This window comes from Amblyomma maculatum, chromosome 3 (genome assembly GCF_055883805.1).
Source record: "Amblyomma maculatum isolate TAMU_Amacu chromosome 3, ASM5588380v1, whole genome shotgun sequence".
In the NCBI taxonomy this organism is placed as follows: Eukaryota; Metazoa; Arthropoda; class Arachnida; order Ixodida; family Ixodidae; genus Amblyomma; species Amblyomma maculatum.
The window spans coordinates 26,354,375-26,426,463 of NC_139346.1; the positions used below are offsets into that span (position 1 = coordinate 26,354,375).

General features: G+C 50.5%; 2 pseudogenes; both read left to right on the forward strand.

Moving 5' to 3' along the window:
- The first annotated feature begins 4,303 nt into the window (after positions 1-4,303).
- Positions 4,304-9,170, forward strand: LOC146194385 (uncharacterized; annotated as a pseudogene).
- A 3,981-nt stretch (positions 9,171-13,151) lies between these two features.
- On the forward strand, positions 13,152-19,680 carry LOC146194386 (uncharacterized; annotated as a pseudogene).
- Positions 19,681-72,089: the final 52,409 nt, after the last annotated feature.

Here is a 72,089-nt window from a genome sequence, read left to right on the forward strand (position 1 = left end):
TTCCCTTCGTTTGTCCCGACAGTACACGAGAATATCGCGGAAGGAAGGCAGGCGCTCCTCGGCCTGTAGAGGGGGCTCCGTTCCTCTAGCCCGGAAAGTAAGACCTCGGGCTAGGGAATTAACCTCCTTGTTGCCAGGGAGGCCAGCATGTGTTGCCGTCCAGATGAGGGTTATAGGGTGCCGGGGCTGCCAGAGGCGTAATATGCGAGCATCGGTGTGGGATATATAGCCGTTGGCCTAATTTAGAATAGCAGATTTGGAGTCAGAGATAATTTTTGTGGCAGATGTAGAGATGAGAGCAGGCGCGCAGGCCCCTGGGTGCCCGCACGACCACACTGAAATTCAGGTGTTTATGTCCCTCAGGATCATAAGACTGCCAGCCCGGCCGGTGGCGATGGTCTGCACGGCCAGGTCCTCCGAACGGAGCGGGTCTCCCAGTCCTCCCAGGTCTTCAGTAGCTCTAGGCTCAACGCCACCATTTCCTCTAGGTGACGTTGCTAGGCCCCGCGGGGGAGGGTCCGCGGGCAGAGGGAGAGAATGTGGAGGGAAGAGGCAAAGGATTCCGGGCAAAGGGTACAAGCAGTAGTGTGGATAGGAGGAATGGTAGTGGGGAAGGGTAAGGGGTGAAGTTAGAGTGTGTGTTTGCAGTTTGCGCCGTAGTGTTGCTAGTTTATTGTCTAGGGAGGGATGGGCGGGGTTAGAGCTGACGCGAGGTTTTGTAGGCCTGCGTGAGCTCGCTGAACGAGTGTATGTGCTTCTTCATAAATCTCGAATTAGAGGACATCTGAGCTCGGTTTAAAGAACCTCGAGCTAAAAGGTTGGCCGCCTCATTTCTGGGATTCCTGGAGTGCGCAGGTACTCATATTAGCTCCACAGACGGGGCGGGGGTGCATCGGGTGAGACAAGTATGTTAAAAGCCGGGATATGGACTCGGCCTCATGCAAAATTTAGAATCTCGGTTTTCGAATCTGTTAATATGTCCTAGGCTTCCGTGCGGGTTATGGCTACTGCAATGGGAGCTTCCTCGGCAGCTTCTGGGGAGGTGTCTGGGGGAGAGGTAATGAGATGAGAGGGGATGAGGACGAATCCACCACAGCTTCATCACCCGTACATGCAGCGTCCACCCGTACGACGTCCGACTCACCGCCATAGAGGCGTTGATCACGGTAGGATGGATGCATATTTTTGGCAGTGGCTTAAAAAGTAGTCCTTGGTGGATATGTCGACTGAGGGAGAGAAGGATTGGGTCGTTAGCCGGTATCCTGATTTCAGGGGAGTCTAGGATATACCGCCCAGTGGATGTTTGCGTGAGTCTGATGTATTGGACCTGTTGGTGGGCCTCCACGAGCTCCCCAATCGTGTTGTGTAGACCCAGGCCTAGCAATATGCCTGTGGGTGTGTTTAGGGGAATATGAAGTGCAATCTTGTATGCCTTGCGGAACAAGGTATCCAAAGCTTTTATGTCATGTTTGGACAGTTGTAGGTAAGGAGTAGTGTAAAGCACACGGCTGAGGATGAAGGCAGCGATGAGGCGGCGAAGGACGTGCTCCTTCATGCCCCTATGGTGGTCCGAAACTCTGCGGATGAGGTGCGATATCGCCCCTGCAACCTGCCCGAGTTTATTTAGGGTGATGGTGCTTTACCATTGCTCCAGATGTGTAGGCCCAATACGCGGGGGGTTTTTGTTGTGAAGCATGCACACGTGCTTATCTACCGAGATACCGGCCAAGCCACATGTTAATGACAGTAGCTGCGGTGACGTGGCTAGCCAAACTGCTATAAATACTACTAACCTTTAATAAAGCTTGTTTGGTCTTCGCCAACCACATGTCGATTCACTCCAGTGGCGACGAGGCTGCCCAAAGCCGGGCACTGTCTGCTCCATGGCGGACCACGCCAGACCGCCGGGTTTCGACGAAGCGGAAGACAGTTTGAATGCCTACCAGGTGCACCTGGAATCTTATTTTGAAGCTTACGGAATCGATGAGTCGAAGAAACGACGGGATCTTCTAACAGCAGCTTTAAGTACAGCAACAGTCGGCATAATAACAGGACGTTGCGCGCCGGTCAAGATTAAAGAGCTAACCTACGAACAGCTGGTTCTGCTGCTGACTGAGCATTTTGCGCCGCAAGGCAATGAAATTGTGGTGTCCTACAAGTTCTTCACAAGATGCCAGCATCCGGACGAAACAGTGAAGGACTTTATTGCCGAAATTCGGAAGCAAGCCTGTAGGTGCAACTTTGGCGATGCAAGAGACAGGGTGTTACGAGACAGACTTGTTTGCGGTCTGCGCTACTCCGGCGTTCCGCGTAAACTCTTGTCAAAAGCTTCGCCAACGCTGAAAGAAGCCGAGGATATGGCGTTAGCGGCAGAGATGGCAGCCCTTAACGTGGACCACATGAATAACACAAAGGATCATGACAATATTAATGTCGTGAGGAGCAAGCAGCAGGGCCAACCGTATTTCTACAAAACTCGTACGCACACGGCATCTAAACCAAGCCCAGGTGACGCTTGCCAGTGTTGGGGTAGCACTGAGCACAGGGCAGGGAAGTGCATGTTTCGCCGGTCGGAGTGTTTTCGCTGCCGACGTAAAGGGCACCTAGCTAAAAGGTGCGCGTTGAAACAACCAGGAGTGGCACTTTGTGAAGAGCATTCCTCGTCAAGTGACGGCAACGAGCTTTGTCTACTTAGTTTGTACACTGCGTCTGTTAACTTGACCACGCCCATTATTCGCACATTCCGTTGGAGCGGGATTCCGATCAAGATGCAAGTAGACACAAATTCGCCGGTCTCCATCATTACGTGGAAAACATACTGCAATCATCGGCATGTCTAGCCTGCGCTACTCAAGACGTCTTTGCAGTTGTCCTGCTTTCTGGGCAAGCTCCCCGTGAAAGGCCAGCTCAAGCTTCCTGTCTCGTACGCGGGAAAAACCTTGGAAGCGACGCTGACCGTGCTTCAGTGCGCTGGCCCTGACTTGTGCGGACGCGACATCATCAGCGCATTTGAGCATAGCGGAAGACCCGTCCTCAGCATTGCCAGCGGTGCAACCTGGTGAGCAAGATTTGTCGTACCAACCTTCGTTTAGAGCACTGTTAGAAGAGTTGTGATCTGTTTACACCTTCATCTGCGGTTGCATGAAAAGGCGAAACCGCGCTTCTGTAAGCTCGCTCTGTGCCATATGCAATGCGGGTGCGAGTGCATAATGAAATAGACCGGCTTGTTAAAGATGGCAATCTCTAGCCTATTGACCGTGCGGATTGGGCCACGCCTCTGGTTCCCGTGATCAAGAAGAATGAGTCCATTCGGGTTTGTGGCGATTTTAAGGTGGCCGCAACTCTGTATGCGTTATGGAGCAGTACCCATTACCGAAAATAAGGGATATTTTCGCCAACCTAAACGGGGGTGAAGTCTTCAGCACTATCAACTTGAAAGATGCTTACAATCAGTTGCCGCTTGACGAGGAAACCAGGAAGCGCTTGGTCGTAAACACCCCGAAAGGCCTGTTTTGCTTCAATCGACTTCCGTTTGGTGCAGCCTCTGCTCCTGCAATTTTTCAGAGGCGTATGGAAGGCATCGTGCAAGGCATTCCGGGCGTTCAAGTTTACCTGGACGACGCAGTAGTCGCGAAAAAACACGGGGACTCTGACACACCGCGTGAAGCATTCAGGCGTTTCCCGCAGCATGGTGTGAAGTTTTATCCCCAGAAATGTAAATATCGGCAAGCAGAAGTTGAATATCTGGGGCATCGTATAAGCGCGGAAGGGCTGTTACCAAATACAGATAACACTGCCGCCATAGCAAAGATGCCGAATCCAACGTGTGTTGCGGAATTGCGGGCATTCTTGGGGTTTGTAACCTATTACCACGCATTTCTGGGAAACTTGGCGTCGGGGCTGAAAAGGCTCACGAGAGGTCTGTGACCAGTGACGAGCGTGAATTGATTCCCGAGCAGATATTCCCGGAGCTTTGTAACACCGAAGACTACCGCCAACGCCTCTCTTTCAATCTGCGCGTAATTGCGCTCAGCAGCTGAAAGAGTTCGCGATCGGAACCCGATTGGTAGATCTTGCCCATTTACTCTGTGGTATAGTACGGCGCCAACGCCACACGATGATGCATCGGTTTTCAAGAAAAGGGGCTCACTTGGATCGTAGTGTGCCAGGAACTTTGCTTCCTCTAGCAGCCGCTTCGTCGTTCGGAAAGCGTTATCTTGTCTCGCCCCCCACTTTCAGCGTGCGTTCTTTCTTAGTAGTTCATGCAGCGGCTCCATAACCATATCACAAGCGCGTTCCAGCCATGGCCGCTGCACGGATTCAGCGTTGGTCTCTCCTGCTGAGCGCCTACAACTACAAAATTCAGTTCAAGCCAGGAAAGTCTCTGATTCCTGCCGACACCCTTAGCCGTTTGCCTGTGCGGGAGAAGCAAAACACTCAGACTGCAGAAGATGATGTGCGCTAGTACGTTCTTCTAACAGATCACCTAAATTCTGGTGCGCTATCAGCTAGTGATTTAGCCAAGATGACGTGCAGTGATAGCGACCTCGCGCAAGTCCGCCAATACATTCACAATGAATGGCCACGATACTTGCAGCCTAGTCAGGAGCCAATACGCGCATATAGGCACAGGAATGACGAACTGATTTGCAGCCATGGACTTGTATACTGGGGTGATCGTGCGGTAATTCCGACGGATGCGAGGCTACCAATGCTGCGTATGCTGCATGACGCGAATCAAGGTTTAACAGCCATGAAGAACTTGGTCTGTGTTCTGGTATCCAGGACTCGATCGAGACATTGAGAAGCTTGTCAAAGCGTGTTCAACATGCATAGAATGGGGCAGCATGCCCGCTGCCCAACAACCCGTTCCTTGGCCGAAAACGGAAGAGCCCTGGTGTAGAATCCACGTCGATTTTGCGGGGCCCTTGGAAGATCACATGTTGGTGGTTGTGGTCGATTCTCATACGAAACGGATCGATGTTGTTGCTTTGAAAGCTGCCGCTTCAATGAAAACAATTGAAGCACTGCAGACAATGTTCAGCCGATTCGGCTTGCCGAGGACTCTTATGACTGATAATGGACCGCAGTTTAGTAGCGAGGAGTTCAGGGTATATATGATGCGCAATGGTATCATTCATTTGCGGACAGCTCCTTACAAGCCACAGTCTAACGGCCTGGCGGAAAGGGTGGTACGTACTGTGAAGCAAGGACTAAGCAAGAACACGCGCGGTAGTCTGCAAGCTCGCCTGGACCACATTATTTCTCATTATCGGTGTACCCCCCCTCTAAACGGGAAACCCCGGCTTCCATGCTTCTCGGTTACGAGCCGCGATTTTTGCTGCACAATATCGTGCCACGACCTTTTCCCTCTGCAGGTACATGCAACAACGGTTAACCGCTGCGGAAGGAAGTCTGGTTCAAGAACTGCGGAGCAGGTGACAAGTGGAAACCAGGTGTGGCAGAGTCCACCGAGGACTCGCGCATGACAACAGTAAAGACCGCCGATGGGGAACAACATCGCCGCCACTTGGACCAGCTAAAGACCAGGAGAAACAGTGTGGAAAGAGCGGAGGTTAAACCCGAGGCGTCCATGGAAGCATCAATGGCTGACGACAGCCCAAGCATATCGGTAGAACCGCAGTCTCAAGCGCACGGCAGCAGCAAGAGCAATTAAGTGTCAAGCGGGCGCTGACATGCAAACGCCGTCAGGCGCACGAGGTGAGGACAGTACAAACGAGGCACCGGTGACTGGTGGCGATGGAATGACACTGCGTAGGTCAAAAAGGAACACCCGATCCCCCGACCGCGTCACTCGTTAAGCGGAGAGAATTGTGAAGCATGCACACGTGCTTATCTACCGAGATACCGGCCAAGCGACATGTTAACGACAGTAGCTGCGGTGACGTGGCTAGCCAAACTGCTATAAATACTACTAACCTTTAATAAAGCTTGTTCGTTCTTCACCAACCACCTGTCGTTTCAGTTTAGTTTCAATCTCCGATATCGCTCCCATTCAGTTCAATAGAAATAGGAGAGTGGGGGGAATGGCTGTTCTTGGGGCGTATGAGCAGCAGTTCGGACTTATCTGGGGAGCAAGACAGTCCGATGCTCGTGGCGTAATTTTCGGGCTGGGTGGCTGCTTCAAGGTGTCTTCTATACCGCCATCACTGTCGTGAGGGGTCCACAGCGTGATGTCATCAGAATAGAGTGTGTGTTTCAGGTGCGGGATGTCTGACAGTTTTCGGGCGAGGGGGATCAGGGTGACGGTGAACAAAAAGGAGGAGAGAGTGGACCTTTGCAGGGTGCCGACACTTTGAAGCATGTAGGAGGAGGAAGAAAGAGGGCCGAAGTGTACCTCAGCCGTGCGGTCAGTGAGGATTGCTCGAATATAAGTGTACGTTCGCGCACCTACATTCAATGTAGATAGGGCAGTCGTGATCGCCTAATAATCGATGCGATTAAAAGCTTTAGAAAGATCAAAAGCTAAGACTGCCTTGGTGTAACAATGAAGAAGAGGGTCAAAAATGTCGTGGGTCAGAGCAGCATGGCGTCCTGTGCGGACTGAAGGGGTCGGAATCCCACCATGCTGTGCGGAAATAGATTGTTGTCTGCCATATGTGCTGTAAGACTGGCTAACACAAGATGTTCGAAGAGCTTCCCGAGGCAAGAGTTTAACGAAATCGGGCGAATGTTTTTAGTGTAAGTGGTTTGTTAGGTTTGGGTATAAATATAACCTTCGCATGACGCCAGGACTGCGGGAAGACACCCTCCACCCAGCACTGGTTAAAGTATGCCATAATTTTGGTGATCGACTGGTCTTCCAGATTACGGAGCATGGTGTTTGCGATTTGGTCCAGACCAGGTGCGGAGTTTGTTCGGAGACTAAGGAGGGCTGCTCTGACTTCCGTCTCCGTGAACTCTGTACCCAGTGTCGAATTGAACTATCCTTTATACGGGAGTAGAGGTGTGGGGGCTCCCAGAGAAGTGTATGTGTTTTGAAGTATGGGGGGGGGGGGGGGTCTAGGAGGGCGTTGGGATCTTCAATATGTTCGTGTATGAGGCGTGTCACGTGGTGATGTGTTGTTCACATGGTGCGTATAGGGTCAATGAGATGTCGGAGAAGTTGCCAAGCGTGTTTGGTGGACAGTTTCCGGCGATGCTATCACATACTTGTCCCCAATTGGGTCTGTACAGCACCTCAGAATATTGTTCTATTTGTGGTTGAAGCACGGCCACGCACCACACGAAATATCTTAAATGAAGCACCGTGCTTCATTGTTTTGCGCTGTTAAAAGGCACATCAGGTAAGGTCAATAAGGAGCTGTAAAAATGTTCTCTTTGCAACTTCAGAAGCGGCTTCTCGAATGGAAACATACAAGGCTGAAAAATTTATTGGCTTTGTATGTTTTCATTCGAGAAGCAGCCTCTGAAGTTGCAAAGAGAACACCATTTTTACACCTTCTTAGTGACCTTGCCTGATGTGCCTTTTCACAGCGCAAAAACACGGCGTTTCATAGAAGATATTGATACAAGCTATAGTCGACGACGAAGCGGAGACAATCAGTGGCTAGTTGGCATAGACGATGAAGTGGTTGCTGGTTGGCGTAGACGACGAAGTTGGTTGACTGGAACCGCGCTCACACCGCTGCTCGGACCGCTCTCGGACTTCGAGAGTCTTCTAGGCTCAGGGCGTTGCCTAGACGTTGGTGCAATACCCATTACAGTCTGGTGGAGTGCGCTTGGTACGCGTTCTCACGTTTACACGCTTCACGACGGATCTCACTCCGGTCCACCAGCGACTCAGTCACCGCCTCCGCGGACAGTCGCCTGAGGTTGGGCCCCTTTCCACCCCTACGAGGATCACGTAGCCGCAACTCTCGAGCCACCTCGACATGGCCACTGATCCCAGGCTCTCAGATCCGATCCTTTGCCACCCGCCGCGAACACCACCTTCTTTTCACGGCGACGTCTTCGAAGACGCTGAGGATTGGCTGGCGACCTTCGAGCGAGTGGCTCGGTACAACGGCTGGAGTGACGAGCGAAAGCTCAATAATGTTTACTTCACCCTAGAAGAGTCTGCGCGTACGTGGTTCGAAAACCACGAGGGCGCCCTTACCACCTGGCAAGCATTTTGCCGTGAACTTCTAACCACCTTCCCCAACGCCGACCGCCGCGAGAAAGCTGAAGCTGCACTTCAGTCCAGAAACCAGCGGCCAAATGAAAGTGTGCGCATGTTCTGTGAAGACACGACCCGTCTTTTCCAGCGCGCAGACCCCAATATGAAAGAGGAGAAGAAGCTTCGCCACCTCATGCGTGGAGTTAAGCAGGAGCTGTTTGCGGGCCTCGTTCGCAGTCCACCGCGTACCGTTGCTGAATTCCTCGCGGAGGCAACGACCATGAAAACGACGCTCCAACAACGGGCCCGGCAGTACAACCGAGATGTCAGCAGCCTGGCCCCAGATGTTTTTTCGTCATGCCATGGAGGCGGTGGGGACGCCTTACGTGACTTCATTCGGTCGGTTATTCGAGAGGAGCTCCAACGTTTCCGTCAGAGTGCGCCAGTGATATCACTGACCGAAGTCGTCAGAGATGAAGTACGCCAGGCTGCTCGTGAATTCCCGGTCACCGACGTACTGCAGCGCGTCGATGAAATGCCGAAGCAGACATCCGTTGCTCGTCAGGCAGCTGCCTACGATCCTGTCGCTACCATGCCTCCACGGGTCGACGACAAACGACCATACGCGTTCGTTGCACGTCAAGCAGCTGCCTGTGGTCCTATTAACCCGACACCGGTGGTGAGCCACATAAGTCCGTATGACGCATCGGCTCAAGCTGTGGTGCCTGTTCCACGCCCTCGCAAGTCGGACGTGTGGCGTACGCGGGACCGCAGGCCAATCTGCTACCACTGCGGGGAGGCCGGTCACCTTAACCGTGCATGCTCGTATAGCCGAGTGGGACTTCGCGGCTTCTAACCCGATGCGCCCTGCCCACGGAACGGTGAACGGCCGCTCGAAATTGAAGCTCATCTGTCGGCCCGTCAGAGGCCTGGGAAATACAGGCGCTATGACTCAGGATCGTCATCTCCGCTGCGGTACCGTTCCCCAAGCCATCGCAGAGACGCCAACAATACTGAGCTGCGTTCTCCCAGTCCACACCGGGAAAACTAATTCCAGCGGTCTCCGGAGGCAGGGCAGCTGCTGTGAGAAAAATTGAAGATCCTCCGTCGCCGATACACCGATACGCTGATTTCTCACAGGGGCAGGGTAGTGACAGCATCCGATGCGCTACTTCTGATTTGTGCGTGACGCTTGACGGAACTGACACGATCGCTTTACTTGACACCGGTGCTGACTATTCAGTGATGAGCCACGCCCTCGCCCAGGAATTGAGCAAAGTTGTGACGCCATGGTTGGGCCCTGGAGGTCACCTCATTAGCCCGGCCGGAGGGTGCACAGCCCGAATTGGCATCTGCGGTTTCGTCTACGTCGGGGAATTCGTTGTCTTGCGCGAATGTTCGAGAGATTTGATACTAGGGCTAGACTTCCTGCAAGCAAACGGTGCTGTGATCGACCTACACGAGGCACGAGTCACATTCTCGACTAAACGGGCAGTGGCACGCTTCGACACCCGCGATCCCTGTAGCCATGCTCTGCGTATTGTGGAGGATGACGTCACGGTGCCACCACTGTGCAGTGTCGTAATGCGCGTGCAGAATGACATATTTCATGACTTTGAGGGCATGGCGGAGGGTCATATCCCGTTGCTGCTTGAGAAGGGTCTCATTGTTGCCCGAGGTCTCGTCCACCTATGTACTGCATCGGCTGCACTATCGTTCTGCTCACCAACTTTTCGAATGAATTTCAGCACCTCGTCAAAGGCACAGTGATCTCCTTCCTCCAAGACGTCGCGGAGTGTCCACATTTGTGCACCGTGGAAGAAGCCCTTCAAGACGACACTGGACCTCGCCACGTTCTGCCACCTGTCGAAATAAACACCGAGTTATCGCCGGCTCAGAAGGATCTGCTTTCGGCTGTCTTGGCAGATTTTGCAGACTGCTTCGCAGCATCTTGCAAAGTGGGCCGAACTCCGGTCGCCAAGCACCGTATAATAACAGACGAGACCACGCGCCCCGTATGCCAATGCCCATACCGCGTTTCTCCAACGGAACGAGCAGCAATTCAGAGACAGGTCATCGAAATGCTTTCCGACGATGTCATTCAGCCGTCTACAAGCCCGTGGGCTTCGCCGGTTGTTCTCGTCAGAAAGAAGGACCACAATCTGCGGTTCTGTGTCGATTACAGAAAGCTTAATCTGGTCACTAAAAAGGACGTTTACCCACTTCCCCGCATAGACGACGCACTCGATCGACTTTCGAGATGCCCGATACTTCTCGTCGCTAGACCTAAAAAGTGGGTACTGGCAAATAGAAGTGGATGACAGAGATCGGGAGAAGACGGCTTTCGTGACACCCGATGGCTTGTATGAGTTTAAGGTGCTACCGTTCGGCCTATGTTCGGCACCGGCCACGTTCCAACGCATGATGGACACTGTTCTGTCCGGTTTGAAGTTGCAGTCGTGTTTGGTTTACCTGGACGATGTCGTCATATTTTCGACCACCTTCGACCAACACCTAGAAAGGTTACGCCTTGTGTTAAAAGCTCTCAGAGACGCGAACCTGACAATCAAACCGGAGAAATGTCACTTCGGCTTTGAGGAACTTCGCTTCCTTGGTCACGTGGTCAGCGCAAAAGGGGTTCGCCCGGACCCTGAAAAGACAGCTGCCGTTTCTGGTTTTCCGCCCCCTACTGAGAAGAAAGCTGTTCGACGGTTCTTAGGTTTGTGCTCCTATTACAGACGCTTTGTACGCTTTGTTTCGCACATCGCGAAACTGCTAACCACACTGACTCGAGATGACACGCCGTTCCTATGGGGAAGTGAACAAGAGGCCGCTTTCCTTGAGCTTCGCAGCCGCCTACACAATCCCCCTATACTAGGCCATTTTGACGTAAACGTCGCACCTGACGTTCACATTGATGCCAGCAACGTTGGGGTTGGTGCAGTACTAATTCAGTGGCAAGACGGGGCAGAACGGGTCATCGCTTACGCGAGCCGAACGCTTACCCGCTCCGAAACCAACTATTCAACAAATGAGAAAGAATGTCTGGCGGTAATATGGGCCCTCACCAAGTTCCGACCATACCTCTACGGCCGACCTTTCCGCGTTATAAGCGACCCCCATTCATTATGCTGGCTCGCGAGCCTCAGAGACCCCTCAGGACGATTGGCAAGATGGAGCCTTAGATTACAAGAGTATGACGTAACAGTCGTATACAAATCAGGACGGAAGCATCAGGATGCTGACTGTCTGTCGCGCTCGCCCATCGCCATATGTCCAGAAGAAACGCCCGATGATTTTCCCTTTATGGGGGCTATTAGTACAACCCAAATGGCGCAGCTGCAGAGAATGGACCCAGAGTTAGCGTCACTCGTCGACTATCTGCAGGGCGTCGACGCCCGTATTCCCCGTGTTTTTCATCGTGGGCTTCAAACGGTCACTCTGCGTGGTAACGTGCTCTACAAGCGAAGTTTTGCTAACAGTGGAGAGACGTTGCCCCTTGTTGTGCCCTCCGAGTTGCGGCGAGATATATTGAATGCCTCTCATGATGAACCCACCGCCGGCCACCGGGGGGTGAGCCGTACACTTGCACGAATTCGTCAAAAGTATTATTGGCCCAGGTTACTCCCATCGGTGCGGGCCTATGTATGCTCATGTCGTGACTGCCAACGCCGGAAGTCTCCGCCATTGAAACCCGCTGGATTTCTTCAGCCTATTGCTCCGCCGAAGACTCCTTTCCATCAAGTGGGCATGGATCTTCTCGGTCCTTTTCCGAAGTCCTCGTCTGGCAACCGTTGGGTAGTCGTCGCGACAGACTACCTAACACGGTACGCAGAGACCGCGTCCCTTGTTTAAGGTACTGCAGTCGACGTTGCTCAGTTTTTCGTTCATAACATTGTCCTACATCATGGCGCCCCCACCGTGGTAATCACTGACCGTGGAACAGCTTTTACGGCTCGTCTAATCCGGTTGGTCACGACTCCGACTCACACTAGCCATCGACGTGTGACGGCCTATCCCCCTCAGACCAAAGGGCTGGTGGAGCGCCTCAATCGCACCCTCACTGACATGATTTCTATGTATGTGGACGCAGAACATCGCACATGGGATTCGATTTTGCCCTACATAACTTTCGCGTACAATACCGCCACTCAAGAGACGACGCGACTGACCCCGTTCCAACTTGCCTTCGGTCGCCAAGTGAGCAGGCTGTTGGATGCCATGATGCCAGTTGGTCCTTCTTGCGGCTCTGACGCCGAACTTGACGCCGACATCTTTGTTCAGCGTGCTGAGGAGGCGCGGCAACTAGCACGCCTCAGAATTAACCGACAAAAGGTGAATGACGCTGCTGGGTATAACCTCAGCCGAAGAATCGTCACTTACGCGCCGGGCGACTTCGTCTGGGTGGGGACACCTGTTCGTCACCGCGGCCTATCTGAAAAGTTACTACGCCGATACTTCGGCCCTTACGAGATTTTTCGCCGTATCAGTGACGTCACCTACGCCGTTGTTCCCGCAGCTTCAGCTCCATACCGAAGGCCACAGCGTCCTGAAGTCGTGCATGTGGTTCGGCTGAAGCCCTATCATGATTGTGCATGACTGAACTTTTCGTCAACGCCGCTGGGTCCTTGTGACACTTTTGTGCACCCTTTCGCTAACTTCTTCCTAGTAGCACCGCGTCGCATCGAGTCGATGCTACAGAGGAGGCTAGTTGGCGTAGACGATGAAGTGGTTGCTGGTTGGCGTAGACGACGAAGTTGGCTGCCTGGAACCGCGCTCACACCGCTGCTCGGACCGCTCTCGGACTTCGAGAGTCTTCTAGGCTGAGGGCGTTGCCTGGACGTTGGTGCAATACCCATTACAGTCTGGTGGAGTGCGCTTGGTACGCGTTCTCACGTTTACACGCTTCACGACGGATCTCACTCCGGTCCACCAGCGACTCAGTCACCGCCTCCGCGGACAGTCGCCTGAGGTTGGGCCCCTTTCCACCCCTACGAGGATCACGTAGCCGCAACTCTCGAGCCACCTCGACATGGCCACTGATCCCAGGCTCTCAGATCCGATCCTTTGCCACCCGCCGCGAACACCACCTTCTTTTCACGGCGACGTCTTCGAAGACGCTGAGGATTGGCTGGCGACCTTCGAGCGAGTGGCTCGGTACAACGGCTGGAGTGACGAGCGAAAGCTCAATAATGTTTACTTCACCCTAGAAGAGTCTGCGCGTACGTGGTTCGAAAACCACGAGGGCGCCCTTACCACCTGGCAAGCATTTTGCCGTGAACTTCTAACCACCTTCCCCAACGCCGACCGCCGCGAGAAAGCTGAAGCTGCACTTCAGTCCAGAAACCAGCGGCCAAATGAAAGTGTGCGCATGTTCTGTGAAGACACGACCCGTCTTTTCCAGCGCGCAGACCCCAATATGAAAGAGGAGAAGAAGCTTCGCCACCTCATGCGTGGAGTTAAGCAGGAGCTGTTTGCGGGCCTCGTTCGCAGTCCACCGCGTACCGTTGCTGAATTCCTCGCGGAGGCAACGACCATGAAAACGACGCTCCAACAACGGGCCCGGCAGTACAACCGAGATGTCAGCAGCCTGGCCCCAGATGTTTTTTCGTCATGCCATGGAGGCGGTGGGGACGCCTTACGTGACTTCATTCGGTCGGTTATTCGAGGGGAGCTCCAACGTTTCCGTCAGAGTGCGCCAGTGATATCACTGACCGAAGTCGTCAGAGATGAAGTACGCCAGGCTGCTCGTGAATTCCCGGTCACCGACGTACTGCAGCGCGTCGATGAAATGCCGAAGCAGACATCCGTTGCTCGTCAGGCAGCTGCCTACGATCCTGTCGCTACCATGCCTCCACGGGTCGACGACAAACGACCATACGCGTTCGTTGCACGTCAAGCAGCTGCCTGTGGTCCTATTAACCCGACACCGGTGGTGAGCCACATAAGTCCGTATGACGCATCGGCTCAAGCTGTGGTGCCTGTTCCACGCCCTCGCAAGTCGGACGTGTGGCGTACGCGGGACCGCAGGCCAATCTGCTACCACTGCGGGGAGGCCGGTCACCTTAACCGTGCATGCTCGTATAGCCGAGTGGGACTTCGCGGCTTCTAACCCGATGCGCCCTGCCCACGGAACGGTGAACGGCCGCTCGAAATTGAAGCTCATCTGTCGGCCCGTCAGAGGCCTGGGAAATACAGGCGCTATGACTCAGGATCGTCATCTCCGCTGCGGTACCGTTCCCCAAGCCATCGCAGAGACGCCAACAATACTGAGCGGCGTTCTCCCAGTCCACACCGGGAAAACTAATTCCAGCGGTCTCCGGAGGCAGGGCAGCTGCTGTGAGAAAAATTGAAGATCCTCCGTCGCCGATACACCGATACGCTGATTTCTCACAGGGGCAGGGTAGTGACAGCATCCGATGCGCTACTTCTGATTTGTGCGTGACGCTTGACGGAACTGACACGATCGCTTTACTTGACACCGCTGCTGACTATTCAGTGATGAGCCACGCCCTCGCCCAGGAATTGAGCAAAGTTGTGACGCCATGGTTGGGCCCTGGAGGTCACCTCATTAGCCCGGCCGGAGGGTGCACAGCCCGAATTGGCATCTGCGGTTTCGTCTACGTCGGGGAATTCGTTGTCTTGCGCGAATGTTCGAGAGATTTGATACTAGGGCTAGACTTCCTGCAAGCAAACGGTGCTGTGATCGACCTACACGAGGCACGAGTCACATTCTCGACTAAACGGGCAGTGGCACGCTTCGACACCCGCGATCCCTGTAGCCATGCTCTGCGTATTGTGGAGGATGACGTCACGGTGCCACCACTGTGCAGTGTCGTAATGCGCGTGCAGAATGACATATTTCATGACTTTGAGGGCATGGCGGAGGGTCATATCCCGTTGCTGCTTGAGAAGGGTCTCATTGTTGCCCGAGGTCTCGTCCACCTATGTACTGCATCGGCTGCACTATCGTTCTGCTCACCAACTTTTCGAATGAATTTCAGCACCTCGTCAAAGACACAGTGATCTCCTTCCTCCAAGACGTCGCGGAGTGTCCACATTTGTGCACCGTGGAAGAAGCCCTTCAAGACGACACTGGACCTCGCCACGTTCTGCCACCTGTCGAAATAAACACCGAGTTATCGCCGGCTCAGAAGGATCTGCTTTCGGCTGTCTTGGCAGATTTTGCAGACTGCTTCGCAGCATCTTGCAAAGTGGGCCGAACTCCGGTCGCCAAGCACCGTATAATAACAGACGAGACCACGCGCCCCGTATGCCAATGCCCATACCGCGTTTCTCCAACGGAACGAGCAGCAATTCAGAGACAGGTCATCGAAATGCTTTCCGACGATGTCATTCAGCCGTCTACAAGCCCGTGGGCTTCGCCGGTTGTTCTCGTCAGAAAGAAGGACCACAATCTGCGGTTCTGTGTCGATTACAGAAAGCTTAATCTGGTCACTAAAAAGGACGTTTACCCACTTCCCCGCATAGACGACGCACTCGATCGACTTTCGAGATGCCCGATACTTCTCGTCGCTAGACCTAAAAAGTGGGTACTGGCAAATAGAAGTGGATGACAGAGATCGGGAGAAGACGGCTTTCGTGACACCCGATGGCTTGTATGAGTTTAAGGTGCTACCGTTCGGCCTATGTTCGGCACCGGCCACGTTCCAACGCATGATGGACACTGTTCTGTCCGGTTTGAAGTTGCAGTCGTGTTTGGTTTACCTGGACGATGTCGTCATATTTTCGACCACCTTCGACCAACACCTAGAAAGGTTACGCCTTGTGTTAAAAGCTCTCAGAGACGCGAACCTGACAATAACCGGAGAAATGTCACTTCGGCTTTGAGGAACTTCGCTTCCTTGGTCACGTGGTCAGCGCAAAAGGGGTTCGCCCGGACCCTGAAAAGACAGCTGCCGTTTCTGGTTTTCCGCCCCCTACTGAGAAGAAAGCTGTTCGACGGTTCTTAGGTTTGTGCTCCTATTACAGACGCTTTGTACGCTTTGTTTCGCACATCGCGAAACTGCTAACCACACTGACTCGAGATGACACGCCGTTCCTGTGGGGAAGTGAACAAGAGGCCGCTTTCCTTGAGCTTCGCAGCCGCCTACACAATCCCCCTATACTAGGCCATTTTGACGTAAACGTCGCACCTGACGTTCAAATTGATGCCAGCAACGTTGGGGTTGGTGCAGTACTAATTCAGTGGCAAGACGGGGCAGAACGGGTCATCGCTTACGCGAGCCGAACGCTTACCCGCTCCGAAACCAACTATTCAACAAATGAGAAAGAATGTCTGGCGGTAATATGGGCCCTCACCAAGTTCCGACCATACCTCTACGGCCGACCTTTCCGCGTTATAAGCGACCCCCATTCATTATGCTGGCTCGCGAGCCTCAGAGACCCCTCAGGACGAATGGCAAGATGGAGCCTTAGATTACAAGAGTATGACGTAACAGTCGTATACAAATCAGGACGGAAGCATCAGGATGCTGACTGTCTGTCGCGCTCGCCCATCGCCATATGTCCAGAAGAAACGCCCGATGATTTTCCCTTTATGGGGGCTATTAGTACAACCCAAATGGCGCAGCTGCAGAGAATGGACCCAGAGTTAGCGTCACTCGTCGACTATCTGCAGGGCGTCGACGCCCGTATTCCCCGTGTTTTTCATCGTGGGCTTCAAACGGTCACTCTGCGTGGTAACGTGCTCTACAAGCGAAGTTTTGCTAACAGTGGAGAGACGTTGCCCCTTGTTGTGCCCTCCGAGTTGCGGCGAGATATATTGAATGCCTCTCATGATGAACCCACCGCCGGCCACCGGGGGGTGAGCCGTACACTTGCACGAATTCGTCAAAAGTATTATTGGCCCAGGTTACTCCCATCGGTGCGGGCCTATGTATGCTCATGTCGTGACTGCCAACGCCGGAAGTCTCCGCCATTGAAACCCGCTGGATTTCTTCAGCCTATTGCTCCGCCGAAGACTCCTTTCCATCAAGTGGGCATGGATCTTCTCGGTCCTTTTCCGAAGTCCTCGTCTGGCAACCGTTGGGTAGTCGTCGCGACAGACTACCTAACACGGTACGCAGAGACCGCGTCCCTTGTTTAAGGTACTGCAGTCGACGTTGCTCAGTTTTTCGTTCATAACATTGTCCTACATCATGGCGTCCCCACCGTGGTAATCACTGACCGTGGAACAGCTTTTACGGCTCGTCTAATCCGGTTGGTCACGACTCCGACTCACACTAGCCATCGACGTGTGACGGCCTATCCCCCTCAGACCAAAGGGCTGGTGGAGCGCCTCAATCGCACCCTCACTGACATGATTTCTATGTATGTGGACGCAGAACATCGCACATGGGATTCGATTTTGCCCTACATAACTTTCGCGTACAATACCGCCACTCAAGAGACGACGCGACTGACCCCGTTCCAACTTGCCTTCGGTCGCCAAGTGAGCAGGCTGTTGGATGCCATGATGCCAGTTGGTCCTTCTTGCGGCTCTGACGCCGAACTTGACGCCGACATCTTTGTTCAGCGTGCTGAGGAGGCGCGGCAACTAGCACGCCTCAGAATTAACCGACAAAAGGTGAATGACGCTGCTGGGTATAACCTCAGCCGAAGAATCGTCACTTACGCGCCGGGCGACTTCGTCTGGGTGGGGACACCTGTTCGTCACCGCGGCCTATCTGAAAAGTTACTACGCCGATACTTCGGCCCTTACGAGATTTTTCGCCGTATCAGTGACGTCACCTACGCCGTTGTTCCCGCAGCTTCAGCTCCATACCGAAGGCCACAGCGTCCTGAAGTCGTGCATGTGGTTCGGCTGAAGCCCTATCATGATTGTGCATGACTGAACTTTTCGTCAACGCCGCTGGGTCCTTGTGACACTTTTGTGCACCCTTTCGCTAACTTCTTCCTAGTAGCACCGCGTCGCATCGAGTCGATGCTACAGAGGAGGCTAGTTGGCGTAGACGATGAAGTGGTTGCTGGTTGGCGTAGACGACGAAGTTGGCTGCCTGGAACCGCGCTCACACCGCTGCTCGGACCGCTCTCGGACTTCGAGAGTCTTCTAGGCTGAGGGCGTTGCCTGGACGTTGGTGCAATACCCATTACAGTCTGGTGGAGTGCGCTTGGTACGCGTTCTCACGTTTACACGCTTCACGACGGATCTCACTCCGGTCCACCAGCGACTCAGTCACCGCCTCCGCGGACAGTCGCCTGAGGTTGGGCCCCTTTCCACCCCTACGAGGATCACGTAGCCGCAACTCTCGAGCCACCTCGACATGGCCACTGATCCCAGGCTCTCAGATCCGATCCTTTGCCACCCGCCGCGAACACCACCTTCTTTTCACGGCGACGTCTTCGAAGACGCTGAGGATTGGCTGGCGACCTTCGAGCGAGTGGCTCGGTACAACGGCTGGAGTGACGAGCGAAAGCTCAATAATGTTTACTTCACCCTAGAAGAGTCTGCGCGTACGTGGTTCGAAAACCACGAGGGCGCCCTTACCACCTGGCAAGCATTTTGCCGTGAACTTCTAACCACCTTCCCCAACGCCGACCGCCGCGAGAAAGCTGAAGCTGCACTTCAGTCCAGAAACCAGCGGCCAAATGAAAGTGTGCGCATGTTCTGTGAAGACACGACCCGTCTTTTCCAGCGCGCAGACCCCAATATGAAAGAGGAGAAGAAGCTTCGCCACCTCATGCGTGGAGTTAAGCAGGAGCTGTTTGCGGGCCTCGTTCGCAGTCCACCGCGTACCGTTGCTGAATTCCTCGCGGAGGCAACGACCATGAAAACGACGCTCCAACAACGGGCCCGGCAGTACAACCGAGATGTCAGCAGCCTGGCCCCAGATGTTTTTTCGTCATGCCATGGAGGCGGTGGGGACGCCTTACGTGACTTCATTCGGTCGGTTATTCGAGAGGAGCTCCAACGTTTCCGTCAGAGTGCGCCAGTGATATCACTGACCGAAGTCGTCAGAGATGAAGTACGCCAGGCTGCTCGTGAATTCCCGGTCACCGACGTACTGCAGCGCGTCGATGAAATGCCGAAGCAGACATCCGTTGCTCGTCAGGCAGCTGCCTACGATCCTGTCGCTACCATGCCTCCACGGGTCGACGACAAACGACCATACGCGTTCGTTGCACGTCAAGCAGCTGCCTGTGGTCCTATTAACCCGACACCGGTGGTGAGCCACATAAGTCCGTATGACGCATCGGCTCAAGCTGTGGTGCCTGTTCCACGCCCTCGCAAGTCGGACGTGTGGCGTACGCGGGACCGCAGGCCAATCTGCTACCACTGCGGGGAGGCCGGTCACCTTAACCGTGCATGCTCGTATAGCCGAGTGGGACTTCGCGGCTTCTAACCCGATGCGCCCTGCCCACGGAACGGTGAACGGCCGCTCGAAATTGAAGCTCATCTGTCGGCCCGTCAGAGGCCTGGGAAATACAGGCGCTATGACTCAGGATCGTCATCTCCGCTGCGGTACCGTTCCCCAAGCCATCGCAGAGACGCCAACAATACTGAGCGGCGTTCTCCCAGTCCACACCGGGAAAACTAATTCCAGCGGTCTCCGGAGGCAGGGCAGCTGCTGTGAGAAAAATTGAAGATCCTCCGTCGCCGATACACCGATACGCTGATTTCTCACAGGGGCAGGGTAGTGACAGCATCCGATGCGCTACTTCTGATTTGTGCGTGACGCTTGACGGAACTGACACGATCGCTTTACTTGACACCGGTGCTGACTATTCAGTGATGAGCCACGCCCTCGCCCAGGAATTGAGCAAAGTTGTGACGCCATGGTTGGGCCCTGGAGGTCACCTCATTAGCCCGGCCGGAGGGTGCACAGCCCGAATTGGCATCTGCGGTTTCGTCTACGTCGGGGAATTCGTTGTCTTGCGCGAATGTTCGAGAGATTTGATACTAGGGCTAGACTTCCTGCAAGCAAACGGTGCTGTGATCGACCTACACGAGGCACGAGTCACATTCTCGACTAAACGGGCAGTGGCACGCTTCGACACCCGCGATCCCTGTAGCCATGCTCTGCGTATTGTGGAGGATGACGTCGCGGTGCCACCACTGTGCAGTGTCGTAATGCGCGTGCAGAATGACATATTTCATGACTTTGAGGGCATGGCGGAGGGTCATATCCCGTTGCTGCTTGAGAAGGGTCTCATTGTTGCCCGAGGTCTCGTCCACCTATGTACTGCATCGGCTGCACTATCGTTCTGCTCACCAACTTTTCGAATGAATTTCAGCACCTCGTCAAAGGCACAGTGATCTCCTTCCTCCAAGACGTCGCGGAGTGTCCACATTTGTGCACCGTGGAAGAAGCCCTTCAAGACGACACTGGACCTCGCCACGTTCTGCCACCTGTCGAAATAAACACCGAGTTATCGCCGGCTCAGAAGGATCTGCTTTCGGCTGTCTTGGCAGATTTTGCAGACTGCTTCGCAGCATCTTGCAAAGTGGGCCGAACTCCGGTCGCCAAGCACCGTATAATAACAGACGAGACCACGCGCCCCGTATGCCAATGCCCATACCGCGTTTCTCCAACGGAACGAGCAGCAATTCAGAGACAGGTCATCGAAATGCTTTCCGACGATGTCATTCAGCCGTCTACAAGCCCGTGGGCTTCGCCGGTTGTTCTCGTCAGAAAGAAGGACCACAATCTGCGGTTCTGTGTCGATTACAGAAAGCTTAATCTGGTCACTAAAAAGGACGTTTACCCACTTCCCCGCATAGACGACGCACTCGATCGACTTTCGAGATGCCCGATACTTCTCGTCGCTAGACCTAAAAAGTGGGTACTGGCAAATAGAAGTGGATGACAGAGATCGGGAGAAGACGGCTTTCGTGACACCCGATGGCTTGTATGAGTTTAAGGTGCTACCGTTCGGCCTATGTTCGGCACCGGCCACGTTCCAACGCATGATGGACACTGTTCTGTCCGGTTTGAAGTTGCAGTCGTGTTTGGTTTACCTGGACGATGTCGTCATATTTTCGACCACCTTCGACCAACACCTAGAAAGGTTACGCCTTGTGTTAAAAGCTCTCAGAGACGCGAACCTGACAATCAAACCGGAGAAATGTCACTTCGGCTTTGAGGAACTTCGCTTCCTTGGTCACGTGGTCAGCGCAAAAGGGGTTCGCCCGGACCCTGAAAAGACAGCTGCCGTTTCTGGTTTTCCGCCCCCTACTGAGAAGAAAGCTGTTCGACGGTTCTTAGGTTTGTGCTCCTATTACAGACGCTTTGTACGCTTTGTTTCGCACATCGCGAAACTGCTAACCACACTGACTCGAGATGACACGCCGTTCCTGTGGGGAAGTGAACAAGAGGCCGCTTTCCTTGAGCTTCGCAGCCGCCTACACAATCCCCCTATACTAGGCCATTTTGACGTAAACGTCGCACCTGACGTTCACATTGATGCCAGCAACGTTGGGGTTGGTGCAGTACTAATTCAGTGGCAAGACGGGGCAGAACGGGTCATCGCTTACGCGAGCCGAACGCTTACCCGCTCCGAAACCAACTATTCAACAAATGAGAAAGAATGTCTGGCGGTAATATGGGCCCTCACCAAGTTCCGACCATACCTCTACGGCCGACCTTTCCGCGTTATAAGCGACCCCCATTCATTATGCTGGCTCGCGAGCCTCAGAGACCCCTCAGGACGATTGGCAAGATGGAGCCTTAGATTACAAGAGTATGACGTAACAGTCGTATACAAATCAGGACGGAAGCATCAGGATGCTGACTGTCTGTCGCGCTCGCCCATCGCCATATGTCCAGAAGAAACGCCCGATGATTTTCCCTTTATGGGGGCTATTAGTACAACCCAAATGGCGCAGCTGCAGAGAATGGACCCAGAGTTAGCGTCACTCGTCGACTATCTGCAGGGCGTCGACGCCCGTATTCCCCGTGTTTTTCATCGTGGGCTTCAAACGGTCACTCTGCGTGGTAACGTGCTCTACAAGCGAAGTTTTGCTAACAGTGGAGAGACGTTGCCCCTTGTTGTGCCCTCCGAGTTGCGGCGAGATATATTGAATGCCTCTCATGATGAACCCACCGCCGGCCACCGGGGGGTGAGCCGTACACTTGCACGAATTCGTCAAAAGTATTATTGGCCCAGGTTACTCCCATCGGTGCGGGCCTATGTATGCTCATGTCGTGACTGCCAACGCCGGAAGTCTCCGCCATTGAAACCCGCTGGATTTCTTCAGCCTATTGCTCCGCCGAAGACTCCTTTCCATCAAGTGGGCATGGATCTTCTCGGTCCTCTTCCGAAGTCCTCGTCTGGCAACCGTTGGGTAGTCGTCGCGACAGACTACCTAACACGGTACGCAGAGACCGCGTCCCTTGTTTAAGGTACTGCAGTCGACGTTGCTCAGTTTTTCGTTCATAACATTGTCCTACATCATGGCGCCCCACCGTGGTAATCACTGACCGTGGAACAGCTTTTACGGCTCGTCTAATCCGGTTGGTCACGACTCCGACTCACACTAGCCATCGACGTGTGACGGCCTATCCCCCTCAGACCAAAGGGCTGGTGGAGCGCCTCAATCGCACCCTCACTGACATGATTTCTATGTATGTGGACGCAGAACATCGCACATGGGATTCGATTTTGCCCTACATAACTTTCGCGTACAATACCGCCACTCAAGAGACGACGCGACTGACCCCGTTCCAACTTGCCTTCGGTCGCCAAGTGAGCAGGCTGTTGGATGCCATGATGCCAGTTGGTCCTTCTTGCGGCTCTGACGCCGAACTTGACGCCGACATCTTTGTTCAGCGTGCTGAGGAGGCGCGGCAACTAGCACGCCTCAGAATTAACCGACAAAAGGTGAATGACGCTGCTGGGTATAACCTCAGCCGAAGAATCGTCACTTACGCGCCGGGCGACTTCGTCTGGGTGGGGACACCTGTTCGTCACCGCGGCCTATCTGAAAAGTTACTACGCCGATACTTCGGCCCTTACGAGATTTTTCGCCGTATCAGTGACGTCACCTACGCCGTTGTTCCCGCAGCTTCAGCTCCATACCGAAGGCCACAGCGTCCTGAAGTCGTGCATGTGGTTCGGCTGAAGCCCTATCATGATTGTGCATGACTGAACTTTTCGTCAACGCCGCTGGGTCCTTGTGACACTTTTGTGCACCCTTTCGCTAACTTCTTCCTAGTAGCACCGCGTCGCATCGAGTCGATGCTACAGAGGAGGCTAGTTGGCGTAGACGATGAAGTGGTTGCTGGTTGGCGTAGACGACGAAGTTGGCTGCCTGGAACCGCGCTCACACCGCTGCTCGGACCGCTCTCGGACTTCGACAGTCTTCTAGGCTCAGGGCATTGCCTGGACGTTGTCGCAATACCCGCGACAATATTTACCCCCCGCCCCCACCCCCCGCGGTGGCGCAGTGGTTACGGCGTTCGACTACTGTTCCTAAGGATACGGGATCGAATCCAGGCCTCGGCGGCCGCTTTTCGATGCAGGCGAAAAGCATGGCGCCCGTGTGCTGTGCGATGTTAGTGCACGTTAAGTAACCTTAGGTGGTCGAAACTTCCGGCGTCCTCCACTACTGCTTCTCTTATAGCCTGAGTCGCTTTGGGACGTTAAACCAACCAACCAACCAACCAACCAACCAACCGACCCCGACCGACCGACCGACCAACATAAGGATATTTGTTTTGGTGTGTTAACAGTTCCAAAGCGACTCTGGCTAGGGGAGAGACGTCAGGTAGGGCGGGTAATTTTTGAACACCTGGGGTCCACAATGCGCACTGACATCGCACAGTACACAGGCATCTTGCTCTTCGCGTCCATGAAAAAGCAACGGCCACACCCGCGATTCGGGATTCCATCCTTAGGTCACGAGGCGAACACGCCCAGATACGACCTCCTCGTCCCTCCCCCCCTGGCCTTAATCCCGGCTGCTACGTGTCCCAAAATAGTAGCATACCCAGCAGAAACAGCGGTCGCAACTGTAAGTTATTCAAGGACGCGCTCGCCTATCGACGGTTGCGTGACACAACAGGCAGCAGTACAGAGCTGGCGGTCCTACGTTGACTATCAGCGCATTGTTTTTTGCAGATCGCCAGCGGAGAGCAGTCTTTTAAGGCAAAATCCTTCTAAGCTCACGAAGTCCAATGCGCGAGTGTTGTGCGCGAGATCTGTAATATTCCGCGAGATTCTGGGAGATGTGTTCTTGTATACCGTTCTTGCGATCTGCAATCCCATACTTGAACGCGTGCCAAGGAACGCCACGCTCCAAGACCGATTGTGGTGGTGGGGGTAACAACTTTTATTGCAATCAAATACAAGGGATTATCTCGGGCTGGGGCAAGTCCAGGGTGGCGTCCGGTCGGGGGCGACCTCTTGAGCTCCCATGACGAGGGCCAGTTGCGTTGTTTTGAAGCGAAATCATTGGCCGCGATGCGTCGATTTCGCCGTGGCACTAACTTTCACCGTGGTTGCACCACTCTTTCCACTTGCACTCACACGGCAGCTTTTCGATGGAGGCGAAAAGCAAGGCGCCAGTGTGCTGTGCGATGGCAGTGAAGGTTAAAGAATCCCAGGTGGTCGAAATTTCCGGAGTCCTCCACTACGGCGTCTCTCATAGCCTGAGTCGCTTTAGAACATTAAACCCCACAAACCAAACCAAACCTCCCTCCCTTCCCTTACGGAGCGGTTCAGGTGTCCACAGAACAAGTGTGAGGGTGGTGGTGAAAACGTTTAATAAAATATGGAGTTACATGAAGGTTGCTCTGGGGTCAGGCTTAGTGCCCTTCCCCTCACACACTAGGTGGAGTCCCTAGTACGGGACCGCAGTGGCTTCCGCTGCCGCCATTGCTCTTTTGACCAAGGCATTTTGGGCATTCAGGTCGGAGCAGGCGAGTAGGGTCGCCTCCCAGTCCTCCCGGGTGGTGTTTTGGTTAGGTGCAAAGGCAGGGTTGGAGGGGCACGCCCACACCATGTGGAAAAGGTCCGAGGACATTTCCCTGCAGTGTGGGCACTCCCCGGAGAAGGCACTGTCAAAGTGTTTAAGTGACGCCGGGCACATCATAGTATTCGTAAGGAGGCGAAGAAACACGCGTTCCTCCGCTCTTGTTAACCCTTTACACGGGTGGGGTAAATATTGTGCCTGTTTTGGAACAGCTGCGTAATTTCTCTGAAAGTGTAGGCTGGTGTAAATTCTTCTGAGGAGGAAGGAGACGAGATTGCCCGGTTAGAAAGCGCGCGGGCGGCGGCATCTGCTGCCTCGTTTCCTTCTAGCCCAGAATGGGCCGGAGCCCAGACTATGAAGCGCCCTGTTGAAAGTTCCTACACGCCCCTCGCGAGTCCGTTATGATTGTTTTGAAATCAGAATGTGTTGCTGCTAACGTGATGGTGACCTCCTCTGCCTGTGTTACGCTTCGGGCTTTAAATTTGAGCCCGTTTACCGTTTTGGACTCGTGGATCACTGCCGCCGTGTACCACCCGCCTTGGTGCGGGCCGGACGCGTCCACATAGTACACTCCGGGTTTCCCTTCGTAGTGATGAGCTAAGGCCTCTGCCCTGGCCATGCGCCTACCCTCGTGGTCGTCCTTGGACATATTAGTGGGGAGTGGTTTTACGTGCAGGGCGTATCGCCACTCCTGGGGAAGCTTTACTCTTTCCTCGGTTACAGTCGTGTGTTGTATGTGTAGGCGGGTTAATAGGCGACGCCCCGACGGTGTCTGCGATAGTCGCGTGTATTGACTCGTGAGGTGGGCTTCTCTCAGCTCCTCGAACGAGTTCGTCATACCCAGACCTTGGAGTCTCAGGTTCGACGCGGTTATAGGGAGGTCGAGGGCCTTCTTCGCTATTTTGCGCGTGATCACCTCGAGGATGTTCTCGTCGTGTTTTTTGGGGCGGAGATAGGGGGTCGAGTACAGGATTCTGCTCACTACAAAGGCATTGGCCAGCCGCAGAGCATCTTTGCTTCTCAGTCCCCCTTTTTTGTTTGAGACTCTGCGGACCATTCGGCCCACCTGGTCTCCCACCTTTTTTAGCTTGTCGAGCGTGGTCGTCGCTAGCTTACGCTGGTGAATGAAAAGGCCCAGTACTCTAATTTCCTCTCCATCGGGTATTGGTTCGGATCCAAATCGCAATTCTATCTTGTCTGTGCATTTTTTGGAGGGACTAATATGGATGAATTCGGATTTTTTTGGTGAGCACTGAAGGCCGCATTTTTTCGCGTACTCATTTACAGCGGTGGCTGCCTCCTGCAAGCTGGCCTCCGTTTCTCCGAGAGAGCCCTGCGTGGCCCATATGAAGATGTCGTCCGCGTACAGCGCGTACTGCACACCCGAGACTTTCTCCAGGTGGACCGGGAGATTTTTCATTGCCATGTTGAAAAGGAGCGGGGATAGCACCGCTCCCTGTGGTGTACCTCTCGTTCCTAATAGAAAGGGACCGTGGTCTGCGTTCTGCATCCTCACGTAGGCCTGCCTGTCTGAGAGGAAGCGTTTATATACTCGAACGCATTCTTTCCACACCCCGTGTCCGAAAGGTGTGTCAGGATGGCCTCGTGCGTCACATTATCGAATGCTGCCTTCAGATCTAAGGCCAGCACTATCTTATCCCCGTTCGGATGTTCTATTGGATTCAATATTTCTCTGCTAAGCTGTAGCAGGACGTCCTGAGCCGATTTATTTGGCCTGAAGCCATACATCGAGTCCGCGAAGACTCACTTAGTTTGAAGATACTCGGAATGTCTGTCTCTGACCATTGTTTCCATCAATTTGCCTATGCACGATGTGAGAGAAATGGGCCTGAGGTTGTCCGTATCTATGGCTTTGCCTGCCTTTGGGATGAAAGTTATGAGTGCCGTCTTCCATTCGGTGGGAAGAGGAACTTCGCCCGTCCAGATCGAATTGAAGTGTTCTAGCAGGGATTGGTAGGCGTGGTCTGGTAGGTTTGCTAAGAGTTTTACCATGATCCCATCCCTTCCTGGCGCGGTCCCGCGTTTCATTATCGCTAGGGCTGCCTTGAGCTCGTATAGTTTGAAAAGTTCATCTAGCTCAACATTTTCGTCTCCACTGTACCTGTAAGCTTCTCCCCTTGGGTCTTGGGTTGTGCTCAAGCACTGGTCTCGGAGCTTCAGCGCTAACTGGGCCGTATTTCCTTGAAACGCGTGTATTGCTCTCTGCAGGTGTTTCTGCGACTCGGTGCGCGTCTGGTTTGGATCTATGAGAGCTCGGAAGAGACGCCATGTGTTTTTACCAGACATCTGCCTAGCTGCCGCGTTGCACCTCTCTACCCAGTTGGCGCCCGCGAGTTGCGCCGCGTATTCTGCCGCCTCTTTTGTTATCGCCGCGATCCGGGTTTTTAGCTTGCGGTTATGTTTCTGCCTGCGCCATCTTTTAACCATGCTGCGTCTGGCTTCCCAGAGGTGGAGGAGGTGGGTGTCCACATCCGTCACCGCCTCAGAGAGCTTTACCCGCGTTTCCATCGAACGGAGACTGGTCAGCAGCTGTTTGGTCCAGGCTTGGTATCCCTGCTCCTGGATACAACTAACATTATATTCTTTTCTAAATTTTGCCCTGTCCGGCATCCTAGTCTGCCCCGTCGGTCTGTTATGTTGATCAGACAGTGACCACTACCGAATGTTTCCTCCGTATTCGTCCACTCCACACGCCTCGCGTTTTTTGAAAAAGTTAAGTCCGGACAAGTGTCCCTCTGCGCCGAGTTCCCAATTCGCGTGGGGTACGCCGGGTCGGTGTGTAGGGTTAGGCCTAATGTGGACGCTGCCTCCGCTAGCTTCCGTCCTCGTATGTCCTCTCGGTTGTAGCCCCATGAGAGGCTCTGCGCATTGAAATCTCCTAACACTAGTAACGGATCTCGTCCCGCTTCCCTGACAGCCCTACTCAGGAGTGTGGAGAAGGTTACATTTTTTGCTTTATGTGGGCAGTACACGTTCAGGATGTGGAGCGGCGGATCATCCTTTTTTATGGGCAGGAGAGTCAACATCACGTATGAAAAGCTGGCTTGTAATTCCAGATCTATCAGATTTGCTGTGAAATTTTTGTGCACGAAGATGCATGTTAGGGGGTCGAGTTGGAACGTTTTGTAGTTTGTGAGGCTCGCGTTCCCGCCTGGCTCCTGTACGGCCACCACTGCCGGAGTATGCTCGTACGTGGAAAGGTGCATCCTAAGGTCCGCTCTCTTAGTCTTTGATTTAAAGCCTCGACTATTCCACTGTGTTAAAATTATAGGACTCTCCTTAGTTCATCCCGCCATGTTGTGCCTGAAGATTGTTATCCTGGAGGGGGAGCTGCTGCAGCTTATCACCCTCACTGATCACCCTACGCATCTTGTGAGTTACGGGATTCGTGGGTCTCCTTGTGTTAGCATACTTGCGAATCGTCATCGCTTTCGCTATCTGTCGTGATACTATGGAGGGAATGGATTCCTGTACCTTCCTCATCATAGCTTCTAGTTTGTTTTCCATGCTAGGCTCTGCGTCGCTTTCCATCGCCTCCTCTTGCTGAGGCGGCTGAGATTTAGCTCGTGCAGTTTCTAGTTTGCTGGTTAGTAGCTCTATTTGAGCTTTTAGGGCTGCTATCTGTTTTCTTAATTCAATTTCTACCAAATTTGGTGTAGGTGGAGAGGTAGTATTGGGAGGAGGAGGGGCGACCCCACTCACCGGCTGCTTCCCGTTCTTGACCATGCTGTCCCATTTCCTCTCTTGATTGTTTTCTTTAGAATTTGGCTCCATGTTAATCGAAGGGGGCGGGAGATTCTCGCTCCTTCTTGTCTTTTTCTTGTTTTTCTTCTTTTTCTTGTTCTTGTTACTGGATTGTTGCTGCTCGTTCCTTCAGAATTTCGCAGTGCAGTCTTTAGAGTTCGTGGCGTGTTCGCCGCCACATACCGCACATTTTGGATTGCACTCGTGAAGGGCCTGCACCCCCTCCACAAACGGAGCTCGCGTTCAGCAGAGTCCGCAGTTTTCTTGCCTCGGTGTCGGGCAGGTGTCTGCCCTATGTCCCACCGTGCCACACAGGTTACACGCTGGTATGGTGCGACGGTAAGTGGCTACCGGTATAACTTCCGCGTTATACAGCACAGCTCTGGGCTTGTACTTCCCTTCGAAGGTGACCCTTGCTTTGTTCGAAGTGCCGAACTTTCGGATCTCCAGAATTTTGCTCTCTCCGCGAAAGCTTCTCACCTTCCCTCGCAGGGATTCGGTGGTCTCCAGATTGGCCACAGTGATGACTCCGTGTACCACGTTGTCCTCACTTTGCTTTACGTGTCCACGCAGATAGAGGTTTTGCCCTTGCGTTCGGATTGCAAAGTCGCCGACCAGTCTGTCTGCCGCATGGATGCTTGACGTGCCTACAATGATCAGGTATTGGTCCGGGGACACTGTGAAGAAAAAATTTTCTGCTTCGGCCTCCCCGACTCGCTGTCGTAGAGCTAGGCCCAACTCGCCGTGTTGCAAGTTCTTCAAGTTTGTGGCCGTTAGTGGTTTGATGATTACCACCACGTCGTCTGGCCTGAATCTGCACAGAAACGTGGGCTTCCATGCAGCTCTGACTTGCGTTGGGCCTCCGGTTGCGCGCTCACCGGGTTCTGAGTCGGGTTGAGCGTGGCGGCCTCCGTGTGCTGACGTGGCCTTCCTTTGCTCGCTGGCTTGGAGTTTCTGGGCTCGCTTTTCAAAAGCCCGGATCACATTTTCACTGCAGGCTTGCTCTTGGCTGGTCTGTGGCAAGGTTGTCCATGCCATGCCTTCCGGGTCGTAGTCGCGTTGCTGGTTGGCGTTTGCCATTTTCGCCAGGAGCGGCCTTCCCGCCGTGGGACCACAAGTGTGACAGACATATTCGCCTTCCCTTTCTTATCAACAAAGTAAAAAAAAAATTGCCCACGTTTACGTTACTTCCTAAGGCGAAATTTGAGCGCAGCTCTTCAGCTGTTCCACCTTTTCTCTATAGTGCGTGAACCCTTGCTGACTGCTTATGTTACCCTGTGGTTCGGTGTGGCCGCTAGCATTATTCATGAATTATCTTTGCAGTGTGTACCATGTGTGGTCACGTCTTCTACTTGAGCTCTGAATCGTGTCTTTCAGATAGGGGAGGGTAGCTGTTCCTGGCCCTACATGGCTGGGACTGGTAGGTCACTGCCGCTTGCAGCGGGGGCTAGCCTGCCACCACAGTTTTATCTGTTGTAAGCCGTCATTGCACCCGCTACCGTTTCAGTGGTGAACGACGGCTCTTGCGATGCGCGTCTTTCTCTCCTTCTTTTGCTTCTCTATTTTCTCTTCTCTCCGCACGAGGCAGCGGAGGTGGCTCAGCTACAAAGCCAGTAGCAGGCCCGTGAATTTTCGTTTGAAGCGAAAAGCTTCACTACGAGGGTCGGAGCCGAGCTTTGCGTACGCCTTATGCCGCGACCGAGTGACGTTACGAGCAGCGCAGGTGGCCGCAACCGTGCCAGACCGCAGCTTCACGTGTCTCCAAATAGCCTAGTTTTTTCATGTGTGATAGCAACTGTCTTATTCAACCAGATAAGGAGGCCCCCATATTCCCCGCTTCCGGCAAGCAGGCATAAGGCACGGGAGCCGGGACCTCCGCGATCAGAAGCAGGCAAAGAGGTCTTGACTCTTCGCGGCTTATTCCGCCAAGTGGATGGCTTGTTGCTGTGAAGCAGGGACCTCCCTCAGCAGTTGGGCTTCCCAGGCTTCTCTACAATTTATATTTGTTTTAGCCCCTGGGGAGCTAGCACATTCTTAGATTATGTGGCCGAGGGTCCCTCTCTCCCCACAGTGCTTGCATTTATCGTTTTCTCTATTGTCCATCTGGGCATAATATGCCCAGACCAGGTTTACAAAGTTACCAGCTTGCAGGCGCTGCCATGAGACTGCCTGCCTATTGTTTAGACTTTTATCCAGTGGTGGCACCAGTCTCCTGCTTAAACTGTAATTTTCAAGATTCTCCGTATAATTTTGCAGACGCTCATTCATGTTCCGGCAGTCGGGCGGCCCCACATTTACCGGAAGTAGAGAGCTCGGGCTAACTCTTGGGTCGCTTCGTTAATAGGAATGGACGCGAGTGCAGGGGTCGAAATTAGTTGACGTTTCCTGTTTAGTAGACTACTGGCGAGAATTTTGCCGCTTCTGGCGAGACCTTCCCCTTTCCAAAATTCAAAATGGCCGTTTTGCTATTGCTGATTATGAAAGTGGCTTGCGTTCCGACGCAAGCGAGCACTATTGCAACTTCTTCAGCCGTTTCGACGTTGCGGCTTCTAAAGGTGGCGGCTGAATTGAGGCAACACTAGCTACACAACAAAGAAGGCTAGAGAAAACTAAGGCTGGAAGGAACATATTGAGAGAAATAGGTATACAACGGAAGGAATACTGGGACACGACAGAGGAAATGAGAGTGGAGGTCCGGAAACGGATCCATATCCCCCATTACCAAAGAACATGCACTCTGAATATAAGCAAAGACGAGAGAAAAGGGCCGAAACGCAGACACGGAGATTCCCGACGGCAAATTAAGGTAGAATTGCATATGCACACGCTGCATACTGCGGCAAATAAAAAATGAATGCAGTCGTACTCAATGGCAAGCGAGAAATGGTTACAGCAGTGTCTAGAAAAACAAAATCGATAGAGACAGCGGAAGAGGCTGCAATAGCACTGGCTCTTGCTCAGACCGAGGCAAAATACATAGTCAATGACAGCAAAAGCGCAATCAGGAGCTACACAGCTGGAGTAATAGCAAACCTCGAGGGTAGAATCCTCGATCAAAAGCGAATAGAAAGAGACGTCACCCTTGTTTGGACGCCAGCCCACGCAGGCGTGCCCGGAAACAAGGCGGCACACAAACTAGCCCGTGATCTCACATACCGGGCTGAAGGAGTGCCACCGGAGCAAGGCAAACAAGAGGACCTGATTAACTATAGCGAAATAACAATGCACTACAGACGGAGCAGAAGGGTCCTACCACCACCACCAGACCCCACGTTAGGCAAAGAGGAAGCAGTAGCATGGAGAAAGCTACAGACAAATACATACTCGAACCCAGTTCTTGTCAACCATATATGGCCAGAAATACGATCAGACCTATGTTCATTATGTAAGGAAAGGGGATCTCTAGATAACATAATATGGGAATGTGCAAAGTGACCAGGCAGGGCTAAAAATGTAACTAAAGACACCTGGGAGACCCTTCTGCGAAGCTCAGACCCAAGAGCCCAAAGAGAAATTGTTCGACTGGCCGAAGATGTCGCCGGAGTCCAAGAACTACCGGCCTGCAACTAAGGCGACTGTCTCACCTTCCGGGTCTAACCCACGAGAGCGCGATAGTCAGTCTGCTGGACGCTCTCTCTCTGCTGGACGCTGCTCTCTCTCTTTCTCTGCTAACGGGGCACCTCGGCCGTCGACCACCGAGGCGACCGCCGCCCCCGTTTTGACACTTGCCGCATCCACGTACGCAACCGACTTGCTGTACATCGAATCGAAGCGTCTGATTTAGTGCTTCTGATCTCTTCTCCCTCCTCTCTGTGTTGAATATGGGGTGCATGTTACGAGAGAGCGGGGGAATAATTAGATTTTCTCGGCAGTACTGTGGGATGCTTGAGTTTTCTCGTAGTCCCCTATCTGTCTGCAAGAACGTGAAAAATAGTGCTCTTTTTGCGATAGCGATTTTACAGCTCATCGTTCTTTGGAAGAAGCCTGGTGACAACTTTTGACAATGAATTCAACTGGCGTTGAACTGTGTCGTCAACTGCATTAACACCTGATATTTCTGGTTTTGTTTCAAGTGCAGATGCGTGATTCAAGCGCTTCAAAGCTTTCGTTCACTGTTTGCTGAAATATTTTCATTTCTGCGATATATTCAGCCATCTTTTTCTAACGCGCCAGTAACAGAGCAGGCATTTTATTAACAGCTGACAGATTAGAATTTGAACAATCGTCGCCGGTGCTTACCGTGCGAACGGAAACTCAATTAATTACAGGCGTTTCACCGGAATCGTTTTGATTGGGCCCGGGCTTAGTTTCTACGCCCCCTAGTACTAGAGAACTAGTGAGGCAGAAAACCAGCTGTGAATACAACACAAATACATAGCGGAAACCGTGACTGTATGGGGTAGGAAACAGCATTAAAAATCTCATCAAAGAGAACGCATTGTGCGTTTTCAAAATAACGTACAGGTGCGGACAGAAGTAAACGGAGCGCCCAGCCCAAGAAAAAACTGAGGGTCAGCGTCTGCTAGACGAGCCAGCCGAAAGCAGACAATCGTCACGCGCATCTGCCCGCCTGATGCCGGCGCGACCCTCCCTTTGCTTCAGATGTCTTGTCACTATCCCGGCGTGACTGTCGCGATATTGATGATCATGATCGGATGGTCGCGCTCTTCAAAGCGAGTGGGCATTTTAGATGCGCGGACCGCTGCCTCGATACATACCATAGCCAGTGGAGGTGGCGCTAATACAGCCGCTTCGTTTAGAAAGCGATAGACGCATTTAAGCTGCAAATAGCCCCAGTGTTTTGAACATTTTGGTACCGCTACTCATTTGTATCTCGCTGTAGACCAGCTCGAAATACCTGAGGTGCAGCCGCAAATTGGGTTTGTTAAACCTGGAGGACCAGTGGTCCATATTTGCGGGTAGCGCCCTTAAACATCGAGGGCACCACTGATCTGGCATTATCACATCAGGTTGGATACGTTTTAGGCGCTATGTACGCGCTTGATTCACAGTTCTGCGCTTAAATTATGTGCAAATCAGAGATCAGAACACAATTGTAGCTTGCGTGCAACCCTAGCGTACGTCATGTGTTCAATGTCAGTTCAGTTCAGTTCAGTTCAGTTCAGGCGTTCAGTCGTGTCCGACTCTTCGTGACCATATGGACCATGTCACGCCACGCTTTCCGGTCTCTCACTATCTTCCTAACATCACATAACTTCATCTGCAATGCCTCGAAGATGCCATCTAACCATCGCGTTCGCTGCCTACACCTTCTCCGGCGACCCTCAACCTTTCCCAACATCAAATCTTTCTCCAGCGACTCCTCTCTTCTCATCAGATGACCAAAGTAGCTGAGCTTGAACTTTAGAATTTGACCCTCCAATGAGCAGTCAGGGTTTATGGTCGACAATATCGACTGATTTGATCTTCTGGCAGTCCAAGGAACTCTTAAGAGTCTTCGCCAGCACCACAATTCAAACGCGTCAATTCTTCGGCGGTCAGCCTTTTTCACAGTCCAACTCTCGCATCCATACATCACAACTGGAAAGACCATAGCACGGGTTATACGGATCTTGGTTGGCAGGCTAATGTCTCTGCTCTTTACTAGGCGGTCAAGAGCAGAGACATGTAAAGAGCAGAGACATTAGTCTGCCAACCAAGATCCGTATAATGTCAGTTAGGTGTCACTTTTTGCTGTTTCTGTCTGTAAGACCGTACTCGCTGCACCTCCACAGTCTGACCCCGCTTCCTCATGCATTGTGCTTCACATTGCAGTGAATGTTCACCCATTTCTTCCCCTTTCCTATTTATTGCTACACGTTTACTCTTCTTACTTTCTGAACGCACCACGCCGCCTGGTTGCTATGCTTGTAGACAGCGTTACTTTTTTTTTGCCTACGCATTGTGCGCTTTCCCTCAAGGCTCCAAGGTTTTTGTAAAGTAAGCTCCTTCTAACCGAGCCGACCCCTTCATGGATCACTGCCTTATCGTGGCGGAGGGGCTTGCGAAACTCGATGAAGTCGTGAGCTCTGCTGTGTAGGGCCACCCAAGATAGACAGGTCACGACAGAGAGTTCTGACAAAATGTGATTCACTGGAGAAGGTAATGGCAACCCACTTCAGTATGTCCTGCCAAGAAAACCCTATGGCCAGTCACAATACCATTAAAGATATAGTGCCGGAAGATAAGCCCCCCAGGTTGGAAGGCGTCCCACATTTTACTGGGGATGAACAAAGGGCGATTCCTAGTAGCTCCAGGACGAATGAAGCGGCTGGGCTAAAGCCAAAAGGACGTTCAGTTGTGGATGTGTCGGGAAGCGACCGGAAAGTCCGATGTTGCAAGGAGATGTATCACATAGCAACATGGAATGTAAGATCTATGTCGCAAGGTAAACTGGATGTCGTCAAGCGAGAAATGGACAGATTGAACATTGATATATTGGGTATCAGCGAGCTCAAGTGGACCGGAATGGGAGAATTTAACTACGACGACCATTATGTCTTTTATTGTGGGCACGAATCCAAGAGAAGGAAGGGGGTCGCTCTCACAGTAAACAGAAGAATGGGCAAAGCAGTGCTAGGGTACAACCCCAAAAACGACCGAATGATTTCACTTCGGATCCAAGGTCACCCTTTGAACATAACAGTTATCCAAGTCTATGCACCGACCACTACTGGTGTAGAAGCTGACGTTGATAGATTTTATGCGGACCTACAATGCCTTTTAGACCACACCCCATCATCAGACGTCGTTTTTCTCATAGGAGACTGGAGTGCTAGGGTCGGGAGGGAAGAAATATCCGGAATTATAGGCAAGTTCGGTCTTGGCGAGCCAAATGAAGCTGAGCAGAGGCTAGTAGAGTTTTGTCAAGAAAACAACCTGACCATAGCGAATACTCATTTTCAACAGCACAAGAGGTGCTTGTACACATGGACTTTACCGGACGGTCTGTACAGGAATCAGATTGATTATATTCTTTGCCGGCAGAGATGGAGAAGCGCTATACAAGCAGTAAAAACAAGGCCTGGGGCCGATTGTGGCACCGGTCATCAGCTTCTTGTTGTCAAGATTAAGCTTCGATTGAGGAAAACGCAGAAACCTAGAAGGCCTTTCAGGTATCATCTGGATCAAATTCCATTAGAATATGCTGTGGAAGTGAGGAATCGATTTCAAGAATTAGATCTAGAAGACAGAGAGCCCGAAGAGATGTGGACTGATGTTCGTGATATAATACAAAAAGTTGCTACTAAGGTAGTTCCAAAGCAAAAGAAATGCAAGAAAGCAAACTGGTTATCTGAAGATGCTTTGCAAATAGCTGAGGAAAGGAGGAAGGCAAAAGTTATGGGGGAAAGAGAAAGATACAAGGTTCTCAATTTTCAGAAAATAATTTCTGAAAAAAAAGCGGATTTTTAGAAAATAGCAAGGAGAGATAAGAATGCCTTCCTGAACATACAGTGCTAAGCCGTTGAGGACAACAGCCAATTAAGGAACACAAGAGCTCTGTATAAGACAATCAAATATATCAAAGGAAGCTTCTGTGCTAAGCTGGGCGTGATAAAGGACAAACGAGGGAAGGACCTCACTGAATCCTCAGAGATAACGAAGAGGTGGCAGGAATACACAGAAGAACTGTACAAGAAGGACCCGAATGTGCAAACCCAACATAAGACGGTTGTGATTACTGATCTCGAGCCGGGCATCCTGAAGAGTGAAGTTGAATGGGCCTTAGCCAGGCTAAGAACGAAGCTAGCCGAATTGATGGCATTCCAGCTGAGTTGCTTCAAAACCTCAACCATGACGCTGTTAACATTCTGCATACATTATGTCAGAAGATTTAGACAACCCTGCAGTGGCCACAGGATTGGAGGAGGTCAGTTTACATCCCCATTCCAAAGAAAGGCAGTGCCAAAGATTGTTCCAACTACCGCACGATCGCGCTTATTTGGCATGCTAGCAAGGTGATGTTGAAAATCCTTCAAGGAAGGCTGCAGCAGTATGTGGATCGGGAGCTTCCGGATGTGCAAGCTGGGTTTCGCAAGCGCACAGGAGCTACAGACCAAATTGCCAACCTTCGCTGGATCATGGAAAAAGCAAGAGTTCCAGAAACCCATCTACTTCTGCTTTATTGATTATGCGAAAGCGTTTGACTGCGTAGATCACAGCAGATTGTTGCAAGCTCTCCAAGAGATAGGAGTTCTAATTCACCTCATCTGTCTCCTCAGGAACCTATATGAAGGACAAGAGGCCACAGTCAGAACTTGGCATGGTCTTACTGATTGGTTTCCGATTGAGAAAGGAGCGAGGCAAAGCTGCATACTGTCGCCCTGCCTATTTAACCTATATGCAGAGTGCATCATGAGGAAGGCCGGTCTGGACGAGTTTTCAGCTGGAGTGAAGATTGCTGGAAAACGTATCGACAACCTTAGATATGCGGATGATACCACTTTAATGGCAGAAAGTGAAGTGGACCTCAAGCGACTTCTGATGCGCATTAAAAAGACAAAGATCATGGCGTCTTGCCCTATCAGGTCCTGGAGCATCAATGGACAAGGTGGAAGCTGTGACAGATTTTCTCTTCTTTTCTTGGGCTCCAAGATTACCTCGGAAGGAGACTGCAGCCATGAAATTAGGAGACGCCTGCTTCTGGGAAAGAGAGCAATGGTTAGCCTTGACCGCCTAGTAAAGAGCAGAAATTAGTCTGCCAACCAAGGTCCGTATAACTCGTGCTATGGTCTTTCCAGTTGTGATGCATGGATGCGAGGGCTGGACTGTGAAAAAGGCTGACCGCCGAATAATTGACGCGTCTGAATTGTTGTGTTGGCGAAGACTCTTGAGAGTTCCTTGGACTGCCAGAAGATCAAATCAGTCGATATTGTCGACCATAAACCCTGACTGCTCATTGGAGGGTCAAATTCTAAAGTTAAAGCTCAGCTACTTTGGTCATCTGATGAGAAGAGAGGAGTCGCTGGAGAAAGATTTGATGTTGGGAAAGGTTGACGGTCGCCGGAGAAGGGGTAGGCAGCGAACGCGATGGTTAGATGGCATCGTCGAGGCGTTGCAGATGAAGTTATGTGATGTTAGGAAGATAGTGAGAGACCGGAAAGCGTGGCGTGACATGGTCCATAGGGTCCCGAAGAGTCGGACACGACTGAACGATTGAACTGAACTGAACCGAGCCGAGCTCAGTGGTAAAGCCACTTATACGAACACTCGGCATTATTTTTTTTTTTCAAATACAAAGTCGTGGCCTCGCGATTCTAGGTAGTGCGCGGGTGGCGATATCATATCTTGGGAGTCGTCGCAGCGGCCAGAAGCACTTTAACCGATTTTTACAAAAAATGTCAACCATAATGGGGAAAAATGTACAATTGTGTATGAAAGTAGAGCTGGGACTTCAGTTTGACTTTATCAGAGTTTTCACTATATCCGAATTTACTATAGCGCTGTTCTACTGTATTTTGTACTCAATCGTATAGGGCACCTAGACTTGAAATATGTTTGGACAAGTGTTGAGAAGCTGAGTTTGGATATTATGGTGATATATGCTTGTTTTATGTGCAGATGTCATTTGTAAGATCTCCCGAAAAAAACATTTCCTGAATGGTTCTGCTTCCAGCGGGGTGTCCAGCTTACTGTCTGGGCCATGCGCTTCCCTCGGCCCCTCAACCTCATCACTTGATCCATCGACCCTTCACTACCAACTACTGTACTCAACACAGTCCACTGCCATTTTCCATCCATCATGGGCCCTGCCCTGGAATACAACTTTGCCGAGCCTCCTATTCCTGCAACACCTCTTGCCCTACAAGGCTTTAAGCATCAACCCTGCTCCCCATGCCCAGCCCCTTCCATCATGACCAAATGCACACTGCACCCCATCACCTCTCCCTGCATTACCTGGCCACGTGCTGCTTAGTGCCCTGTTCTCAATTCCACCTACTAGCCCCTCCCATCTTTACCCTGTAACCAATGCCTGCTCTTCTTTCACTACATTTTGGCCCTCTAATATCCTTGAGGCATGTACATGTATATGAGCTCTCAATAAAATGTTTTCGGAAAATGTTTTGCTTGCCTCATTTAATTGCATGGTTTCATGGCTCTTAGGGAGATGACATGCAGATGGTATTGGAAATGGCTGAATAAGAAAATCACAATTGTCAAACTGATAGTTAAGCAAATTGCAGCAGTAAGTAAAGAGCAAGGGTGAAATAACTGCATGACTATAGGTGGCCTAACATTGGCAGTGCCACTGCCACTTGTGCCAATGAATACTCGTTGCATGCCAATAAATACCAATATGTGTTACTTGCGGCACGGTCGGCACGTGACATTGACAAAGGCGCAGTCAATGTCACGTGTGACAATGAATATTCATGACATGCCAATAAATACCAATATGTGATACTAGCGGCACGGCCAGCTTATCGCCTATGCTGGCAGTGCCAGGACAGGTGCAAGGTCGGTACACAAGCCGGACCAATATATAAAAATGTAGTAATTTCTAAAAAAAAACAGTGTTACGCTATTGTTGGAAAGGCGCAGTCAAAGGGAACGCCACTGTTGGAAAGGCGTAGTCAATGGGAACGCCGCTCCCGAGTGATGCATCTGACAGCGTAGCCAGGCCAAAAGTACGCCGCTTTATTTCCAGATCAAGGGGTATTATATATAGTCAGAGGGGTGAGGGGAAAGAAGGAAAGAAAGAATGAAAAGATTGGTGCCGTTTCCGGTTCATAGATGGCGATAACATCCCTTCCTCCTAATAACCATAGCGTTCCACAGGTTTCTTGACCCAGGTTGACCTGCGCAGCTGTGTCTCTTGGGGAGCAGGGTCTGCGGGCTCTGACGTGGATGCGTTGTTCTGAATAGCCAGCGGATGGTCCACTGGTTCTGCTGCTGGACTGTCTGTACCCGTGAGTGTGGATCCCTCGACGTTGCGCTTGCGGATTTGATCAGCATGACGACGGACCACCACATTATCCTCCGTCTTGACGGCGACTAGTCGAGCTCCTGTTGTTGACTTCGCCTTTCCGGGTGTCCACTTGTCACCAACACCGTAGTTACGGACTAGTACAGGGTCTCCCGGAGTTAAACTCCCGCTGGCGTCGTCCGACTCTGGTGTAGCTGCTCTGCTCTGGACAGATTTGTTCCTGAGAGGAAAACACATGTCAAGTCTGGTGCGTAGTCGATAACCTAACAGTAATTCTGAAGGTGATAGGCTCGACTGCCTTGGGACATACCGGTATCGACACAAAACTCGTGCGAGTGCGGTTGAGAGATCCACGCCAGGCATCTTCTTTAACCCATACTTAACCGTTCTGACCGCGCGTTCTGCCAGCCCATTGCTTTGTGGGTGGTAGGGCGGTGTTCGAATCTGGGCAATGCCATTCCTGTTCATGAATTCGGCGAAACCCAACCCGGTAAAGGGCGTGCAGTTATCAGTTACTACAGTACGCGGTAGTCCGAACTGGCTGAAGAGCGTGCGCAGCGCGTTTACCGTGCTGCTTGACGTTGCACTCGAGAGTGGAATGGCCTCGATCCATTTGCTGTGGGAATCAACCACGATCAGCAACATTTTGTTCCTGATTGGTCCAGCGAAATCGAGGTGCAATCGGGACCATTTTTCTTCTGCAGCCGGCCAGTTTACTGGTTTAAGTGCTGGAGGCATTGGTAAAGCCTGGACACAGTTTCTGCATTCATCGGCTATTCGGCTAATGTCCCGGTCGATCTCCGGCCACCAAAATTTGGACCGTGCTACCTTCTTCATGGTGCAGACGCCCTGATGGGCTTCGTGCAATATCATCACAGTCTACCGCGCGCCTGTTTGGGGACTACTACACGATGTCCCCACAGTAGGAGGCCACCCTGAACAGATAATTCATGTCGCTTTTTGTAGTAATGCAACATCTCAGTGTTAACGGAGCAACATGCTTTGGGCCAACCCTCCTGGACGTACCTGCGGACAAATGCTAGTACCACGTCCGTTTCTGTGAGTGACCGCAATAATTCTATAGTGATGGCCGACTGGTCCCACTGGTCGATGGCGAGGACAAACTGCGTCTCCCTCCGGTGCGGTCTCCGTTTCCTGCAAAGTTTGAGGTAAACGGCTTAGGGTGTCCGCGTTAACCATCATTTTTCCGGATTTGCAAAGCAGCTTGTATTTGTACGCTCCCAGCAGAAGAGCCCATCTTTGTATTCTCGCGGCGGCCATGATGGGGGTCTGACGATCCATTCGTAGAAGGCCGAGCAGTGGCCGATGATCCGTCACCAGGGTGAACTCTCGGCCAAGGAGGTAGTCCCGGAAACGTGAAACACCAAAAACGAGAGCCAACGCTTCACGTTCGATCTGAGAATACTTCTTTTCGGCCGAAGTTAAGGTCCGGGACCGAAATCCGATGGGCCTCATTTCCCCATTAATGCGATGGAAAAGTGCCGCTCCCACACCGTGAGGAGAGGCATCGCATTCCAAAAGTAGTTCGAGCTTCGGATTGAAATATGCAGGGGCTGCGCAAAGAGCCTTTTTCGACAGTTCGAATGCTGCTTGTTCTTTATCGCTCCACATTCACCTGGCTTCTTTCGTCAGTAGCTTATACAAAGGCGCAAGTAAGGTGGACAGGTTAGGGAGAAACTAATGGTAGAAGGTGATAAACCTAAGAAAGGCACGCAACTCTGTAACATTACGCGGAGAAGGGGCTAGTCTGATAGCGTAGATGTTCTTTTCAACCGGGTGCAACCCGTTTTTATCAATGCGGTGACCGAGATATGTTACTGCTTGCTTGGCGAAGCGACATTTGTCAGCGCGCAGCTTAATGCCATTTTCCCTGAAGCGTTGCAGTACTGCTTTCAGGTTTGAGTCATCTTGGCTCTAGTCAGCTATCAGCACATCATCAAGATAGACCTGCACGACGGTTAACCCTTGGAGCACGGATTCAATTTTCCGCTGAAAGATTGCTGGCGCAGAAGAGATTCCAAATGGTAGCCGATTGTAGCAGTAGAGCCCTTTTTGAGTGTTGATGACGGCCAGTTTCCGCGACTCCTCGTCCAACGCTACCTGACTATAGGCATCTCGCAGGTCTAGCACACTGAACCATTCTCCTCCCGCTAAATTGGCAAACATGTCGTCAATAACTGGTAGCTGGTATTGCTCAATCTCACACACAGAATTTAGTGTGGCTTTAAAATCTCTGCAAAGGCGCACTGAGCCGTCCTTCTTCAAGACGGGAACAATTGGTGTGGCCCATTCCGAATATGGTACAGGCGATATTATCCCTGCTTCCGTAAGCCTATCCAACTCCTGTGAAACTTTTTCTTTGTACACAAAAGGAACCTTCCTTGCCTTGAAAAACTTGGGGGTTGCTCCGCTTTTGAGATGAATCCGTTCTGGCGGGCCTGTCAAGAGTCCGGTGCCCTCTTTGAAAAGATCAGCATAGCTGTTCAGAATTTCCCCGGCAGGTTGATGGGCAGCTGGCGGAACCGTGCTGGCCACGTTAGTCTGCGGCTTTACGTGCAGGAGAGTCATTCCGGTGTCCTCCAGTTTCTGCAATAAATCCCGGCCACAAGACTGGGGCCTTTGCAGTTTAACACCACCAGATTGCATTCCACTGTAGTTGCTTGATAACGCACGTCCATGTTCATGACGCCAAGCACTGGTAGCTTTCCAAGATAGCACGATAACTTTATCGGCGATTTCGCGAGCGGAGGCCATTCATTGCGATTTTTGTCATAAGTAGCTTTTGAAATGACGCAGACTGGGGATCCAGTATCAAAGTCCATTTTTAGGTCGACGCCGTTCCATGTGAATGTTTCCTGAATGGGCGGTAGCAGCGTCAGCGCCGCCGTACGGAGGGACCATATCTGCGATGTACTGCTATCACTGTCTTCCGATTCCTGCCGCTTCTGTGCTTCCATGGTACCAGTTCTGTTAACGCTGTCAGCCGCTGAGCACATCTTCGCTAGATGCCCGTATCGTCTGAATTTGAAACAATGCCGTCTGTTAAAGCGACATATGTCGCGGCGGCCATGATGGGGGTCTGACGATCCATTCGTAGAAGGCCGAGCAGTGGCCGATGATCCGTCACCAGGGTGAACTCCCGGCCAAGGAGGTAGTCCCGGAAACGTGAAACACCAAAAACGAGAGCCAACGCTTCACGTTCGATCTGAGAATACTTCTTTTCGGCCGAAGTTAAGGTCCGGGACCGAAATCCGATGGGCCTCATTTCCCCATTAATGCGATGGAAAAGTGCCGCTCCCACACCGTGAGGAGAGGCATCGCATTCCAAAAGTAGTTCGAGCTTCGGATTGAAATATGCAGGGGCTGCGCAAAGAGCCTTTTTCGACAGTTCGAATGCTGCTTGTTCTTTATCGCTCCACATTCACCTGGCTTCTTTCGTCAGTAGCTTATACAAAGGCGCAAGTAAGGTGGACAGGTTAGGGAGAAACTAATGGTAGAAGGTGATAAACCTAAGAAAGGCACGCAACTCTGTAACATTACGCGGAGAAGGGGCTAGTCTGATAGCGTAGATGTTCTTTTCAACCGGGTGCAACCCGTTTTTATTAATGCGGTGACCGAGATATGTTACTGCGCAGTTACTGAGCAGTCTTATGGCCGTAGTTACCGCAGCACTGGCATTGCGTTCGCGGTTGCGTTCGTATCTCTGATTGGCGCCAATGAGTTATCTTGAACACGTTTGGATCCCAAGCCTCGCCGGTTATGCCTCGCGAATCTAGTTCGGCGCTTTCTGCAGCTAGTGCTAGAGCCTCTGCTTCCTTTAGCGACAGGTCTTGTATTGCCAGAAGCGGCTTGTGTAAACTCTTTGATCGGACGCCACACACGATGCGGTCTCTGATCATTCTGTTTAGCATAGACGAAAAATTGCAGTTCTGTGCCATTTGTCGTATAGCGACAATAAATTCCTGCACGGATTCTTCTTCTTTCTGATAGCGGTTGAAGAACTTAAAACTTTCTGCTATTTCGTTTGGTGTAGGATCATAGTAGCTGTTCAAGGTCTCGACTACCTTGTCGTAGCTCAACGAACTTGTTTTTGCTGGCGCTACTTTACTGCATAAAACTTGAACGGTCTTTGTCCCAAGGGCGGCTACTAGTAAAGCCCTCTTCTTTGAATCAGCTGAGATTTCATTGGCCTCAAAGTACGCTTCTACTTTCACCAGGTAAGCTTGCCACTTATCTTTTTCCTCATCGAAGTCCGGTAGCTTGTGACCAATGTCTGGCGCTGTCCTGGGCCCGATATCCTTGCTTCAGCCTCGTCTCCACTGTTGGAAAGGCGCAGTCAATGGGAACGCCACTGTTGGAAAGACGTAGTCAATGGGAACGCCGCTCCCGAGTGATGCATCTGACAGCGTAGCCAGGCCAAAAGTACGCCGCTTTATTTCCAGATCAAGGGGTATTATATAGTCAGAGGGGTGAGGGGAAAGAAGGAAAGAAAGAATGAAAAGATTGGTGCCGTTGCCGGTTCATAGATGGCGATAGCAGCTATGTTGGTAGCAATGTTTGTCGACGTTGAGCCGGGGTTGGTGCGATGTTGGTATGCTGCCTGGGATACTTTTTGCTTGTGAGCGTTTCATAATTCTAGTAAATAGCTTTTCGTGGGAACATTTGAATTAGTTGCATTTTGCGCGAGTACTTTTTATATTCGGGCAGAGCTACTGCCTCTCGACGAATTATCTTTGCTTTTTTAGGAACATTCGATGGCCTAAAACAAGCAAACTGCCCATTAGAACCTTGCATATAAAAACATCGATGGCTAGTGCCATCTGTGAAACAGGTCTGGAACCTTGACATGTCCGCAGCTGAACAAATCAAATCAGTTTATCTGTCTGTATGTGTACACATTCATAAATTATGATCTGCCTAAGCACATTTTGCTTGATGATGACTCCATGCGGCCAGCGACACACGCCCAGCAGGAGCAAAATGTTTATAACAGGATAAATATGTATCCTCATATGAGGCCTATATGCATGAGAGGGCTAATGAGGTACTAATATTACAAACATTATAGGAATAATTGTCAATGTACTCTCTCTGCAGTCTACATCTCAGCATATTAGTTTAATTAACGCAAGCTACGGATCGGCATAAAGATATATCGTCATATATATGGTAGTGTTATATTAGTTATAAACGAAGAAATATGGCCCCTAAGAAATTTCTACGACTATGCTAAGCTGATTCCATCCGCACTTCAAGGTCGCCACAAGGCAAGGAAGTCCCAACCTGCGGCGAAATTACCCACGAGAAATGGCAGAAAACATTGTTACCTACTCAGAGTGTACTGGGCGCGCACTGAAGTATTTGTTGTGCTTGCGAATAGAGCAAGAGCTCGGCGCAGTCAGTCAAACAGCTTTTTAACGCGATAACAATAGGACAGAAGCGCAACTTCCAACTTTAATGAGAAGAAAAGGAACCCAGGCATTCTTTTATAATCTCTGGTCTGCATGAATGTGCGATAACTCCCACACTAAATCAGAAAAAAACAGTAACACTAGGCAGGATTGAACCAGTTCAATCATGACAAAACACATGGGTGAAATGCAGGTCGCACGGATAAAGACAAGAAACAAGAAAATGATAAAGACGAGCAACCACAAGAGATTAAAAACCGAAGATGACATGAGAGAGAAGTCAAAGATAAAAGCATAAAACTCAAACGGTGGATGGGAGCGTGTAAAAGGCGCTTAAAATCATTAAAAAAACATTAAATGTTTAATGTTTTTTTAATGATTTTAAGCGCCTTTAAGCGCCTTTAAAATCATCAAAAACATTAAATGTTTAATGTTTTTTAATGATTTTCAGCGCCTTTTACACGCTCCCATCCACCGTTTGAGTTTTATGCTTTTATCTTTGACTTCTCTCTCATGTCATCTTCGGTTTTTAATCTCTTGTGGTTGCTCGTCTTTATCATTTTCTTGTTTCTTGTCTTTATCCGTGCGACCTGCATTTCACCCATGTGTTTTGTCATGATTGAACTGGTTCAATCCTGCCTAGTGTTACTGTTTTTTTCTGATTTAGTGTGGGGGTTATCGCACATTCATGCAGACCAGAGATTATAAAAGAATGCCTGGGTTCCTTTTCTTCTCATTAAAGTTGGAAGTTGCGCTTCTGTCCTTTTGTGTCTTTCTTCCTGTGGTGTTTCGTCAGCGCTATAAGAATCAAGATCATGTACCAACTAACCCGTCAAAAAGTCCTGCTGCGATAACAATAGATGCCCCCTTGGACGAAAATTCAGCGTTGACGTCGACGCCGGTGTCTGGGCTGCCATCAAAAAATCTCGAGCATGGCGCTGGCAGGCCGTTGAAAGTCGCTCAATGACTGGATCTAGGGTTGCCGGACATTACGTTTAGCAAGAGCTGCCAAATCGCTCCTTTCCGTTCATATGGGAGAGTGATATCAGAACGAGCCTGCCAGGACCGTTGTATTCGCGTTACCCCTAGGCCAAGTAGTCATATTCACGCGGCCTACTTAATAATAATAATGATAATATAATTGGCTCACAGGAAAGCAAAGACGCAGTATCTGTCGCACTCGTTCTATGGACACCTGACCGTACCGTAAGGTAAGGGGGAGGAAGGGAGCGAAAGCGGAAAGAGAGAAATGGCTACCGCAGTGGAGGGATTCCGAGTAATTGCGACCACCTGGAAATATCGACCACCTTGGGCTGTGCACTGATATCGCACAGCACACCGACACCTCTTCGTTTCGCCTCCATCAAAACGCAGCCGCCGGTGGTCGGGGCCGATCCCGGGTACTCCGGTGCAGTAGTCGGGTATCTTAGCCACATGCGGGGCTTTTATACTCAGGGTCTACGCTATTGCGTCATCACCTTAAAGGTGGAGCTTAAGTGTCCCCTATATCTTATTTTACCTCTAAACAGATCTGCCTACCATTTCGTTACCTACCTAAATGAAAGGCGTTTTGCCCTTTACGGATGAAGCCTGAGGATATAGTGAGATGAACTACCCAGGCCTGAGGTGGAATAATTTGAGCCGATTGACATGCTGTACCTGGGTCTTGCCTGAGTATCGGCCACGTTACGTAAGGTGCGAGATTATATAGTTAATTTTCGATGCTCTCCAGCAGAAGTAATGGGGCCAGTTTAGCGCAAAGAGGGCTTCTGAAGAAAACGTTTATTCTTTAGCAGTGGTGTCCGCATTCACTATACAGTCCCGGAACAGAGACGATGGGCGGATGGTGATGGGCCGGTGGTTTTCATTGAGTTCCAGCGAGTTCAAAATTCTTATGCAATCAATTCGGCGATATTCTCCAGCTCGAAATAAAGTAGCAGCGACAAAAGGGCTCTCGTGAAGAGAAAAAGTAAAAATGGCAACGTGAAAACTGAGAGTCATGCGAGCATAAAGAAGGTAAAAAGGGATGTACTGTTTGCCTCATAATGAGCAGTGTTGTACAATATTTCGTAAAAGTGGAGAGACCGTGTCTTCGGTGCCAGGAGCGGCTGCGGGGCCGAACCGCGTCGCTACTATCTTATGCCTCGCGTTTGATTCAAGAGCGGCCAATATGACGCAGAAATTCGCGCGCTCTCTCGCGTGTATTTGTTATGTTAACAAACTTTAAACCGGCGTTTGCCTACTGTGGTGCTGACGTTCGTGACAAAGAAAAATACGCTTCGTGAAGTGCCCAAAACAAGGCGCTGTTACACATTAGCACAGCAAGGTGACATCAAGGCATCAAACCATTCCGCTTGCGAGTTGTAAAGGCGAGTTAGATTTTATTTGCATCGATATTCAGAATTTTCTTCACACTGAACAACTCTGTGGTTAATAAGAAAACCACGCACCAGCTAGCCCAACAAGATGTTCTAAATTACCTGAACAACTCGTCTGCACAATATTTTCACACTTCAAATAATCTTACAGCTTATTCTAATCCGTGATTCGGAACAAGCTGTCTTTTTTGTAACGATATTTACTGCCTCGTGGCATTTATTGGGTGTGAGATGCAGAAATGATTAAATGAATGGTAAACAGGTTGGCTCATATTATTAAATTCAGGAGTGAGCGATGACAGGATTGCTTCCTGATAGGCCAGCTGTCGTCAAGTGCCGGATTCTGGTCGGTTTCAGGGTGGGCAGTACTACAGCAAGTGCCGAATGCCGGCTTCAACATGTTCGGTTTTACATATCGGAAACTCTGGGTGGGATGTGAGAGTCGGAAGTGAGACCACGTCGGAGTGACAGCTGGTGTGAGTGTTACCCTGACACGGATCCTCCTAAGCGCGACCTCCTCTGAATGGGTGAGTCCGCGGCGGAGGGTTACCTCACACGGAGCTATTTAAAGGCTGTTCGCGGCACTGGAGGTGTTCCTTTCTTGATAAAAAGAGGGTAGCGTCATCCACATCAAAGATTCGTAGCAATGATGAGTCTTGGGTCACGAGGCGGGTCGCAATTTATCTGCGTTACTTTGGGAAGGCAGAAGGCCCCGCTGGACCCACTCAATACGCACTGACTGCGGGATGCGTGCCGCAAGCTGATGGATGTCCTGCCATATTTGTGTGGAACGGCTGACACGTCAGAGCAGTCGTACTGCTTGAAGTGCGCCAGTGCAGATGACAACGTTGGCCGCAGGGAGCATAATTGTGGTGGCCACGGAGCAGACTGCCTCCTGAACTCCCACGAGCTCAGCGCAAGATAATATAGGTGGTTCTGAATGTTGAAACATGGATGTCTGATTCAATCTAGGTGTGCACGGACAGTAGATTGGTCGTTTTTGCATCACAGCCTTGTAGGCTTGCATCCACATAGTCTAAAATGAACACTTTATGCAGATGGACATCTTGGTCTCATACCTCTGGCGAAGCTACGATGCCGAGTTGGCAGACGCTGGCCTACGGGTATCAGTTGGCTTATGTCGCCTAACTGTACAAACTTCCGGGAGGGAGAACTGGCGCAGGTGGGTGAAGAATAATGTGTGAAGTTGTATACGCCTTCAGTGCTTGCGTGGAATGTGATAGAGTAGCCTTAAGCCAGCGAGCGTACGGCGCTGCACCAGCTCATCGACGGTGTTTGAACTGTGCATTCCCCTGTAACGCTGTGACCGGTGTGATTCGTGGAAGGCATGTAATGGCCTCATAGCTTCTCGGTTCACGGCTTCAAGGCGATCTCATTGTGCTCTTGTAAGATGCTGGAACTGTGCTTGATAAACAATACGTGGCTGCATGACCACAATCACCAAATGGCGTGCAACAGACGAGCCAGAGCCACCCATTTTAGGAGCAATTCTTATAATCAAACCCTAAGTTCAGACTTAGGGTTTGATTACAACTTTTTGCTCGAGAATGCCAAGCAGTCGCTGATCCTGATTGCTGTATCAATAAACCCAAAAGGTTTACACGAACTTTCTTGCATCAGATTTACAGCGTCACCAGCGTTAAGCGACCGACGTGCTTGTTGCACGCAAGGAAAGATGAAGGCTTATGAAGGAAGCTTAATCAGTGGTAATAAATAATATTGATTGTACGGCACCAGAAAGAAAGTGAGCAGATCTTGGTTAGTGTACCATACCGTGGTATCATCAGTGTGTTGCAAAATCTTGATTTAAGGGATTTCATGTAAGCACCTTGCCAGTGGGATGAAAGCAATATTAAACAACGCCGGTGACAATATTGATCACTGGAGCACGCCGCGTAGCGAAACAATTGAACCAACTGCGTCACCTAATTACCCTGATACGTTTTGCTAATTTTCTTCCGTCCAAAAATGATTCGACAGAACTGCGTACTCTCAGAGGAAGATGAAGCATATGTAATTTGAGTTCAGTATTTCTGCATGACTGATGTTGTCGTATTCATTTTCAACAGCCTTCTAATATGGTGCGCACATTGCGCCTGCGGGTAAATGACAGAACTGCTGATTCCAAGACCGCCAGCACATACTCTTACCTATGTATGGACGAAATCCAATTTGAGTGGTGTGCCCAAAATCGTGCTGTTCAAGGCAACATGAAATTCGTGTGGCTAGCATTTTCTCTGAAGGCTTACACAGTGTTGGCGTTAAGGAAATTGGTCGTAAGTCGGCGAGGTCAATTGGTGGCATTCCTGATCTGGGGAATCACGACACCGGATTTACAGCTCTCGTATACGACACCATGCAGCGATACTTTGTTTATGGTGTTTGGTAGTTGAGGGAGTGCAACGTTACTCAGGTTCTTGGGAACCTCATGCTCAATGTTGTCCGCGCCGGGCGCTGTTCCTCGTTTCGCATCATCAATTGTAGCCAGCAGCTCAGCCATAAAGACTGAACACGCAATACCATCTGCGCCGGCAGCAGATGGTAGTTTATATCCATCGGTGTGGATACCTACAAATTAAAATTAGCAGTTGAAGGAGGCGATGCATCGTACTTTGGGAAAACGTTTCGGGCTGCTTCTACGGTGAAATCACTCAGCGACAAATTAGCTGCAAACCATGGTATTGCTGCTGTGTCAGTAGAACGGCGACCATGTTTCGTTGCAAAGAAAGTTCGCCTGCATTCGAGGCTTTAACTGAAAATTGTTCACACTATGCATGCCACTTGCGTCACGAAAGATCGCGTTCTTATCTGTGAGCATTAGCAATAAGATATGCAGTCGTGTACGTGCTTGCGCCGAAGTAGGGTCTCGCGTAGCAGCCAGCTCGGCCTGACGGCGGGTGGTGGTGGTGAACTCTTTTAACGTACAAAAACAGAGGATCAGTCAAAGGACTGGTTTTGCTTAAAGAAGGTCGGCGGGGATCCCTTGGGATGTTGCGGCCTCCACCGCGCGCTGGATAAGCCGGCGTCCACCAGTTTAGCAGGCCGAGATCTGGTGCCGGTCGACCAACATCAAACCAGGTTGTAGTGAAATTGTATTAACTGCGTGAAACTAGCGCGGCAAATCTTGTTGCAGGTAGTAGTCGTAGTACTGTTTGTGCTCTTTGTATGCACTCAACAAAGAGTGACGACAAATCATAAGACAAACTGTCCAAACATGAGCGACATCTGCCCCAGTTGACAACCGAATACTTGCAGCGTAAAGGGCGGGGACGTGAGGGATGGAGACCGATGATGAAAGGGTGGTGATCATTTCCCCAGCAGTCTGGCTTCATGTGCCACGAAAGAGTTGCCGGGCCCGACCACTACGTCCTCTTGAGCATAGGCAGTAATACATATGCGACACACAGACCATGTTGCTCTCCCGGGACGATTGAACAGAACAAACAAGGCAGCAGAGAAGGCTTGCCACGAGGGCTTCAAGTGGGATACCCCCAATCCGGGTGAGGGGCCTTGAAGTCGCCTCTGACTAAAATCGGACACCCGAGGTATTGCCCGCGGACACCTAATTACCAGCCAAGATTAATACGATGAAGGACGCCTCCGGCTGCTGTGCATAAAATGAAACAATCAAAACGGATCCCTTCAGATATTCTACAGCTACTGCTAATACCTCTTGATATGATTTGCACCAGGTTCCAAAGAAAGGCGTACATGAGGAAAACGCTTATCAACAATACCGCGGCCTTTCCCAGGGGAGCACCAGTTTGCACGCGACGGTCGATTTTTGAAGGAGACACGTACTCACGAAAGCCCGGAATTCATGGCAAGGCGTGTGTTTCCTGTAGTAAAATAGCCCAACCCCGGAGCTTGTTAATTCGTAGTCGCGTAGCTCTCCCACCTTCGTGCAAATACCTCCAAAGTGCTACTGTAGCGCGCCAGGACAAGGGTATTTGCATTCTCGGGTACTAGTCAAAGCGCTGCAGTATCACAGACGTCAGGCTGGACAACTAGTCGACATTTACCGGAGCAGCAATGTTGCAGTGTTATCTCTGAGCGTTGTGGTATACTGAGAAGAGGCAACAAATCACTGTGGCACGGAGGTTGGTGACCTCTGCTAAGAGACAAGCGATTTGCTCATTAACTGCAGCCATATCGTCATCTGGTAATTCAGTGCGCTGGTGTATGACCGGTTATCGACGGTGCTCCTTGAGCACTGTATCACTAGGCTTCATTTTAGCTGGATTTGCACTCGAAGTGGGTTCAGGAAGATATGGCCACTCGTCGTTTGTCTACACTGGCGTCTTATTGTTTCGTATAGGCCAATGCTTAGTGTTCCGAAGACGAGCCTTCTTTGTTGCCTTTTCTTTGTCGGACACCTTGGAGATGTTATCTCGTGGTTTTCCGATTTACAGAGGCCGCATCGGTACGTAACTACTCTGTCAGGCGCACATTCATCAGCAGTAGCGAAAAGTCAAGATTTGCACATGTGCCCAGCCCGGAAACAGTTGTAGCAGTTCATCGCACTCTGTTTATATGGCATATGTCTTAAAATGCAGCCGTAGTAGTACAAGCAGGCTGGTAGTGTCAGAGGGCCTTGCAAGGGGACCGTGCTAGAACGCCCCTTTCCCACGTGTAGGGCCTGGATGACACGGTGTGCGGGGCAGTAAAGCCCACGTTGAAGTGTGGTTTGATTGTCGTTCATGTCGACGTTGTAAACGACGCAACATTGCTAGTTGGTGCCTTCACTGGTTACACCTGGACAGGTACTGATATCTCACTAGTGATATAAAAACCCCTAAGCGTTTGAATACGTTGCACCGCAGTGAGTGTCTGGAGCCACACAGATATAGTGTTTTACTTCTTGCTTGCCGTGAAGCCCCGAAAACCTCTGGTTTCGAGACAGGCGTCCAAGATAGCCTGGAGAATCTTGCTCGGTATATTCATTGGGCTTTTGTTCGGTGGAGATTTAATTGTAATTTTATCGGATGTCGTTCCGGGTGTAGGCTGAACCTGGTTCTCCATCACACGGGCGCTTGTCTTGAGAGCCATCACTTGGCGAATATGAATTCGGTAGATTGTCTACCGAAGGACGCTTTTGAGATGCACGGGGGCTCGTTGACACGGATACTGGAGCTGATAAGTCCATTGGAGAGCATGCCTCCTCATGTCGCATGGTTGGAGACCCATCTTGGCGTATTGACTGTGTGGCCATTGCCGTTCTCCGCCCAGGGGACAGATTTCTTGCGGGCTGTTGGGCCTTTTGGGAAGGCGGATTGGGCGCTGCCGCCGATAAACCAGGAGTACCATGTTGGACCCGGGGCTGAGATTCAGGTTCAGGTATCGACGGCGGGGCAGGTGTTGCATCGTGAGAGGCCGGCGAAGCTAGTTTTGCCCGCGTGGCAGCGGAGAACAAGGCCTAGCCTCAGTGCCCAGCTCAGCTGCAGTCATACATGGGTACCATTCGCTGGAGGCCTCGCAACCTGACGGCGAGCCAAATGTTTGAGCTTCCGTAGAAGACGAGAACCCATTTCTCTTGAGATAGTGTGCGTAATACGTGTATGGCGAGTTTTTTTGGAGGAGCGATGCGAAACCGCTTCAGCAGGAAATTACTACTCGCCACGCAGTCTTGCTCCATGAACTGGAAAGCGCATATCAGACGTGATTTAGAGTCAGATCCCGAGATCTGAATGTGTACCGTGACTCCATGATGCACTAATGCTCATCTGCTTTATTACTTAGCTCCTCCGGATCGCATGATGGCAAAAGTGAGGCGGCCACCGGAACAATGACAGACAAACGTCTCAGCGCCATACGACGCAGCATGCCTCCATGCGCATGCGCTGTTCCTAATATTGCTAACCTGTTCAGCTATGCGTTTAAGTAAGGCACTGAGTTTAAAGGAGGACAATATTTTATTTTCGTCGACAGTAAATAGAAAAATATTGTGGGGTTATAGCCCCATCAAGTTGGCACGAGCTCGTGGCGCTCGGTGACTTCTAGGGCGCAGGTCACGACCCGCGTCTTTATGCCCAAGTCGAAGCTGAGCAACGCGGACTCCCACTAGTCCTAAATCGAGACCTGCAGACCTGCGGTAGAAGGGTCCAGAGGGCAAGCTAAGAGTATGTGTGAGAGTGTGGCATTGCTTTGACGACATAATATACAGGATGAGGAGTAGGCCGCAGTATATATGCGAGCATTTATAGCAAGGGTTCGGGAAAGTGTTTGGAGTTGCCTCCACGGAACCTGTTAGGATTTTGTAAGGGAAATATGCGCAGGGAGATAGATAAGTCTACCTAAGGCGTAGTGCATGGTGATGTCATGAAACGTAACATACCACCTGTCACGGCCCGCAGAACTGGAGACGCCACAGTCCGGTCAATGAATCCTCGGACGTAATTGTGGGCAACCTCATCCCCTGGATGGGAAGAGTGCGCTGGGACCCAGATCAATTGAATCTGGCGCAGTTGGAGATGGGATGAATGGAGGAGGGAAAGGACGACGGCGGAGACCCGGCCTTTAGCGAAGCTACAAATAGCAAACTTTAAATCAATGATGATGGTCTCTGCAGATGTGGAGGTCAATGCTGTGGCCGCCTTCTTGGCCTCTTCAGACTATCTGACACGGATGGAGCACGCAACCAACGGCTGTCCATAGTGGTTTACTACCGCGAGCGAAAACGCATCGCGGTCAAAGTATTCGGCTGCAAGGACATGGAGTGGTGCCCGATCTGTCAAATAATTTTGCGGCGAGCGATATAATGCACTGGACGCATGTTTTTAAGAGGGGTAACGATGAGGTTACTGTGGATGTCAGGTAAAAGCTGGGCCTTGTCAGCGATGGTCGCTTCTAAGCCTATCTCACCTTGTCGAGTATGTGACGTTCTGCGAGGGTGTGGACATAGGTCCCGTACTCACTCATTAGTGCACTCATATCGCCTCACTCACACTATCACGCCATGAGTGTGAGTAATTGGACACGTATGAGAGTGTACTTGTACTCACCTATGGGGCTGAAACGTGGTGGCTAACCAAGAGTGTTCTACTCAAGTTGGGGACAACCCAGAGGGCTATGGAACGAAAAATAGTAGGGGTAACATTAAGAGATCGGAAGCGTGCAGAGTGGATCAGAGAAATAACTCAAGTTACCGACATTCTAGTGAAAATTAAGACGAAATGGGCATGGGCAGGACATGTGCGAAGAGAGGATAACCGATGGTCGCTTAGAGTAACAAACTGGATTCTAGGGGAAGGAAAGCATAACAGGGGGCGGCAGAAAGTTAGGTGGGCGGATAAGGTTAAGAAGTTCATAGGGTCAAGTGGATGCAGCTAGCACAGAAACGGGTTAAGTGGAGAAATGTGGGAGAGGCCTTCGCCCTGCAGTGGGTTTAGTCAGGCTGATAATGATGATGATGATAGTGGTCGTGAGTGTGAGTGAATGGCCATAAATGGGAGCTGCCATGAGTGTGAGTGTGAATGAGTGGCCCCAAATTAGAGCGGCGATGATTGTGAATGGGAGGGATCGGATGCGAGGGGAAGAGGACGTGAGTACGAGTGAGTGGATGGGGGTAGTGGATGTGAGTGTGAGTGGTTGCGAGCGGGATTGAACATGAGTGTGAGTGAGTGGATGAGAGCGGGATGTTGACGTGAGTGCAAGTGAGTGGATGCCAGTGGGAGTGGACGTGAGTGTGAGTGCGAGCGAGTGGATGCAAATGGGAGTGGACGCTAGTGTGAGTGCGAGTGATTGGTTGCAAGTGTGAGTAGATGTGAATGCGAGTGAGTGGCCATCACTGGATGATTGTCAGAAAAGAAATAACGCAAGAAACGTTATGCATTATCAGTGTCATCGGGGCGGAATGCTTCTCTTTACAGATATCTATGTAGAGAAAATTATCAATCCGGATTCCTCTATTTTTTCTCGGCAGGAAATAATTTCCTACTATTTTTCAGGCGTTTTTATCAAATTATCACGCAGGTAGTAAATTCTTTAAACTGCACAGCCACAAAGATCAGCAAATGTTTATTACTGAACAGCCAAACTGATCGGGATGAAAGGAAAGCCTTAGTCCATTATCCAACCGTTCAATGAGAAGACTTGTCTTTGTCAGTACATCCATCATTAGCTGATTTTATGTGCGCTCCTCACTCAGAAGCAGGGACCAGCGTTAAAATGAAGAACACTTAGACTTCAAAGAAATATCATCCGAATGCAGAGGCTGTGACTGCCGATCCAGAAAACAGGCTTACTGGCCGTGATAACTTGAAAAGAGTCTTTTAGAAACAATACAGAAGCAAAGCAATCAAAGTAAATGGCACCAAGAAAAGCAAGCGCTAGCACTGTCGGCATTCTAGGCATGGCCAGGTGGTACGTGATAGTTTTGATGGGTAGTGTTTCCTCTGCGTTTCAAGCATGCTTTTACTGAGGATGAACTGCTGCCATTTAGAGAAGCTAGATAGTTTTGATGTGCATTGACACACGCGCTATGAAGAACCAGAAAGTGCACAGTCGAATTAGCATTCCTTGTACTGCAAAATTGTTAATGTAAAAAGAGCATGTTCAGAAATACGCATTCCGGCTGTTTTCTTCACACATAAACGAGTTTCGTCTTTTGGAGCGTAAAATAAATACCACGATGTACAGAAACGCCAATGTGACTTGTTCCCGTGTCATGCTCTGACCTTCAAACTCCGCATAACTTTAGGAGGTCGTTAACGAAGCCAAAGAAGGCAGGCCACCGGTCATATTGATGGCCTGACTGTTTTGTTAGGATCAGGATGGTGCAGAAGTGTGCGGCCATACCGGCGCCCCTTGGCGTTACAGAATAGAATATTTCTGTCCAACGTTGCGCGTATGTTGTACTGGCATTATTCCAGCAAAATGTGATGCCTGCGCTGATATCTGAACCAATAGTGTGACCTGTTTATTTGCTGTGTAACCATATGCTACTGAGCGCTTTCGAGGCTAAGTTAACACGGTGACTCAGGAGCGCTCAGCCACTTGCAAATTTTAAATCTTGCGGGCCGGATTAATTGTTAAGAAGTAACACGCGAAAGTTACTAATAAGTATAACTATCGCTAGCTAGTCAGTAAAATGGCCCCAAAAATAAAACCGACATCCTAGGTTGGTAAGTATACCGCTTACAACCCTGGACTTGTTGAAGCATGAACGAACACAGCGCCATACAGATGAGCCTAAATTAGATATGTAACGTTGTGCCTATAAAATCAAACGAAATATGATGAGCCTGCTTACCTAAAGGTGGCGTCAAATAATTCCGCTTGAATTCTTGCATTTCACTTATCTCCTCAACGCCGGCATCCGAAGAATTTGCGTCTGATGCGCCGTGCTGCCGACGAAGTCGTAATCAACTTTCAGGCCAGCCGCCAGCAGGGCTTCGAGGTCCCGGGCCAGAAATGGCCTTGCCACCTGTACTGTGTGTGTCAGGATCTTCCTTGAAGATAGCTGAGAGGAGTTTCCCCTTCATGTGGCGACGTGAGGAAACACTTGATGATGATGAAATCGGTGTTTCTTCATATATGGATAGTTCGGACTCGCAAGCATTTACATTACTCGGCGGCAAGAAAAGGTTAACTATTTCTTTACACATAAATAAAGCAAGAAGAGCCGAGCACGGAGAAAACTATTTACACGACTGACTCGTTAATCAGATGTAATCAGTCCCGGTTTAACCCACAGTACTTACTTTTAAGCCCTCTGTCTCCGCCCTTGGCGGGGACGGCAACCAATAAGCAATAAGGCAACACTTCTCACCAGTCGACGATAAGGGAAAGGAAAATAACGTTTTCTAGAGCTAATGAAAAACTGGGGAATGGATGTTAATCAAAAACTTGGGAAAGGAGAGGTGCCAACCAAACATACCAACAGCCTTGACGTCACTGCAATCCGAACCTTTGCTTTCCCCTACGTTTTCTTTTCCGCACACGTGCATAAGGGATCAACGTATGCCTCAGGAATGAACAATCGCTGAAAGGTCTTTATAAAAAAAAAAGAAAAGAAGAGAAAGCTTGTGCTGAGGGGTCAAATGCTGCTTTGTAGGGCGATTCCCTCTACTGCACAACGACTGTAAGTTACATCAGTAAGTAAGCTCTTTATCACGTGCACCCTTTCTGCATGAAGTGGGGCTCTGCACTTGGACACGGTTGATCCCATTTTACGCGAGGGCGTAACGCCCCCGTGTCGCAGAAAAGCCGGTGTCGGCGTGGTTGTCCGTTGCAACGCAAAAATCCGCAATGAATGAAAGAAAAGAGCGAAAAACGTGTGTGAAACGCTATTGCTTAGTTAAAGGTTGTGGAAAACCAGCTGCATCCCCCTTCACCCCGGCCGATCACCACCACCCCAGTGAGCGTCGAGGCGGCGTCGGCTGGGAGAGGAGGTAAATACCTCCCCTTAGGGCAAGGAGAATCAGCGATGGGTGCGCCACCAAGACGTCTAGGCGGGTTTCCGTAAGAAGAGGAGGATACGGATTTCTGAATCCAGCCGGCAATGTGAGCGGTCGTCTCCTGCTGCTTCTTCCGGCAAATGCCGTGGGATAGCGGGCACGGAGTAAACGGCGCACACGGGAGGACCCGTCGTGCACGACCGTCCATCTTCTGATTCCCAACAGCGAAGCGACTGGGAAATACTGTACGCTCTCGCCGCCTCCCGCAGCAGACGCCGTGGTATGGCTTTGTCAGAAGAAAGCCGCGCTCACCAGAGATCCCGGTCGCCATATTCTCGGCGCGTGCAAATGTCCGCCGCTTAAGTCGCACCCCCCATTCCCCAGCCGGTGAGTCAGAAGTCTTTACGTAGCCTTGCCCTTCCAATGAAAACCTCGTCTATGTATAGCTAGCCGGCATTCCCTGCATTATTTGCAAGTGCAATATTTAGAATTCGAGTATTAACGCTGAGTCGTCCTCATCCTTATCGCTTTGCTCCCTCCGCGGGTCGCTAGCGAGAACGCTGCATCCGCGGAGTGACGTCGGGGCGGAAACCCTCAAACAGCCACAAGGTTCAGTTCCCCCGGCCTTGCATCGAACGCAAAGCACACGTTCAGCTGATCGCGCTCTGGAGAGCATCAATCTTTCAGAAGCGGCGTTCATGCTTACGGCTGACGTCACAGCTCGGCTGGTCAGAAGAGAAAATATATAAAAAATATTAATAAAAGCTGACAAAACTAATTTAGTGTGTGTGAAATGCTACCGCGTCTTACCCCTAATTTTTCTGCAGGCCCTGTGTTGTTCGTCCCGATCTAATGTCTTCAGAATTTATGAAGGCAATATATTTGAAAAATTTGCTGAAACCTTTGCTGTGGTGCTATATTATAAAAAATCCTATATGCTTGAAGCATAAATTTATATTCACTTGCAGAGAATGCCTGTGTTTCGTATAGGCGAGTTGTCATAAAGATCAACATGGCCTTGCTGACAAGAAATATTGCCCTTCATAATTATTCGCAAATTACATCAATTTACTGCACGCCGTGACTGAATATACTTTATGACGCTCATACGTAAAACCTGCCAGCAAGACAACCAGTGATGAAAGTATCACACATTGTAAACCTAGATTCGGCCATTTTGCACCCTAAATATTTTACCTAAAGTGAGCCTACTACCCTTCTAACACTTACCTTTTAAACTGCTGAAACGATTCGGTTCAGCGTGAGAATTTTGAAATCACGCACCTGAATACTTCGATTTTTTTAATAGCGTTGTTTTTTGTCTCAGGGCATAACGGAATATGTAGAAATTAAAAGGGGTATTAAATGAAAGAAAAAGGTTAGCTGTTCTAATAAAGTTCAAGTAAGAGCGAGGATACGGCCCTTGAAGCCATCCTTCGAGTTCTTCAGCTGAATACTCAACGTGAATTGAAGTTTAAATGAGCTAATATTTTAATCTACGTCGGAAAAAAAAAAAGACTATATAAATTTAGCCCAGGATCTTGGGACATGTCTTCATAGTGACGAAACGCTCTGTTATTGCAAATGATTGTTTCATATTGTCACCTAGTGGTAACAATGTCGAGGGCAGCAAATTAGACTTTTGTCGTTTGTTTGACTGTTTGTTGGGTTGACTTGCGCCCGCAAAAGAGCTAATCAACTCGGCGGAGTCGATAATATGAAGCGTGTGCTCATAGGTCGTCTAGGTACGATTACCCATTGCATTAAGCAGAGGTAGGCAAAGGAACATCTAGATAAACCAGCCAAGGGATACTGGAGAGGTTCTAAATAATACAGAAACAGTTTTCTTCGCCTCCGTTCATTCTAGGTTAATCTCAGCATCCCACGCTTCAAAGGCAGTGATCAAGGTGCGTTTCGCAATATCAAGGAAGAAGAAACGAAGATTGCAAGATCTGTCCATGCGCTAAAGCGACAGTGATAAAGCCGCATGCTCGGGGTTGTTGAAAACGAAGTTCGCGGCATTACTCCACCCACAAACATTCGTCTCGAAGCTCCAAAATAAGCAGAACAAGGCAAACAAATCATTAGAAATTAAAACACCTGGTGCCTTTAACGCGCATAATACAGCTTAAGAGAGAGAGAAAACTTTATTGTCGGGAGTAGTGTTACTGGGTCTCAGTGGAAGAGCCAAGTGGCCATTAGCTTGAGGCTTGCGGCGACTTCTTCAGCGCGGTTTACGGTGCCCAAATGTATTTCGGGGCTCGCATAGCGCAGCACTTCCTCCCAGGATTCAAGTCAGGTAGCTTCTATGATAGCCTTGGGAGGCGGGTCCTCTGAGCAATCCCACAGAATATGATTAAGGGCATTCTCTTCTCACTTAGTGCAGGCTGAGCTTATGTTGTCCGGAAATATGTCGGCGTAAACCGCAGGGTTGGGGAAGGAGTTCGTTTGTAGTTTCCTCTAGACAATTTATTATTGTCTTTTTAGTGATTTGTGTAGTGGTGGGTATACTCTCCTAGAGAGTTTGAAGTGTTGTGCAAGGTCGGTGCATATGAGCAATTCTTTCAGTTCAAGTTCCTCGTCATTAAGTCTCACCGCTCGGCAGACAAAGCCCCGAGCGTGTTGGTGAGCAGCCTCATTACCTCGGTTCCCTGAGAGGGCGGGTGTCCATACGAGTTCTAGCACTCTGTCCAGTCTGATATCCGCGAGAATGTTTCTGGCAGTATTTGATGTTTTGCCAAGCGAGAGGTTACTTATGGCAGTTTTTTAATCTCTGACAATTATGTCCGCATCTCTTGTAGCGATGGCTAAAGCGATTGAGCGGCTTCTTCCGCTTGATCCGAGTAGCGGACTTAGACCGAAGCGGCTGATACGCATATACTGAGATTACTGAACTGCTTAGTTACACAGATGGTAAAGGCACCTTCAGCCATATTGCAGTACGAGGCGTCGATGTACACACCGTCATCGTGATTTCGGTATTTTCTGTTTAGGGCCCTAGCTCTAGCTTTCCTCTTGCCTTCATGAAAGGAGGGATGCATGTGTTTGGGCAAAGGTTTGGAGATAACTTTAACGCGCACTCCTCTTCGTAGTGAGCCTGGATGGTTGGCTAGTGGTTCGGCATTATTTCGCATGCGGTTGAGAATTTGTCTGCCTGCTTTAGAGTTCGTTAGTCTGTAGCTGTGCTGTCTTATGTGCTGTGATCAGCTCATCTACGGTGTTGTGCATCCAAAGTGAGAGAAGTTTCTTGGTTGAAGTGTTTTTGAGTAGACCTAGCCCAGCCTTGTAGGAGCTTCTTATGAATCTGTCTAATTTCTCCTTGTCAGACTGAATGCGGCGGAGATAAGGGACGGAGTATGTGAATCGATTTAGTACACATGTATGAATAAGACGACATATGTCAGCCTCTTTCATTCCTCTCTTTCTTGCCTTCTCTGTGTATCCGTCTAGTGATTTGTTGCACAGTCATTTCCAGCCTGTTGATAGTGTAAATAAATTGTTTCAGTTAAGCAGACAGATCGCCGAGAAAGAGGAAGTACCTTTTTGCGGACTAGCTGTCTACAAGCTGAGCCACCACCGCTCCGGTGGTGGCTCAGCTTGTAGACAGCTGCTCGCTACCAGTGCCCACTACCAGTGCCTGGATCCCCGCTTAACACTTGGTGGAGGTCACGAGATTTCTCTTCTGTTTCCTCGCCCTAGAGCTCCGCAGCCACCGAATTTTGATTTCAATGACTGACTCCAGCCCCCACACCACCGGCACCACGACCTCGGCCTCTTAGGCCTCTTCTATTCCATGCTCCGGGGTGCTTCGACAGCGGGACCTGCCGTTCTTCAGCGGTACCAACGATCAGGACGTGGAGGACTGGCTTTCGTTTGTATGAGCGTGAAACACCCACAATAAGTGGGACGACGTCTTGAACCTTAACAACGTTATTCTACCTTACACAAGTAGCAAAGTTGTGGTTCACCAATCACGAGGCTGACATTCCAACTTGGGCCTCGTTCAAATCACGCCTTATGGATGTCTTCGGTCGCCCTGCGGTCCGCAAGCTTCGCGTCGAACACTGTTTGCGCGAGCGCGTGCAGCAGGCAGAAGAAACCTTCACTAGCTATATCGAAGGCGTTTTAGATTTGTGCCATCGTGTAAACGCATTGATGACTGAAGCCGAGAAGATTCGCCACATCATTATGGGCATCCACGAAGGCGTATTCAACTTTTCGATGGCAAAATATCCCCGTACTGTAAGTGAGTTTGTCACGATGTGTCAAAGCTACGACGACTTTCGTCGGCAACGCATCGTTCCTCGACAACCTGAGGCACCGCTAGCGGGTATGTCTGACGCCCCTGTCAGCTCCACACTAATTCAAGAGATCAAATACTTCGTACGGGAAGAAGTTGCACGGCAAATATCGCTAATTCCAAACGTTCCGTATTCCACTTCCCACCTGGATCCGACCATACGCCAGGTCATTCAGGAACAAGTTGCCGACGCACTTCCGCCCCCTCGACAGCCAAGTCTTCATGCCGCTCAACTGACAGCTCCGCTCATTCATGTCGACGCTGGCCCGACGCCCGCACACACTCCCCTGTCGTATGCTGAGGTTGCCACAAGACCACCACCTCCTGCGCCTTTTCCATCGTAGGGTTCGCCTCAGCGGGCATTTTCACCCAGCGCCGCGCGCCACCTATTCTACGCCCTTGGCGCACATCTGACAAGCAGCCCATTTGCTTTGCATGTGGTTTCCCTGGCCACGGCCGCTCGATGGAAGCGCACTGGGTGCGGCCTGCTGCGTCGCGCCGCCGTCAATGGGCAAGCGCGTCCTTGGGAAGTTTACAGTTGCGCCCGCTATTTCTGCTGAGGGCGCCACTGTTTGGGGACACGTCGCCGCCGGGGTCGCCGGCTCTGAGCGCGCTGTTTGCTTCCGTTCTGGGCGAATTCGCCTCGCGTCTGCGTGGTAAACGCACACATTTTGTGTGCGCGTGTGCAAGCACGTTAACGTTGAGACTGGATGCGTTTGGGAGATTAAGAATGAAAATGATTGATGGTGATAGGTAATCAACAAAAGTTATAGACATTGATAGAGGTAATGACTAATGCTAATGACTAATAAGGGTTAATAATGACTAAAATGATTTGTAATGACCGGTATATCACTCTACGACATGTATTGACCGCAATTGATTAGAAATGAGTAAAAGTGCTTAGCGATGTGTGGTAATGACTATAATAGCTAGGCATGTCTCACCATTAGTGTTAATGACTACGAAATGACCAATATGTGAAACGACATGTAATGACCACTGCTTATTCTAAATGAGTAACCGGCTTAGTTATGAGTGATGAGGGCTACAATGACTACGCAGGCAGACTCATCATGACTGAGAAACGACCAATATATCAAACGACGACTTGAAATGACGAACTGTGCCAAACGATGAGAGGCAGATGATAGGAGAAGGGTAGACTTTCGCCGTCGTGCGCTTAAGAGACATCTAAGATACCCTTTAAGTTCATCTGCTGAGCTCGCTTCAGGCAAAGACAGCAGCGAGGAGTGAAAATGCACTCGCTTCCTCTGAAATGAAAGCGGCGCTGAGGTTAAAAAGTTTAGATGCTGAAGCATAATGCCCTATCAGCCGCCATTGAATTTGCTACAAGGGACAGCAGATTGGACTTGTTGGTGATTAATTATAGGTTAACCGTGCAAACAACGTGACGGGAACACAGGAGAAGAAGACGTACGGCACAACCGCGGTAGTTGTGTCGTCCTCTTTTTCTGTGTTCCCGTCACGTTGTTTAGCCTATTTAGTTACCAGGGAGCTGGCCAGTGAACTAGGATTTTTAACGATGTGTTATGAAGCAAATAAACACGATGAGGTAGCACCAGAAGCTTTTCCCGCATGTTATGTTGCGAGAACATATCAGAAAAGCTACGAAGGGTTTTTTTTATATAAGCATGCAATTTGTTCTAAATTTTTCCGCGCTAGTCTGAGTGGCCTTGCAAGTAAAGGAGCCTGTGCATACATCTGTTTATACTGTTGAGACTGTTTGAGCCGATGCGATAAAATGAAAAGCCACGTTCCACAGAAAATCCGGCGCCCGCTCTGTCGGCGAACAGTCGGAGAAAAACCTCTCTGGTTAGAGGCACTTTAGTTGGTGATATGGCCAGACGCCTTTGGCGCAATGAGAGCACATGACATGTTCAATGTGGCAGGAGCTGCCAAACCAGAGAGAGTCAATAAGATGTAAGGATGACATGGGAATTATTGAAAGCGGGACCCTTAGATGCCAAGTCAGGCACACTATACTCCTATAGGGCATGTTCGTACGGCTTCGGTAAAGAGGGGCTTTATATAGCTATGTGTAGGGTGCTATTTCATATAATGCGGTGGCTTAATGCTGTATTCTAATGATATATGACAGAGGCAGCAATTACGAGATACGGTGAATAAGCAGGTAGCAAAGTGCGGGCAATCTAACGAGGCTCCTCAAGAAAACTTAAGAACCCCAAGTTTTGTTTATCACTACCAGGTTGTTGCTTAAATTATGCGATATTTGCTAATGGGTTTGAGGCGACATGTCAGTCGAGCAAGAGCCTGTTGCAGGAAATATAGTCAACTGGACCAGTTACAGGTTAATGAAAACCAAGGACAATGCAGGCTTGATGTACCCCGCAAAGGAAGTAATCAAGCTTTGTCAGCTTACGAGCACCTTCATTAACAGGATGATGAAGTCTGAAGAGGTCCGGTGAAGTATAAGCAAGCTGTGTAAACTTTTGGTTTCATCACTGTTTTCTCATTGTACACAGTACCTGCAGCTAATCTATAAAAACAATGATCGTGCCCATGCTAAGGCGCTATGCAAGATATCGTTAAGTTGTTGCCCCCGCTGATAGCGAGCTGGGCTGGAAATGTCAACTCAACAGTGGGGCGATCTGCATGGCTATGGCATGAACCTCTCCCAAGAAAAGTTTTCCGTCTGCGATTGGTAATTTTCTTCCTTTCTTGTGTGGCCATTAAATAAGCGTACTCGGCTGCTCGCTGAATCTCGGCTGCAGTTGCGCTTTGATGCGTGAACATTCTTGTGATCACAGCTGAGAGTTTCACAACAGCAACACTCGATGCGCGTTCTTTCATTGAAAATTACGAACCAGCAAAATTGTATGGGTTTGCGAGCAGCCAATAAAGATAGTAATAAAAACTTTCGGCGCATATACGTAGCACCTTGAGGCAGACCGGCTCTATCAAGCTTGCTTACTTTGTCCGGTCATGCAAAATGCGGGAAGCCATGACAGATAGCGTTCTGGCGTACAAAGTTTAAGGCCTCCAACTGAGGAGAAGATCCCAGGTTATCATCTAGATTACCCCTATTAAACATCTTGATATTTTCACCGTAAAATTTATCACAATGAGATAGAAAGATTGGTTACATGTCGCATTTTCACGGAGGTTGCTCATAGTAGGACATTTTTTTATTGGATAGCGCTGGCAGCTTAGAACACGTTGACATCAATTTGTGTATAAAAGCTGTATGCAGGAATGAGTATATGGTATGAATATGACACACGGAATTCGCGACACAGTTAAGTGGTTATGCATTAGGCTACCATGGCTGCTGAACAGCTTCGAATTGTTCACAGCCGGGTCACATTTTAATGTGGCGAACAACTGGATTCGATGAAACATCACAGTAATGCGAGCTCTCCATTCGAGTGGCCTTGAACCACCATGACTATAAGTTTTTCGGGGTACACTCCAGAATACATCCTGGCCGAGCAAGCGCTAAGTGCTGACATGGTCACACTAGACATGACAGTGTATACTAATTCTTGTTGCCAAACTGTATGAAGCGGAGCTCTTATATCCTTAAAATAAAACGCTTCTACCACGCCGACACCTCCCTCAAAGCGCAGCCAGGCGCAGCTCTCCGCGTGCGGCTGTCCCCGAACGGTGGCGCCGCGGCGGTGGCGACTGGAAGTAGGCGCCTCCCGCCGGTTTCGGGCGGCGTAGCAGGCCGCACCTAGAGCGCTTCCATCGAGCGGCCGTGCCCTGGCCATGTTGCACGATTGTGCCGCCGTCACCCGGCCTCGTACGCTTTCGATCAGAGCCCGGTCAACTATGCGTAGCCGCCGTCCCCTCTCCGTGCGCCTCCTCAGCCCTCGTCCAACTTTGACCACTTCTCGCATGACAACCGCTCAACCTCTCCGCGCCGTCGCTCTTCGTCGCCGATGCGTCGCCGTTCTACCTCGCCAATGCCGGAAAACCACTAGACGCCGTTCCGCAGGCAAGCACTGCGCTTTCGTCGACCAGCGGAAGTCCTGCTTCGCCACCGAACAATTTAATCGAACTTACCATTGAAAATGTTTGTACTCTTGCGCTTGTAGATACTGGTGCTGCTGTGTCGGTTATTGACGTTAGACTGAGTTGTTCTGCTTCTGCCATATTCTGGGGTTTCTTTGCTCACCGCCACTGCTCAGCACATCGAACCGCTCGGTACCTGCACGGCTCGAGTCACCATTCAGGACGTTCTCTACGTCATCAGTTTTATCATTCTCAGTGACTGCTCTCATGATACTATTTTAGGATGGGACTTCTTGTGTCGCAATCGCGCCGTAATACATTGCGCTCGTGCCGAAGTAGTTGTCTCCGCTGTGCACCGCACCGACCGCCGTTAACGTTCTTGGGGAAGCCAAATGCCACGTTGCGGATGCTACTGATATCCCGCTTTTATCTTCCGCTATTGTGCCTATAAACTGTGCCTCTCTTCAAGACTGTTAGTGCTCTTCACCCCATCTTCCCTTTTCGTCTCGCGACGCTGTCTTCCCCTACCCTGCGCCGTCTTTACTGTACGAAGCGGACGCACCGAACTAGCCATTACTAACGATTCGTTCTATCCACTCACGTTGCAACGTGGCGAGTGCGTTGGGCATGCCGAGCCTGTTCAATCAGAAAATTTTGTGACCGTCCCACCGGTTCTCTCCACCTGCGCCGACACAATCTCCGAAAACGTCAGTGCCCTTAGCCCGCCTCGTTCCTCGTCTCCTTCATCGCCTCTGGCTGCCTTCGACAAAGCCATCGACAGTGCTCTCACTCCAGATCAACGGGCCAAGCTCCTCGACTTGCTGAACCGATTCCGAGCTTCCTTTGACATCCAGCAGCCGTCTTTGGGTCGTACATCAACTGTTTCCCACTACATCTATACTGGTACGCACGCCCCATTACACCAACGCCCTTATCGTGTATCAGCCTCAGAGCGCCGCATTATTGATGAGCAAGTCGACGAGATGCTCAGTAGGGGTGTAACTCAGCCTTGCAGTAGCCCTTGGGCATCCCCGGTCGTTTTAGTCAAGAAGAAAGACGGGACTATTCGATTCTGTGTGGACTACCGCCGCCTTAATGCGATCACGCGAAAGGACGTCTATCCGCTAGCACGCATCGACGACACGCTGGACACTGCATGGAGCGGCATTTTTCTCTTCAATCGATTTACGTTCTGGCTACTGGCAAGTTCCGATGGCTGAGGACGATCGCCCCAAGACAGCTTTTGTCACCCCCGACGGGCTCTATGAGTTCAACATCATGCCGTTGGGCCTGTGTAATGCGCCCGCCACCTTTGAATGAATGATGGACAATATTCTCCGCGGTTTGAAGCGGCCCACATGTCTCTGCTACTTAGATGATATCGTTGTATTTTCATCCGACTTTGCGACCCACCTAACTCGCCTTGAAACTGTCTTGCAATGCCTTAGCGACACCTGCCTGCAGCTCAATCTGAAAAAGTGCCATTTTTCGCCGCTCGCCAACTCACAATGTAGGGCATTCAGTGTCCAAAGATGGCATCCTTCCAGATCCATCTAAGCTTCGCGCTGTCAATGAGTTTCCGAAGCCAACATCTATCAAGCAATTGCGCAGCTTTATAGGCTTATGCTCCTATTTTAGGAGTTTCGTTCAGAACTTTGCGACCATCATTGCCCCTCTGACGCGACGTCTCAGCGCTCACAAAGATCTTTCTGCCTGGTCGCCGGCTTGCGAGTAGGAGCAGCCGGGTCAGAATGGCGAAATACGGGGGGTGAGGTAAGTATCGTGCGCAATTTTGCGAAATTGCGCATTATACTTACCTCACCCCCCGTATTTCGCCATTTTGACCCGGCTGCTCCTACTGAAGTGCACACCGATGCCAGCGACGCCGGCCTCGGCGCTGTTCTTGCCCAACGAAAACTCGGTGCTGACGAATACGTTGTGGCGTACGCAAGTCTAACTTTGATCAAGGCCGAGACCAACTACTCGGTGACAGAAAAGGAATGCTTGGCCAATGTTTGGGCTTTTCAGACATTTCGGCCATACTTATATGGGCGCCCATTCGATGTTGTTACAGACCACCACGCTTTGTGTTGGTTGTCGTCACTAAAAGACCCCACCGGCCGTCTGGCCCGCTGGTCGCTTAGACTGCAAGAGTATGATATCCGAGTTATCCATCGTACAGGGTGCAAGCATCCCGACGCAGACGCTTATCTCGCATCTGTGCCGGGCGGTATGTATCCAGAGTCGGTGTCGGATAAAAGTCACTGTCGAAACGATCAGAAACGTTGGGCAGCGGGCGATGATCTTGTGGCAGCAGGCCCCGCCGACAGCAATATTGGGAGATATGTCCGGTCATGCCACAGCTATAACACACAGGTTGCTGGCGCCATCGGTCAGAGTAAAATTGGGTGGAAACTCGTTCTGGTTGGCAATAGTAATCGGGCCGGCGTTGCTGGCGAACCACCTCGCGTCTGTAGGTGGCTCTTCGGGCCATCCGTGGCTGAGAAGTGCTTAAATCGTTATACTGTCTGCTCTCGTCAAAGCGTGACTCATTTAATGCCGGAGTCCAGGAATTTGATGGGGTCGCGGTTTCTGCTTGCAGCGTGCAACCGTTATACTGGTGTTCATCCCGGCACCCAGAATCTTTGTCCCGCAGCAATTCTTCTCGTAACATCCGGCGTATCAGATCAGCCATGGACTCATGTGCACTGACATAAATGCTCGCAACAGATCATGCAAAATCATGGAGCATAATGTAGCTTCTTCTTCTTCTTCTCCCTCGTTGTAATGGCACATACCCACAGTGGGGGATTGGCCAGAATTCGTTGTAGGAGACATAATATTTTTGATAATGTCGATTTGACAGTATGATATAGATAACCTAATAATTAAGAGCTAGTGTTGCTTAAATAACTTGAAATTTTGAGGCGATGTAATAGAAAGCAATGAAAAAAAAAGGAATAAATTTGTAAATTGTAAATTGTAAATATTGTAGCTTCTGTAGCTGTAGCTGTAGCTTCTGTTTCCTCTTCCCTCCAGCCTCTTCTTCCTTCCCTTGACGCGCCAAAGCACGTGACAATATTATATGAGGAACGGCTGAGGAAATTTGACAGTGACAGGTGGGCAGCTATAGTATTTAAATGGCTATATCTAAAAATTGTTGGCTCCCATTGAAGGAAAAGAACTAGGAAACTAAGCAGTGAGTATGCTGGTCACAAGGACAAATTAATAAGGAGCGTTAAGCAATAGGTGAAAAACACAAGGTAAAAATGGATATATTATATGGAAACGAAACAGAGTATAGAGCTATACCGCAAGTGGAAAAAGCAGATCAGGAAGTAAGCTTTCATTGATAACTGAAGAGGCAGTGCCCTATACTTTTTGAAGCGAGATCAGGGTGCCTTAGAACACACAGCTACAAAAAGGCATTTAACCATGAAGATGACACATGTCTTGTACATGGTTATTCCACAGTAGCAATTAACCATATTATACTCGAATGCGATGGTATCCATCTGGAAGTCGATGCAGGTGCAATCAATGTTCCTGAAGCCGTGGGATTCGAAGATACCAGCGGCCAGGTGAATGAACATGCGGTGGAAACTAGCAAAAAAATCTATTGCAAGATTAGTTGCTTAAAAGCAGAAAAGTAACAATGCCTGTAATGTAGGAACAAAAAATTGAATAAATAAAATGACGGTATAGAAAACTGATCTAAAACAATAATTAAGCTATAGGGAGAAAAAGGTCATGATAACAACTGCTACCACCCCATTTCAAAGGGGACGCTCCTATATTTTACCCATCCATCCACCCACCATCGACTACTGGGACCAAGGACGCAGGATCAAATCCCGGCCTCGGCGGCCGCTTTTCGGTGGAGGCGAAAAGCTAGGCGCTTGTGAGGTGTGCAATGTCAGTGCACGTTAATGAACTTCAGGTGGTCGAAATTTCCGGAGCTCTCCACTATGGCGTCTCTTTTAGCCCGAGTCGCTTTGGAACCTTAAACCCCAAAACCAAACATACTCTATTTCTCGGCATTCTTAAAGGCTCGGCGTGGCCTCGGCGGACATAGCGTCAGCATGTTGCTACTGAATCCTTTCTGCTGCCTCGTGCAGGTTATATTCGTCGGTCTGACCGGAACGTACGCGCAGTCCTATGTATCAATGGCACATTCATGCAGCAATGCTTCAACCACGTCATCGGCCCACAGACATCTCTACTACGTACCCGGTGACGTCACATCTGCAGCGCCACCTTTGGGACTCGTGACTTCGTCAGAGCTGCCTTTAAAAGACCGGCCAGCAATCTCCTGCTTCTGTGGGCTCGGCGGACCTAGCGTCAGCATGTTGCTACAGAATCCTTTCTGCTGCCTCGTGCAGGTTATATTCGTTGGTCTGACCGGAACGTACGCGCAGTCCTATGTATCAATGGTACATTCATGCAGCAATGCTTCAACCACGTCATCGGCCCACAGACATCTCTACTACGTACCCGGTGACGTCACATCTGCAGCGCCACCTTTGGGACTCGGGACTTCGTCAGAGCTGCCTTTAAAAGACCGGCCAGCAATCTGTGGCCTCGGCGGACCTAGCGTCAGCATGTTGCTACAGAATCCTTTCTGCTGCCTCATGCAGGTTATATTCGTTGGTCTGACCGGAACGTACGCGCAGTCCTATGTATCAATGGTACATTCATGCAGCAATGCTTCAACCACGTCATCGGCCCACAGACATCTCTACTACGTACCCGGTGACGTCACATCTGCAGCGCCACCTTTGGGACTCGGGACTTCGTCAGAGCTGCCTTTAAAAGACCGGCCAGCAATCTCCTGCTTCTGTGGGCTCGGCGGACCTAGCGTCAGCATGTTGCTACAGAATCCTTTCTGCTGCCTCGTGCAGGTTATATTCGTTGGTCTGACCGGAACGTACGCGCAGTCCTATGTATCAATGGTACATTCATGCAGCAATGCTTCAACCACGTCATCGGCCCACAGACATCTCTACTACGTACCCGGTGACGTCACATCTGCAGCGCCACCTTTGGGACTCGTGACTTCGTCAGAGCTGCCTTTAAAAGACCGGCCAGCAATCTCCTGCTTCTGTGGGCTCGGCGGACCTAGCGTCAGCATGTTGCTACAGAATCCTTTCTGCTGCCTCGTGCAGGTTATATTCGTTGGTCTGACCGGAACGTACGCGCAGTCCTGTGTATCAATGTTACATTCATGCAGCGATGCTTCAACCACGTCATCGGCCCACAGACATCTCTACTACGTACCCGGTGACGTCACATCTGCAGCGCCACCTTTGGGACTCGTGACTTCGTCAGAGCTGCCTTTAAAAGACCGGCCAGCAATCTCCTGCTTCTGTGGGCTCGGCGGACCTAGCGTCAGCATGTTGCTACAGAAACCTTTCTGCTGCTTTGTGCAGGTTGGTAGCTATTATTCTGCCATGAAAAGTGATTCCCGCTATCTTCTGGTCGTTGCCGAGCCCCAAACAGCTTCTTTGTTCTGTGCGTGATGTTTATTGCGTGTGTACTTTACTTTTGTGCGGAGACGTCGAAACAAACCCTAGTCCCAATGTAGATGATCCTAGTACTACTGAACTCCTGCAAAAACAGCTGCTAGGACAAAATAAACTGACAGATGAAATAACTGCACTCAGGATGGAGCAAGCGGAGGTGAGAAAACTTATTTCCGATATGAACCTCAGGTATACGGAGCTGGAAAAACGAGCAGCAGTTGTGGACGTCCTAGAAAAGAAAGTGAACTTTCTTCAGACGAAGCTTATTGAAATGGAAGATCACAGTACCTGCT